Source organism: Fistularia commersonii, chromosome 22 (genome assembly GCF_037954325.1).
Source record: "Fistularia commersonii isolate RoL2024-O1a breed Wild chromosome 22, RoL_Fcom_v1.0, whole genome shotgun sequence".
NCBI lineage: Eukaryota > Metazoa > Chordata > Actinopteri > Syngnathiformes > Fistulariidae > Fistularia > Fistularia commersonii.
Genome location: NC_141305.1, coordinates 1961318 through 2020000, shown reverse-complemented (window position 1 = coordinate 2020000; position 58683 = coordinate 1961318). Strand labels below are relative to the sequence as shown.

Here is a 58683-nt window from a genome sequence, read left to right as displayed (position 1 = left end):
TTCAGGCGCCTCGGTTTTCGATGCTAACTCCAGAACCCCTGGGCGTGAGGTCGTACTCGTGTCACGTGCACTCGTCCTGGCACCTGCACACCAAACTGCACTCAAATGTCCTGTTGCACTGTTCATATTTATATTTCTAATCATGTTTACACTGGGGTCAACAGTGCAGAGCGTAGGAGAGTGTGGAAAAGAGGTGAAGAGATGGGTTCAAGCAGTTTGAAATGGGTGGAGAAAAGTGTCAGGGGTACGAAGAGATAGGAGAACATCAGCCAGAAGGAAAGGAAAGGTGGAGGAGACCGTGGTGAGATGGTCTACAAACAGTGACAATGACCAAAAGACAGCAGGCAGAGCTGGAGGTCGCAGAGATGAAGATGCTGAGGTTCTCTTTAGGAGTGACCAGGATGGAGAGGATCAGGAATGAGTCCATCAGAGGGACGGCACTTGTTAGATGTTTTGGAAGAGAAGGTCTGAGATGGTTGGGTCATGGACTGAGGAGGGAGAGTGAATATATTGGTAGACGGATGCTGGAATTGGAGGTCTAGAGGAAGACCAAAGAGAAGATTGATGGACGTAGCGAGAGAAGATATGAAGTTAGATCATGTGAAAGAGGAGGATACAGAGAATAAGGTTAGATGGAGAAGGTGGATTCGTTGTGGTGACCGCTGAAGGGAAAAGCCCAAAGGGAAAGAAGTATTTGTCACAGGGGTGCAGGACATGTATGACCAAGACAAAGTGACATGAACACTCCTCTGTTCATGTCCAAACCATGGTGAAGATTGGTTGCTGAAGGTGGAGCTGCCAGGTAGGAGGTCTAGAGGAAGACCAAAAAGAAGATTTATGGACGTAGCAAGAGAAAATATGAAGTTAGTTGATGTGAGAGAAGGATCCAGAGAATAGGGTTAGATGGAGAAGATGGATTCGCTGTGGTGACCCCTGGAGGGAAAAGCTCAAAGGAGAAGAAGTTTACACTCTTCCTATTAGCACATATCCAAATGCACAGCGGACAGCAAAGTAGGAATTTTGCGGTACATTAAAATACGTTTCTACACTTTACACGTGACGATAAACACTTTGAATCTTGAGTGGAGTTTGCATGTTCTCCCCGTTTCCTCATGGGGTTCCTCAGGCTTCTCCAGGTTCCTCCCACAGTCCAAAACCATGCAGCAGGTTCATCGGGAAAGATTGACCCGAATGAGTGGGTGAAGGTCTGTCTGGCCACCAGTCCACGGTAGAAGGATGGATGGATGGAGTGCAGATAGAGAAGTTCCTGGAGTTGCTGAAGCTGCTCTTGGTGTTGTCATCCGTAACTGTCCTCCACCGCCTCCTCCAGCAGGACCTTCACGCTCTGACAAAAAACATTGTTTTTGCGTGCCGATGTGGTTTGAACCTTCTGAACTGGCCGCTCGACGGCCTCCTTCCTGGGAGGAGATGGAGATGTCTGGTCTTCTTTGTGAAGGGATGAACTCAGAGAACTTGGGTGGCGCGGTGGTCAGCTCTTCCTCCTCCAGCCAGAAGGTCCCTGTTTGGATTCCAACAGGAGGCATTTTTAAATGGAGCTTCCATGTTCTCCCTGTGTCTGCAAGGGGTTCCTCAGGGTTCTCCAGGTTCCTCCTACAATCCAATCAATCCAAGATTTCGGGAAGAATTCACCGTCACCTGGGGGAACGAGAACCTCCACAGACGAGAAGAAACAATCCTGAACCTCCTGCGTGTGTTTAAACCGCGGGAAAGATTTTCCTTTCGGAAAACCAGACGTATAATCGGGTGTGATTTTCGAAGTCTCTATCGAGATGACGTGGAATCAATTAGAAAGGAGAGGACAAATATAATCACGGAGCGGCGAGCAGATCTTTACGCTCGCAATCCCTCATCCGCCGGCGTCATTTGTCTCTGCTGCAAAAATTAATTTGCCTTGATGTTTTTGAAAGAGCTAATTTGCAGGCTAATTAATCCAATCTAATCTAATCAGTCAAAGAGAGAGTGTGTGTGTGTGTGTGTGTGTGTGTGTGTGTGTGTGTGTGGTGATCAATCTGCTGTCACACTTCTGAGCCTGACACACACCTGCGCGCTCAACACTGTTTGCTCATACGCAGAACTAAAACATAAACATGTGCGGGCGCCACCGAACGCACACACACACACACACACACACACACACACACACACACACACACACAAGCAAGCAAGCCGAGCCTCACTCCTCCCTCAAAGAATCATCAACACTTGCCGCACGGCAAAGGCCAGCGGAAAGGTTACGGGCGTGAGTTAGTGGAAAAGGTCGAGCTAAAAGGTCCTGCTTTATTTTCCTCCTCTGCGTCCAACGCCGCCGCCGCCGCCGCCGCCGCCGTCGCCGCCGTCGCCCAATGAGACGGGGCTTTCAGGAGGGACGGCGAGATGTTTAGGTGACCTTACTTTTGATTTTTTGCCTCTCGCCACCGGGGCTGCTGATATTCTGATTGTTTTTGGAAAGATGAGCAAGAACTTCCTCAAGGATCTTGCTAGATGTTCACCTTCCTGGCAGGGCTTTGAGGGTCTGCCTGCTTCCTCCTGCGCTTTGCTAGCAACGTCTTATGAGTCTTACAATGCAGAGAAAAAAGGGCTTAAAGGCGTGCAAATGTTGACGTTTTTCCCTACCGATAAGGTTTGAACCTTCCGAACCGGCTGCTCCGTGGCCTCCTTGCTGGGAGGAGATGGAGAAGTCTGTGAAGGGATGAACTCTAGAGAACTTTTATAGTGTTACTTAACATTACTGGGAGGTTCCACGGTGGTCAGCGCTTCCTCCTCCCAGCCAGAAGGTCCCTTCTTGGATCCCCACAGGAGGCCTTTCCAGAAGGAGCTTCCATGTTCTCCCCGTGTCTGCGAGGGGTTCCTCAGGGTTCTCCGGGTTCCTCCCACAAGCCAAACACATGCAGGAGGTTCATTGTAGACCCTCCATTGTCAAGACACGTAAATGAGATACGGCTCTATAAGATGTGAAAGAGTGAGTGAACAGCTGTTTGTTTTTTGATGACTTGTGAATCAGAGGGGCAAGAGTTGTATGTCTCTCAAAGAACTCGGAGAACCCTGAGGAACCCTATGCAGAACGTACAGGAAGAAAATGGAAGCTCCACACAGAAAACCTCCCTGTTGGAATCCAAGTAGGGCTTACCAACGCCCCTGATCACGAAGAGCTTTCCATCATAATCGAGTTGCAAACAAGCCTCGGTGCACGAACAAGCTAACAAACTCACGGGCTTCCTGTACTGAGGTGTTGGAGTGGCCTAGAGTGTCCTAGAGTCCTATGTGCTATTCCACTTTTCTTACATCGTCCACAGTCGCGTTCTCCTGTTATAATGGTTTTTTGTGCTTTTTTTTCCAGTAAGCTAGCTTCATTATGGCTCCCAGAAAGGTTCAAATTGCTAGTGTTAGTGGTGACAAGAATTTGACAATCAAGCTGAAGAAGGAAATAAAACTGTAAGTGAGAGCAGATCTCAGTCAATCATCTGTACGATCCTGAAGGACAAAGATGTGCTAAAGATGGCTGGTGTGGCTAAAGAGGCGACGACGCTAACGAAGGAAAGTGATTGTTAGTTTGGATCAATAAAAGACGGCTAGCTGGAGTTAGCGTTAGCATTAGCGTTAGCGAGGGACTGGCACGCGAGAAGCCTGTACTTTTGCCGATTTATCCGTCAAGTACAAAAGCTGGCAAGAAGAGAAAAAAACACAAGAAACAGCAATAATTTAGGCTATCTTTCATTCTTTTCTGCGTTTTTGCCCCCAATAAACCCATAAAAAGGGGTTTACATTGATTTCAATGGGAAACATTGATCGGGTTCGCGAGTCAAAGGACGAGTTAAACTCGTAAGAGGAGGTTTTTCTGTATCTTCCTCACTTCTGGTATCTATGTCCTCACTTGCGTTCTTCCTCCTGCTGGAAAACCTTTGTAGCCTCAACGCTTAGCTGTTGTTTTCTCTTTTTGGGGCGCCTCCTTCTGGTTACCCTCCGATCGCGTACACGTCAAAGTTTCCTCGCGCAAAGACGCCAAACCCTGTGTCATTACTTAACTGTAACTGTCTATTTTTATCCTTGTCGGTCTCGGTCCACTCATATCCTGCTTATTTTTGTCACCGGTATCGTCACTCTGGTTATTTTCTTATCCTTGTTGTCGTCGTTTTGGTTGTCTATTCTCACCCTTGTTGCCTTTTTTTTTCCGTTCCGTTGTCCGCTGTTTTTATTCACATTTATTGATACTGTTACGCTGCCGAGACAACAGGATTTCCCCAACGGGGATCAATAAAATCGATCTTATCCGAACCACCGTTTACCTCGTGTTTCCGTTACGCGACACTTAAACGAAGCGGGCGACGATAGAGGTTCCCGAACCGCGACGGAGAACTTCTTCTCAATGACCTGTGCAGGAAACAGCAAAATCCAACCCTGTTTATTATATCCTGTGTCATTTATTATCATGTCTTTTATATGCATGAGGTGTTTTATGGACAAAAGGGGACTTAGGGTACGTCTGTCCTCGACATGTGTTTGCCAGATGTGTCTCAAAAGGCGCCTTCCCTCCAGCTCCTGTTCAGTGTACAGTTATCATTTCTTCCAGAGCTCATCTGTGTCTCCGTCCGCCAGTTTTCGGACTGGAGAGAAGCACCGAGGTTCAGGCGATTACTCCTCTGAGAGCAAGAAACAGAAGACAGATGAGAAGGAGTTGGGCTCCACGCGATACGTGAGTTGAGGAAGTGGAAATTTCCATTTTGTGTGACATTGCGGTACACAAGCTCCCTTCTCCTCCCCTTCCCTCCCCTTCCGAGCCAATTATTCTTCGTTTTTGGACAGCCGGCGATAGACGAGGCAAAGCGGACATGACAGGGGTCAAAGTTCTCCTCTTACGAGTCGTCCATTAGCCAAATGAGGCACCGGGATGTTCCGCCAACGGATATAAAATCAGCGATCACGACGCACGGATTTCCTTCCCGTAGTTTTGCAGATAATCGATGAGGATGCTGATCAACCGTCATCACTCCCGTGGATCCTCACCTTGTTGTAGTCTGTGTTGTTCACGACGTTCTCGAGTCTCTGCTTTTTGCAGATGATGTGGTTCCGTCGGCCACATCAGGCCACGATCCTCCACTTCCAAAGCCGAGACCACGGTGCTCCACCGGAAACGGGTGGATTGTCCACTCCGGTTCGGGGAAGAGGTCCTGCCCCGAGTGGAGGAGTTCAAGTATCTCAGCGTCTTGTTCACGAGCGTGTACTGTCGAGGTGAAGAGGGAGCTGAGACGAAAGTCGAAACTCTTAATTTACCGGTCGATCTACGTGTCCGAGCCGTGGGTAGTGACCCAAAGAGCCAGATCGCGCCTACAAGGGACCGAAATGAGTTTCCTCCGCAGGGTGGCCGGACTCTCCCTTAGAGATAGGGTGAGGAGTTTCGGGTATCTGGTCAGGATACCTCCTGGACGGTATTCTGGGTATGTCCATCTTGGAGGAGACCACGGGGAAGACCGAGGACACGCTGGAGAGACGATGTCTCCAAGCTGGCCTGGGAATGCCTTGGCGACCCCCCAGAGGAGCTGGACCATGTGGAACCACTGCTCCAGCTGCTGCCCCCTGCGACCCGACTCTGGATAAACTGGGGAAAGTGGATGGATGGACAATGTTCTCTCGCTGTTTACTTCCACGTCTGTCAGTTGGAGACAGACAGAAAAAGCTTGAAGAGTTTTCTAGTGTCACTTTAGATCCAGGAAGTAGCCTCCTCCAGGGAACTGTTTTTTAGTTTCGCGTTCTCACCGGCAGTGACGGACCACGGTAGCGATCTTTGAAGAAAAAGACGATGTGGACAACATGGAGGTGGAAGCTGCTACGGCGTTCGTGGAATCATAATCAGATAGTTGAGATGTTTTTATCTTCTCCCCGCACTGTGAAGAACCCCGTTAGCCGTTAGCTATCTTTGGACTTATTCTGGCCGAAATGTAGATGTCCTGGAAACCCCCTCCGAGGCGGAGCAGGCCAGAGCTTGGACCTCCTCGCCGGTCCATTTCTCGCCGCTGACCACGGTAGTTTAAAAAAATGTCGCTCCGTAAGAGGAATATGGCCATGGAGTGGCTAATGACCTCCACCCATCACCGATGTCACATGAGTTCCTATGGAATTGTGAGAAGACCCTATCTGAGATGGTTCTTGGAGCTGAGATCCACAGCCCCTGGTTCCTCTGCTGTCTAAATGCACCCAGAAACGTTCCCGAGGAGATTCTAGAAACAGCAAAAAGCTCCTGCGGATTCTGGTTTGATCCAGCGACCTGTGATTTTTGTTTCCCCAGGAAAGCGACGGGGAAAAGAGCGACGACAACCTGGTGGTGGACGTCTCCAACGAGGTAGAACGCCTTGTCTTAAAAGAACAAGGCCATCTTTTATGTTCTGGATTTGAACAGGAAATTAATCTCGCCCGTCTCCGCTCAAACGCCACAGGATCCGGCGTCTCCCAGAGGAAGCCCCGCCCCCTCTCCCCGGGAGAACGGGCTGGACAAGAGTCGGCTGTTGAAGAAGGATGCGCCCCTGAGTCCGTCTTCCGTCGCCTCCTCGAGCAGCACACCTTCATCCAAATCCAAAGAGATTAATTTGGTGGGTGCTTTGGGTAATTATAGCCGTCTGATCGTCTCTTTCATCATTTCTCAGGGTGGCGTTTCTATTTATGGCTACGGGAATGAGGCGAGATGGGACCTGGGCATTCATTTTAGCGCTCAAGATTACAAACGCCTGTAAATTCCACCTCGCAGCCAGAAGATCCCTGGTTGAATTACCACAGGAGGCTTTTTCGTGTGGGTTCTTCAGGGTTCTCCAGGTTCCCCCCACAGTCCAAACACATGCAGGAGGTCTGAACTACATTGTCCAGACGTGTGAATGAGAGGGTGAATGGTCATACGGCACCATAAGACTTGTGAATGAGTGAGAGAACAGTCAGAGGGGCAAGAGTTGTATGCCTCCATATTATGTATGAATGAAAGGGTGATTGAGAGGGTGAATGACTGGTCATATGTTACCATATGACTTTTGAATGAGAGGGTGAATGGTCGTCAGCTCTATAAGACTTGTGAATGAGTGAGTGAACAGTTAGAGGGGCAAGAGTTGTATGCCTCCATATTATGTATGAATGAAAGGGTGATTGAGAGGATGAATGACTGGTCATATGTCTCCACATGACTTTTGAATGAGAGGGTGAATGGTCATCCGGCTCTATAAGAGATGTGAATGAGTAAGTGAACACTTGTTTATCTCAAGATGACTTGAGGGGCAAGAGTTGTATGTCTCTATATTATGGAACATGACATGTGAGGGTGAACGGTCGCACATCTCTATGTTGGGTGTGAATGAGAGGGTGAATGGCTGTATGTCTCTACATGTGGCCTTGTGGTCCAAGATGAACCCCAACGCTCGCTCACCCCTTCAACCCTGAGAGCAGGATAAGCTGTATATTTCTGTCCTCAGGTCATGGGGAATTCTTGCCGAAATCTGCTTGTCTTGGCAACTTGACTTGAATTTCTTCACTTAAAGACGTTTCAGCCGTCATCTCAGAGGCGTCTTCAGGTCTTACAACTGCCAGGGTTTTAGGCAGGTCTAGGTTACGGTGGCTCGTTATGTAAATGGTAGAGTTGGTTCACATTTACATTCACTCATTAATTTATCATCTATACTAAGGGCGCCTGCTGAGCGTCTTTGGAAGTGCCGTCTTTGTCACCTGTGTTAGAAGAGCGTTCGCGTTTTTCTTGGGTTTAAGTTCAGCACATCTTCTCTGTAAACAGTTTACCGACATGGTTTTTGTGTGTTATTTCTGGTTATTGAGTCGGGACGACCGTCCAAATCGATACCTTTAGATGGGCAGGGCAGAAGGGCAGAACTGTTTAATATCTCATCAAAATGTTCACAACAAATTGACATGTCTTTGGAGGTTCTCAGCCCTCCAGGTCATAGTGAAATCTTCTAGTTGTGGCAACTGGACTGGAATTTCTTCTCTTGAAGACGTTTCAGCCCTCATCCCTGAGGCGTCTTAAGTTTTAATGACATATGAGGAGTTTCCAAATATAACTGCCAGGGTTTTGGCGGGTCCAGGTTACGGTGGCTTGTTGTGTAAACGGAGTTGATCTGCAGAAACTCGGTGTAAGAGGGGTTGTTGTGATTACCTGGATTGGAATGTGAAGGTAAACAAAGGAGTGAAAGCTGTTGGATCGCTGTATCGATTATGAACGAATGATTACTTCTGCTATAACCAATGTTGTTTTGTTTTTTTCTTCCTTTGGCCAAAGAATGAAAAATCCACGACGCCTGTATCCAAATCCAGCACGCCCACATCCCGCTGCGACGCCCCGACTCCCAGCAGCACCTCCACCCCGAGCCTGAGGGCCGCGGCCGGGAAGCCGGCGGGCGTCGAGTCGCTGGGTGAGCTAGCGACCGTCGGCCGGCGTACAAACGCGAACTCGCCGTGAACCCAGGCTTTTAACTCCTGACCCGTGGCTTCCCGCCGCCGTCCCGTGTGTCTTCGCAGCCCCCGGCCTCCGGACGCCGCTTGCCGTACCCTGCTCCTACCCGGGTCCCTTCGCTATGGTGCCCCACCTGGGCATGAACGGGGAGCTGAGCGGCGCCGGAGCCGCCTACACCGGTCTGCACAACATCTCCCCGCAGATGAGCACTGTGGCGGCGGCGGCTGTGGCCGCCTACGGGCGCACACAAGTGGTACGCACACACACACACAAACAAGACCAGGGGGTGTCAAAAGTACCGGCCCACCAGGAGGTCCAATCCAGCCCGTGGAATAAATCTACAATTTCCAAAAATACATAAAAATCCTGATGTACCGTATTTTCCGCACTATAAGGCGCACCTAAAAGCTTTTAATCTTCTCAAAAACCGACAGTGCGCCTTATAATTGGGTGCGCCTTATACATGGATCAATATTGAGTCGCAAGAGGTCTCGCAACAAACACGCGAACTTAGCATCAATAAATTTATGAAAAGCTTTTAACTGTGACAAATGGAGTTGGAATACATTGTTTTTGACAAAGGCGGCGCAAATACCTGTAAGAGCTACCAGTACGTACAGCACTGTATAGTGAATGCACTAACTTGTTTTGGGAGTTGTCAGAACGTTGGTTTGTATTCTATTAATAAAGTTTGACTGACTTACTGACTGTTTTGTTGACATTCCCTTTAGCGCAGCTCCATCAAGTAGATGCGTAACGCAACCCCAGCCACTACTGTAGCTTCTATGCGCCTTATAATGCAGTGCGCCTTATGGTGCGGAAAATACAGTACTCTTTACATAGAAATTCAGTTTCTATAGTGTCTGCTAGGGATGCACTGTTTTAGTGAGCGTTAGCAACACGTCACAACATTAAGTGACTCAGAACTTGCAGCAGATTTGAGCAATGCGGCTTCCGGATCTGTAAATAGCATTTTTACCTGTTGTTAGAAATGTAGCTGCTTTTCCGTTGGACCCGACACCCTCATCGGCAAGATGTCGTTGTCAAAAAAGAGAAAAGTGGCCGTGGAGTGTAGGGTTTCCCAAGAAAAATGGACCACTTCTTATTAGTTTGTTGAGGTTAATAAGAAACCTGTATGCTCGGTGTGGATGCAGCGGGTTTCGGTGTCGCTATGAGACACAAATATAACAAAATGCACGCAGAACTGTGAAGACAGAACTGAGGTAGAGTGTTGTTGAAACTGCACTAGTTTTCATCATGGATCCCAGGTTGTTTGTCATGTATTTTTTAAAGGAACGGTTCATTAATGTAAAGGTTTTTATTATTTACCCGTTCTCCTTTGTACCAAAACAAAAGAAATATTTGGACTTAGTGCTACTTTTTGGTAATTATGCTTGGTTATGGAGGAGCTGCAACAAGAAGCGGGTTTATTGGACTGTGACTGGCTTCACGGCATAAAAGTATACATGGAAGATGGAAGGGAGAAGGGAAACCTGAAAAAATCTAGAATCAATTCAGCATTTTTTCCAGAAAGCTGGCGCAGGCGCGATCCGGTCACAGTTTTTTGGATCTGTATTTGAAGGAATAACTGCTGGAGCTGAGGCGAGAGAACGGTACGGTTATTTAACAGACATCCAGGGCGGCGCAGTGGTTAGCACTTTAGCCTCCATGTTCTGCCCGTGTCTGCATGGGGTTCCTCAGGGTTCTCCGGGTTCCTCACACAGTCCAAACACATGCAGGAGCTTCACTGGAGACCCAACATTGTTCCAGCTTGTGAATGAAATGGTGAAGGGTTCGTCTCTTTGTGACGCGTGAATGAGAGAGTGAATGTCTTTCTGAGGTGCGAATGAACAAGCCGGTCCTTGTCGAAATCTACTTATCGTGGCAACTGGACTTGAGTTTCTTCACTTGAAGAGGTTTCAGCTCTCATCCCAGACGCTTCTTCAGTTCTCATGACCAACGGGTCCAGGTTATGGTGGCTTGTTGTGGAAATGGAAGAGTTGATCTGCAGAAGCTAGGTGTGAGGAGGGTTGTTATGCCAGTGGACTCGTTCGTTGGAACAAAAAGCAATAGGTGAAGCTAAACAAAGGAATGAAACCGAGGGGCTGCCTCTGCTTGCAGGTCTTTCCTGGTTGGTTGGTGGGTCCGGATGGTCCGGGTCTGGGCGTGCAAATCCTTCTTGGTATCGATCCCGCTATGGGGTTGTACATTTGTGAAAGGCGGTTCTATTGGGAAACTGAAGAAGCGTCTTGGATGAGGGCTGAAACGTCTCTGAGTGAAGACATACAAGTCCAGTTACCAGATGATTTCGACAAGAGTGACCTGGACGACTGAGAACCTCCGCAGTCAGAGCCAATCGTCTCCTTATGATGTACCAATAACCGGTTTTAACGTATCTCTGCAAGGGAGAGTGAACGTGCACTCTATACGACGTGTGAATGAGTGGTTGGAGGTCTCCATAAGTGTCCAGGGCAAACTTTGGATCCGATATCATAGATAATGAACGAATGCATGAATGTACCGTTCCGTCCCAACTGCATTGATTCATCTTCTACCTCCCTCCATGTGAGCCTACTTGGCGTCTGCTCTCAGCGTCTTTGCATCACCGTGATCCTCCCGACCTCCTGCAGGTGGGATTCGATCCTCACCACCACATCCGCGTCCCCGGACTTCCTCCGAACCTGTCGGGCATTCCAGGGGGGAAACCGTAAGTCCGGCGTCCGGCCCACGACTTCAAGGACGAAGCCGACGGCACTTTATTTGTAACCCCCTCGCCGGTCGCTTTCCCCCTTCCTCCAGAGCCTACTCCTTCCACGTGAGCGCCGACGGACAGATGCAGCCCGTGCCTTTCCCCCCGGACGCGCTGATCGGCCCGGGTATCCCTCGCCACGCCCGGCAGATCAATACGCTCAGCCACGGCGAAGTGGTGTGCGCCGTGACCATCAGTAACCCCACCCGGCATGTTTACACCGGCGGCAAGGGCTGCGTCAAGGTGTGGGACATCAGTCACCCGGGCAACAAGACCTCGGTGTCACAGCTGGACTGCCTCGTAAGTCCACCGAAATGACATTTTGACTCTCGGCGGTAGAAAACGCGCCGCCTCGCTCGATGTTTACTTTTCCGCCCCGCCGTGTTTGTCTGCGCCATCAGAACAGGGACAACTACATCCGCTCTTGTCGATTGCTGCCCGACGGCCGGACCCTCATCGTCGGCGGCGAGGCCAGTACTTTATCCATATGGGATTTGGCCACGCCCACGCCGCGGATCAAGGCGGAGCTGACCTCCTCGGCGCCGGCGTGCTACGCTTTGGCCATCAGCCCCGACTCCAAGGTCTGCTTCTCCTGCTGCTCGGACGGGAACATCGCCGTCTGGGACCTTCACAACCAGACCCTGGTTAGGTACGGACACAAAACCTTGTCGAAATTCTTCTTGTCTTGGCAACCGGACTTGAGTTTCCTTCACTTGAAGATGTTTCGGCCCTCATCCCCAGGGGTATCTTCAGTTTTTATGACCAATATAACTACCAGGGTTTTGGGCGGGTGAACCCAGCTGGGATCTGCCAGGTGACCCTAATAGGTGCAAGAAAGGTAGCCTAGATCAGGGGTCCCCAGACCAGCACCAGTCTCTTTTCTACTTCTTTTTTTTAATCAACCTTCCTGATCTTATCTTGAAAAACAACATCGTTCACACATAAGCTACCGCAAGCTAGCCCTCCAAAAAAATGAGCCGGAAACAAAATGTCACCGGAGAGCTTTTTCGCGAGGGAACGAGCAAACGATGTGACAGCAGAAGCGGTGCAGACTGCCAACAAGAGGAAAACTACATTCAAAAGAAAATATCAAGATTCTTACCTAAGTTATTGGTTCATCGCAACAGGTGATACACAAGCTCAACGCCCGCTAAGCACTATTTGCAGTGAAAGGCTAGCTAATGAAGCTATGCAACCCTCGCTAAAATAACTTTGTTTATTATTTATTATTTATTATTTATTATTTATTATTTATTATTTAATATTTATTATTTATTGTTTATTGTTTATTGTTTATTGTTTATTATTTATTATTTTTATTTAATATTCAATATTTATTATTTATCATTTATTATTTATCATTTATTATTTATTAATGTAATTGCCGAATCTAAAGTGCACGACCTCTAACTGGCCCACGGAAACATTTTCATGCTTAAAACTGGTCCCTGGTACAAAAAGATGATAAAATAGATAATAAAAAGATGAATGTTATAAATGCACCAAAAGAAGCCATCTATCTATATACTATATATATGCATATATATGTATTTATATGTATATATATATATGTATATATATGTATATTATTGGTTGAATCTTGAATGAGAGTCAATAGTTGTATGTCTGTATGATATGTGAATGACAGGGTGCCTATTTGTTTTATTCCTGTCATTGCTATTGTCACTCTGTTTATGTTGTTGCTTAGTTTTGGTTGTCTTTTATCACCCTTACTATCTTTTTTTTTTTTTATTCTTATCCTTGATGTTGTTTCTATTGTTATCTCTGCTGTCTATTTATTTGCGGATATTCTTTTGCTATTTTCTCTTTCGCTATTGTCTAATTGTTTCTATTTCTATTTCTATTTCTTGACATTATAACTGTTCTGCTGATGTGACAAAAGAATTTTCCCTATGGGGAAGTTTATCTTATCTTATCTTATCTTATCTTATCTTATCTTATCTTATCTTATCTTATCTTATCTTATCTTTCCTTCAGGCAGTTCCAGGGCCACACTGACGGCGCCAGCTGTATAGACATCTCCAACGACGGCACCAAGCTCTGGACGGGAGGTTTGGACAACACGGTCCGGTCCTGGGACCTGAGGGAGGGCCGGCAGCTGCAGCAGCACGACTTCACCTCACAGGTTCGCCGTCCCGCTTGGCGTTCGCTCAGGTTTGCCTCCGACGGCGGCGGCGGCGGTGCAGCCGGTTGTCATAGCAGTGCTCCGACATCCTCCACGGAGCCGCACGCGGGAGGATCTGGAGAAGATATCCGCTCTTTTGTCGTCTTTTGTAGGCGACGGAACAGGAATGTCCGCACCTCTGCAATTGACCACAGCGTGGTTTCCTACTTTGCCGTGTAATTAGATGATATCCCGGCGCGGCGCCCGCTGAGCAGCTTTGAAAGCGCCGTCTCTGTAGCCTGTGTTAGCAGAGCCTCGGGTTGAAGTTCAGCAGGTCTTCTCCGTAAATCGATGTGACATAACGGTTTACCGACATGGCCTTTGTGTGCTGTTTCTGGTTATCGAGTCGGGATAATTGGATGCCTATAGATGCCATGTTCTCCACGTGTCTGTTTGGGGTTCCTCGAGGTTCTCCAGGTTCCTCCCACAGTCCAAACCCATGCAGGAGGGTCATTGGAGACCCTACATTGTCTAGACGGCTGTAGGCAGTGGGAATGAGCGAGTGAAGAGTTGTATGTCTCAGGATGACTTGCGAGCTAGAGGGGCAAGAGTTGTATGTCCCTATATTATGTGCGATTTAAAGGGTGAATGATTGTAGGTCTCTGAGACATGAATAGTTATAGTGAGTGAACGGTCGTATGTCTCCATTTGACCTGAATGAGAGGGTGAATTGTCAAAATTCCTTTCTGAACTGAAGAAGCTTCTCGGATGGGGCGGTCAAAAGTGAAGAAATTCGAGACCAGTTGCCGGGACAAGAAGATTTTGAGAGGAATTCACCGATAACCTCCACAGACATGTGAGGGTGAACAGTTGGTCATCTCTACAGGATGTGTGAATGAGAGGGTGAAAGGCTTCATGTCTCTACATGTGGCCCTGAGGTCCAAGATGAACCCCATCTCTTGCCCAACCCTTCAACCCTGACAGCAGGATAAGCTGTCTGTCCTCAGATCATGGTGAATTCTTGTCAAAATCTTCTTTTCTCGCAAACTGGACTTGAATTTCTTCTCTTGAAGATGTTTCAGCCGTCATCCCAGAGGCTTCTTCAGTCCTGTTGACCAGTGGGGAGTTTTCCAGTAGAACTGCCAGGGCTTTGATGGGTCTAGCTTACGGTGGCTAGTTGTGTAAAACGGAGAGTTGCTTCACATTTACATCCACTCATTCATTCATTATCGATTCCAACTATCCCAGCTGCCATTAGATAAGAGCTGGAGTTTGACCTTTTCTGACACATGGGTCACCGTCCAATGGCGCTAAGTGCTGCAAAACTCTAGCAAGCTAGCGAGTTACCTAGCTGTCCTTCATTTTATTTCTTTTAAACGTGATAAAGGGTATTAAAATGAGTCTGGAAGCCTGTCCAAGTAAGAAGGAGGGAGAGGAGGAGGTCATTTCCGAAGAACGTTGGCCTCATCTGCTAGTCTACCCAAGAAGGGAAATGCTAAGCGGAAGCGTTTTTGTACTGTTTTGCTTGTTTTTGTGAGTCAGCCTTTTCCCAAATGAAGATGGTTAAGTCCAAATACCGTTCTATCCATGGCTGACGATTATTTGGAAGTGTAAGGAAGCTAGCAGTAGCTACATCCCTGGCTGATTCCATTCTGTGCAAGGTCGTGACAAAAAATGTAGGGTTTTATCGTGCAATACGGGTTCATGCAACTATGCAAGGTACGCCAACATGTATTGTACATCTAAAGAATTCTTATAGTAGGTGAATCATTTTCACTTGCGTTAGCATCACATATCGACACACTGGACGCTCCCGTCTCGTCATTTTGCAACAAACTCGAAATATGCGCCTCTGTGATCCTTACAGGATAAGCGCCATAGAAAATGAATGAATGCATCTCGTCGTACTTTGTATGTCCGTATGAAGTTACAATTCAGAATCAAGGCCGTACGCACAAGCACACGCCTGCGCGCGTTAGCTAATGCTAAAGTGGGGAACCTAAAGGAGGAGCTACATGAAGGAAAAATGAATTTGAGTGTGATTGTGGAGGAATTTGGTTTGAGGGTGCTAAACAGACGACGTGTAACAGGCATTAAATAAAATGAAAGCGAAATCATGGCGATCGTGGTTGGTTGTGCAAAGTTGTGCACCGCCTAAATAAACAAAACCTAAATAAAAGCGGAATTTGTATTTTCCATTTTCCGCTTCTCCAGGTTCATCCAAAAAGGACTTTGTTTGATTGACGCAACGGAAACTTTGCATTGGGAGTGAGAGCGTGTTCTATGTGTCATGTAGACAGTACATCATATAGACATATAACCAGAATTATTCACCCTCTCAATTATTCATTTGTGTATAGACATTTTTAGTATGAGATTCATATGTATAGACATTTTTAGACAATAATTCTTTTATACTTTTTATCCCATCAGATTTTATTTTATTTTATTTTATTTTATTTTATTTTACTTATTTTATTTTATTTTATTTTATTTTATTTTATTTATTTTTTTTATTTTATTTTATTTTATTTTACTTACTTTATTGTATTTTTATTTTATTTTATTTTATTTTATTTCATTTTAATTTCATTTTACTTACTTTATTTCATTTTATTTTTATTTTATTTTATTTTATTTTATTTTACTTACTTTATTTTGTGTTATTTTATTTTATTTTATTTTATTTTATTTTATTTTACTTACTTTATTTTGTGTTATTTTATTTTATTTTATTTTATTTACTTTATTGTATTTTATTTTTATTTTATTTTATTTTATTTTATTTTATTTTAATTTCATTTTACTTACCTTATTTCATTTTATTTTTATTTTATTTTATTTTATTTTATTTTATTTTATTTTATTTTATTTTATTTTACTTACTTTATTTTGTGTTATTTTATTTTATTTTATTTTATTTTATTTTATTTTATTTTATTTTATTTTATTTTATTTTAGCTTGCCCTCAGTCCTCTACGCTGTATGTTAGCCCGTGACTTTTAACAAATGCTAATTTCACTATTCATATTTTCTCCTCATGCCGGCTCCTCGCCGCAGATCTTCTCGCTGGGTTACTGTCCGACGGGCGAGTGGCTGGCGGTGGGGATGGAGAACAGTAATGTGGAGGTTCTCCACGTCACCAAGCCTGACAAGTACCAGCTCCATCTGCATGAGAGCTGCGTGCTGTCGCTTCGCTTCGCCCACTGCGGTGAGTTGCCTCCGTCTTCCCGCCGATTGGGGTTCAGCTGCTTGCGAAGCACCGCGGTTTAAACATTCATTAGAGCCATACCAGCTGCTGGAGAAGCCCGCGGAGTGTGTGTGTGTGTGTGTGTGTGTGTGTGTGTGTGTGTTTGCTACACTTGGATGAACCCGGCGTGCAGCCTCAGGGTGACCCCTGCACGAAGCACCTCCTTAACTACTTATTCTTCTGGATTTCTTGTTTGTGTTTTTTTTTTTCTCTGAATTTCAGATTTTAATTCTAATTCCCTAAACATTTTCTGATTTGCTGTTGGGTGCCGTCAAACCGTTTGTTTATTATGTACCGTATTTTCATGACCATAAGGTGCACCGCGCTAAAAGGCGCAGTCTCAGTTATGTGTGCCATTACTGTATTTAACACACACATATAAGGCGCACCTGATTATAAGGCGCGGGTTTATATACAATCTACGCCCACAGTTCCCCCTTTAACGTTCTCATGATGTCCTCTACTACGTCCGCCTTACAACAACAACACATAGACAAGCATACAAGTGTGCGTATTTAAAAACAGAGTTTGGTTTTCACATTTTTTTTACCCGGAATCGTCATCAATCGAACCCATGGAAGTCCTCATCCTCTGTTTCTGATTTGAACAGCTACGCTAAATCTCTATCAAACATGCCGGGTTCACTTTCTTCACTGTCAGTCACTTTCCGTGGCGCGCGGCTCCTCGGAAACGATGCCGGCTTTTGCGAAAGCTGGAACAAAAGTACCGGCGGACACGTTAGCCTGAGCATCTACAACCCATTCACAAATTGTGGCGTAACTCGCCCGGCGCTGCCTTCCACTCTTAGTGAAACTGTGGCTTCAAGAAGACTTTCGTACCCCGTTGTGTGTCTCGCTACCGTGCTGGTCCACTTCTTCTGCACGGTGTGACTCACCGGGATGTCGAAAGTGAGCGGCACCTCGTCCATGTTAGCGATGTAGCTGGGCTGGATGTGTTTGTTAGCGATGTTTTCAGGGTTGTTAAAACAACGACGTTCTGCATAACGCACATACCCGTTCTTTTATATAGAATCAACACCCACACTTCCTCCTTTAACGTTCTCATGGTGTCTCTACTACGTCCGCCTTACAACGACAACACACACAGGGCGCACTGCACTATAGGGCGCGACGCAAAAGAAAATCTTAGACTTTTATGTGCGCCTTATAGTTGTGAAAATACGGTAACTGTTAGCCATGCACGGGTAAATTAGCAGCTGCGTTTTAGGACGAGATAAACTGGGGTCGGGATTAAACCGCTGTCAGTTGCTCATGTAGCTTCGGCTGGTCGCGGCCTTAACATGGCTAATTCATTCAGAAACCAGGATATGTTGAATTAGATATAATAAACTTTATTGATCCCCATTGGGGAAATCCTTTTGTCACAGCAGTGTAACGGTTAGAGTGTCAATAAATATGAATATAAATATAAATAGAGAGACAATTAGAAGATGATTAACAATAAACAGCAGGAAGAAGAAGAAATGTCATCAAGCAATGACAAAAAATAAAATATATAAACAAAAATACAAAGGATGCCAAAATGACAACATAGACAGTGACAATAGCAATGACAAAAAATAAAAGAAATGTACAAAAATAAGCAGGATGTCAAAATGACAACATAAACTGTCACAATAGCAAGTACAAAAAATAAAATATACAAAAATAAGCAGGATGTCAAAAAGACGACATAAATGGTGTCAATAGCAATGACAAAAAAAAATAAAAAAAAAATAAGCGGGATACCAAAATGACAACATAAACAATGACTATAGCATTGACAAAAAATAAAATAAACAAAAATAAGCAGGATGTCAAAATGACAACATAAACAGAGTGACCATGCCAATGACAAAAATAAAAGAAATAAATAAAAAATAAACAGGATGTCTAAAACGACAAATAAACAGTGCGACAATAGCAATGACAATGACACCGCCGGCCGGTCAGAGTTGTGTGACGTCCAGCGCAATATAGAGTAGTAGAGATACTTTATTGATCCTGAAGGATATTAACCCTAATATTATTTTAAGGGTCAATTTGAAATGGGTCAAATTGACTCTTAACATAATATGAGGGTTAAGGTGTAGCATACACCAAATACACACATGTATACGTATGTACATACATTCGTACGTACGAAAAAAATAACATCAAAAAATAATAATAATCCAACGAAGCTTGCCGTTAGTGTTTTCCACCAATCGCAGCTCTTTGCCTGCTGAAGACCTTGTGATTGGTGGAACACCAAAAGTCCCAGACCGGGCGGAAACGTGCTAGCATCCTTTTTTTTCGCGTCTCTGCAGGAAAGTGGTTCGTGAGCACGGGAAAGGACAATCTGCTCAACGCTTGGAGAACACCGTACGGCGCCAGCATATTCCAGGTAAGGAGGAGGAGGCGGAGCTTGCAGCGGCGATCGTTCGCGGGTCAGAGGTCAGCGGTTTTACTCGTCTTTCATATTTCAGTCTCATCACATGAACAAAGCGTGGTATTATAAATCTCCAAATAAAGGCTCTGGAGGGAAAAACTAAGTGACGGAGGCTGACACACACACACACACACACACTCATTCATTCATTCATTCATTCATTCATTCATAAGATGAAACAGGAAAACAAAACTACTTTCCGGCAACTGCGTTCCATTTATAAATCTTATTATTTGCGATGCAAAAGATGAAAATCCAGCATAATAAACCAAGTCCTCCATCTTTGAGGGGATTTTAAACGTCTCTGTGATCCTGTCAGGATAAGCGGTTCAAAAATGAATGAATGTATCTTGTCGTATGTCCGTATTAAGCTAGTAAGCTAAAGGAAGCTAAAGGAAGATCTACACTTAGCAAAAAGGAATTTGTTTGTAATCGTTGATGAATCACAATGGGTTCAGCAGGATTTATAACATTTTTCACATATTTTTCACACTATAAGGCGCACTTAAAAGCCTTGCATCTCCTCAAAAATCAGCCATGAGCCTTATAATCCAGCGCGCCTTATATATGAATCCTTGTTGTGCTTATTGACCTCCAACCAACACTGCGCTCAAACATCTGTCCAAATGTTTTAGTACGACTTTGGTAAGCGACCAACCGCTCAGCGGGACGTTCCCACCTGACAAGAAATCGGTCCTTGGTTGAATATGGTCCGCAACATCAGACAACGTTAGATAACTAATGATGTAGCGCTGGAATGCAACGTTGTTCCAACCTCACTAACGTCATCTGGCTGCTATCGCTAGCAACGATGAACCAATCAAGACAGTACGTAGGACGTTTACCTCCGCTACTTTTTGTAATAGCGTTACGTACTGTGCTTCAACAGACTGTATATTTGTTTTTTTTTTTTTTTGAACATTTATTAGAACAGGTTCCTTAACAGAGTTTTACACATTCTTACAAAACCTCATAACAAGATATACATTATACAATAATCTTTATAGGTCACTTATTTCCTCAATAGCACGTGAAAAATAAAATAAAACAGGAAAAAAAAAAGAAAAAGAAAAAAAAACAAAACACAAACACAAAGAAAAGCATCTAACTCAGTCAAATAGTGATAAAATCTTCAAGTCTCCAAATATTTTTTAATGGATGCCCATTTGTCAAGATATAGGACTGTATATTTGTGTGTTTGAGGACCCCCAAAATTGGCACCTGTTAATTGACATGCTAACGAAGCGGATTTCAATCTCGAGTCTTATCAGTCTGGCAGTAGATGATGGGAATAGAGCAGCCGCCAAAGAATTCAAAACGAATAAATCAATGTGACGGAATTGGAGGAAGCAAGTGGATGAACTGCGCCGGGTAAAGAAGAGCAAGCGGAGTTTCCAAGGGAACGGAGCGAGATGGCCACAGTTCGAGGACAAAATTGAACAGCGGGTTATTGAACCGGTGAATGAGCGGAATAAAGTTCGACCAAACCGACTGTTTTGTTTGGATCTATGTACCGTACGTTTTACGATGCGCCTTATAGTCCGTAAACTACAGCGTAAAGTTGATCGGTTTTCGTCCGATACCGACCGACGACCGGATAACCCAGGGGTCGGCGACCCGTGCGGCTCTTCCGTCTTTACACTGCGGCTCCGAGTGGCTTGGGAAAATAAATGATAAATATTTAATTGAAGAATATTTCATTTGTGTTAATTCCTTTTTTTTTTTTTAACTTTTAGTTTTAAGTTGGATGATTATTGTGATCTTGAAATATCAAATAAAATTATATTTATTATTTTTCGCCGCTCAAAATAACGTCACACTCGCGGAAGCCGGTAAAGTCTTGATTTGCAGATGCTGTGCGCAGAAGTTCAGGAGAAGAAGTCCCATAAACCACGTAAAATAAATATTTATGAAGATATTTTGCAAATATTTAATTCTTATTGTTTACTGACACAGTGATTTTTTTCCCGATTTATTTTTAAAATTCAGGTCAAGGCTCCGCTAAACGCTCTGGAAGCCCAAAGCTAAAATGAGTTCATTACATAAATAAAATGTAATTTTCTCCGTAATACTTTGTGAATTTCAGAAGCAACACACTACACACTTGTTTATACAAAGTGTAAAGGTAACAAAAAGCAATATATACAGTGGTACCTTTATTTTAGACCTCAAAAAGCAATTGCGGCTCCCAATGTTTTCCTTTCCGAGGAAACCGGGTCTAAATGTCTCTTTGGGTGTTACGGGTCGCCGACCCCTGGGGAAACCCGATGCCGGACGTTTCCTCGGCCGCCGTCAACGGCTTCATCTCATACGTGTCTCGTTCTCCCGACAGTCCAAGGAGTCGTCCTCGGTCCTGAGCTGCGACATCTCCATCGACGACAAGTACATCGTGACCGGCTCGGGGGACAAGAAGGCCACCGTCTACGAGGTCATCTACTGAGGAGGGTCTTCGTCGAGGTCCTCCGTTGTTCCCCGTCTCCGATTTGTACAAAATGAGGTGTAGAATAAGGATCCGGGGCGGGACCGAGCCGACGTGGATCGGGGGACGCAACCAAGCACAGAGGTTTTTTTTTTTTTTCATTTCTCGGGTTTGTTTGTTTTGATTTCCTTTGGGTCGTTTTTTTTTTTTCGGGGTTTTCGGATGAACGGATGTCTCGCGTTGTTGCCGGCGTTCCCTGGAGAGGCGGAGGAAAACAAGCTTTTTAAACTCTTGGTTTTTGCATTCAGAGAAAGCAGATGAGTCATAGAAGTCCTGGAGTTACACTTTCGCCGTCGGCACAAAGACGTCCCCAACATTCGCTGGTTTTGTAGAGGCTGGTGCCTGTTTTATGTCGCATTTTTAGATACATGAACCGGCGAGGTCATTGTACATCTTTTTATTTAACATTTTGATATTTTCTGCCTTCGTGCATGGTACTCATTTCATACCTGAAACTAAAAATGCCTTTTTTTTTTTTGGTAACTACTTTTTCTAATTTAATTTCCCAAGTGCATGCTTAACCACAGCGGTATCGCCCGATTTGGTCGTACCTCCCTACCGAGGGAGGATTGCCCGATATCTGACTTTCATTGCCGTCTCGCCGGAGTTGGAAGCTGGATTCACAAAATGCTTTGGCTTCGGCGAGCTGTGCCGTCCTTCTGAAGATCCACGAGTTCAAAATTGTAATTCCGTCTTCTTCTTCTTCTGCCGCCTCCATCGAACCCCCTGGTTCTTCCTCGAGACCTCGTCCAAAACCTCTGTCCATGTCCATTCCAACCAGCTTCACACTTTCATCAACTCTAACTGTCGATCTTCAGTCCTTCAAAATCCTGCACCTTCTTCCATCCATACGGTTCCCTTGCAGATCTTTCATGGTGGAGAAGATTTGGTGTCACCTCACTTAAGCTTCCATCGAGTCCAAAATCCAATTTCAAACATCTCGATGGACAGCGAGACGTCCACTGTGGACATCTCAAGTCCGGAAACGCAGTTAACCCAAGTTGCAATGCAGCGGCGGAGATTCCTGGCCGTGTGACTTGAAGAAAAGCCATAATAGATCCCGTAAAATGTAAAAATAAAAAGCGGTGCGGTTAAATGTACCAGTTAAAAAACCATCTCCAATGGGCGTCTGGCGCCCGCGGCCCTGATAAACAGGCTCGGAAACAAAAGCGTTCGCTCGTGGACCGGCGCCGACGTGGACAAACGAGGAGGATCTCACGGGTGGCTTCGTGTAGAAGGAGCAGTATTAATACGGCATTCATTAGTCGACGCACTTTGGGACTCGGAACGCCGGACCGGCTTCGGTTCGACGTTCAGGAGGTTCACCGGAGACACTGCGTCGTCCAGAGGTGTGAATGAGTTTGTCTCTTTGTTGATCCTGGGCATTTTACGGCCCGCGGGCCACGTCCGGCCTGCAAAACTATTTTCTTTCAACATTTTAATACGTATTTTCAATCGATATTGAGTTAAAAAAAAACGCCTTATTTTTTCATTTTGTTTTGGATGAATTATTCCATTCAAAATAACAGCGGTACATTGATGTGATCATTTTAAAGTTGAAATAAAACACACCAAAAAATTCCATATTTAAATTGCAATTTCAATCAATATTGAATTAAAAAAAAAACTCCTTATTTTTTCATTTTGTTTTGGATGGATTATTCCATTCAAAATAACATCGTACATCGATGTGATCACTTTAAAGTTGAAATAAAAGGCGCCAAAAAATTCCATATTTAAATTGCAATTTCAATCAATATTGAATAAAAAAAAAAATCCTTATTTTTTCATTTTGTTTTGGATGAATTATTCCATTCAAAATAACATCGGTACGTCGATGTGATCATTTTAAAGTTGAAATAAAACGCGCCAAAAAATCAAAAAATTCCATATTTAAATTGCAATTTCAATCAATATTGAATTAAAAAAAAAATCCTTATTTTTTCATTTTGTTTTGGATGGATTATTCCATTCAAAATAACATCGGTACATCGATGTGATCACTTTAAAGTTGAAATAAAAGGCGCCAAAAAATTCCATATTTAAATTGCAATTTCAATCAATATTGAATAAAAAAAAAAACTCCTTATTTTTTCATTTTGTTTTGGATGGATTGTTCCATTCAAAATAACATCGGTACGTCGATGTGATCATTTTAAAGTTGAAATTAAATGCGCCAAAAAATCAAAAAATTCCATATTTAAATTGCAATTTCAATCAATATTGAATTAAAAAAAACTCCTTATTTTTTCATTTTGTTTTGGATGGATTATTCCATTCAAAATAACATCGTACCTCGATGTGATCACTTTAAAGTTGAAATAAAAGGCGCCAAAAAATTCCATATTTAAATTGCAATTTCAATCAATATTGAATAAAAAAAAAAAATCCTTATTTTTTCATTTTGTTTTGGATGGATTATTCCATTCAAAATAACATCGGTACGTCGATGTGATCATTTTAAAGTTGAAATTAAATGCGCCAAAAAATCAAAAAATTCCATATTTAAATTGCAATTTCAATCAATATTGAATTAAAAAAAAACTCCTTATTTTTTCATTTTGTTTTGGATGGATTATTCCATTCAAAATAACATCGGTACATCGATGTGATCACTTTAAAGTTGAAATAAAAGGCGCCAAAAAATTCCATATTTAAATTGCAATTTCAATCAATATTGAATTAAAAAAAAAACTCCTTATTTTTTCATTTTGTTTTGGATGGATTGTTCCATTCAAAATAACATTGGTACGTCGATGTGATCACTTTAAAGTTGAAATAAAACGCACCAAAAAATTCCATATTCAAATTGCAATTTCAATCAATATTAAATTTAAAAAAAAAACCAACTTATTTTTTCATTTTGTTTTGGATGAATTATTCCATTCAAAATGACAGCGGTACATTGATGTGATCATTTTAAAGTTGAAATAAAACACACCAAAAAATTCCATATTTAAATTGCAATTTCAATCAATATTGAATTAAAAAAAAAACTCCTTATTTTTTCATTTTGTTTTGGATGGATTATTCCATTCAAAATAACATCGTACATCGATGTGATCACTTTAAAGTTGAAATAAAAGGCGCCAAAAAATTCCATATTTAAATTGCAATTTCAATCAATATTGAATAAAAAAAAAAACTCCTTATTTTTTCATTTTGTTTTGGATGGATTGTTCCATTCAAAATAACATTGGTACGTCGATGTGATCACTTTAAAGTTGAAATAATACGCACCAAAAAAATCCATATTCAAATTGCAATTTCAATCAATATTAAATTAAAAAAAAAACCAACTTATTTTTTCATTTTGTTTTGGATGAATTATTCCATTCAAAATGACAGCGGTACATTGATGTGATCATTTTAAAGTTGAAATAAAACGCACCAAAAAATTCCATATTTAAATTGCAATTTCAATCAATATTGAATAAAAAAAAAAACTCCTTATTTTTTCATTTTGTTTTGGATGGATTATTCCATTCAAGATAACATCGGTACATCGATGTGATCATTTTAAAGTTGAAATAAAACGCGCCAAAAAATTCCATATTTAAATTGCAATTTTCATTTACACTATACCCAGTTGGCCGGCGCATAGAAATAAAATAAGAAATGTGGCCCGCCAGCCAAATATAATGGCCCAGTTCCGCTCTACATGGTGTGTGAATGGAAATGGATGCTCGTATGTTTGCAGGACGTTTGGGTTTGAATGTTGTGTGTCTTTATAAGACATGAATGAGTGACGGTGTGTGTTTGCACGTCTCTACGGCAACGGAACCCCAACCTTTTTTTACACCAGGGACCAGATTTATGCATGAAAATGTTTCCATGGACCGGTTATAGTGCAGGGGTTCGAATAATAAAAGTATTTAATGTGAATACAATGTTTACACTTTATCAGGCAGTTACAATAATTTTGCACTGTGATGAAAAAATAAAAAATAATAAATAAAAAAGCAGATAAATCATAAATAAAGAATTAAGTTTTGAGGGCTAGCTTCATTAGCTAGCCGTTCACTGCAAATAATGCTCGTCTCCTCCCCGGAAAAAGTTCTCCACCGACTTTCGTTTGACTTTTTTGTTTGTTTGTTTGTGAAATGTCGTTTTTTTTTTCTTTTTTTTTTCCAAAATAAGATCCGGAAGGTCTAATGAAAAAACTTTAATTTGCACCAAGATTTTCTTTGCAGACCGGTACCAAAGAGGGTTTGGGGACCCCTGATCTAGATGACGTGTGTGAGAGGGTGAATGTTCATGTCAGGGGTCGGCAACCTTAATGCTCAAAAAGCCATTTGGAGACGTTTTCCCACAGTGAAATTTAAAATGAATTAAATTTTTTTTTTTTTTTTTGCCTTTATGTTATGTATAAAGGAAATATGTGTTGCATTTTTAAATCAATGAACAACTGCAGAGAAAACCAAATTGCATTTCTGCATGCAACATTTTAAATTTGAGTTGAAGGTTACTTTTAAGAAAAACGTCTTTTTGGGTCCTTCTTGTATTTAGGAAAAAAAAAAAAGAAAAATAAACAACCCTGAGTTAAATAATCCACAGGCCGCAAACCCAAAAACACCGTCCTCTCCGTGTGCTTTCATCCTTTTACCTTTTACCGTTTTATTTTACAAGATCGCCGTGATCTTCACATTTAAAATAACATTTTAGGAATGAACGAACTAAAATTAAATTCATTTTAATTCAATTCTCGTTCATTATTTTCCGAAGCCACGGGGAGGATTTGCCGACCCCTGCTTGTCTATATGTTAGATCTATGAAAGGGTGAATCTTTGTTTTTTTTTTGCCTACATGACGTGCATGTCTATATACAGGACTTTTACAGAAAATTAGAATATTATGATAAAGTTCTTTATCTTCTGTAATGCAAATTCTAATATTTTGAGTTTTCTTAACATGTAAGCCATAATCAGCAATATTAAAATAATCAAAGGCTTGCGATATTTCAGTTGATTTGTAATGAATCCAGAAGGTATGACATTTTTGTTTTTGTAATTGCATTACAGACGATAAAGAACTTTATCACAATATTCTAATTTTCTGAGACAGTCCTATATGGTGTGTGAATGAAAGGGTGAATGTTTTGACTATATGACTTTAAAATGAGAGAGTGAATGGTTTTTGTCGATATACACTGCTCAAAAAAATAAAGGGGACACTAAAATAACACATCCTAGATGTGAATGAATGAAATATTCTTATGAAATACTTAACAGTTGAATGTGCTGCACAAAAATGATCAATGGAAATCAAATATGAACCCATGCAGGTCCAAATGAAAGTGGAAAAACACACTAACGTGGATGAAAATGCCCTTAAAACAAGTCCAGATGAATCTGTTACTTCCTAAGTCAGTGTTTCCCAACCACTGTGCTGTGCCGTGGAAAAATGCCCACTTTCACCCGATCGGTCCGAAAATTATTGATCCAACGCAAATAATGTGTCTTCCTATGTCTATGTGGGCAGCGTGACCATTCCATGGCAACGGGTAGTGAATGAACCTGTGCGTCTGTGATGAGTGATACATTTTTAAAATAAAAAGTACTTGTATCTGCGTAAACAAAAAGGCAGCGTTGTTGAAAACTACCAAGACGAGTGAGAAAGCAGTGAAAGCTGCTATAAAGTGGCTGAACTCGTCTCTAAATCCAAACAGCAAAACATTAATACTACTTGCCGGCGAAATCATTTCAGAAGAAATGCTCGGCTCTGGCGTTGATAAAGAAATAGCCAGTTCTCTCCAATAATACCATTTTCAGACATATTGATAACATGTCTTCAGATATTGAAAAAAAGTGTTGTGGAAAAGTTGCACATCAGAGGGAAATTTGCATCGCAACTTGACGAATATACAGACATCAGATATATTAGATTTCACATTAAGTAAATTGAGACGACGGTTTCATTCTAATTTGTTAAAAACTGTTTTTGACATATTTATTTGGTGGTGCGCCGGATGATTTTTCTTATGTAAAATATGTGCCGTGGCTCAAAAAAGGTTGGGAAACACTGAACTAAGAGGACATTTTAATTTCACACAAGTGTGATTGACCTCAAGCGTTCCCTTTATTTTTTCGGAGCGGTAAATAAATATATGAATATTTGAATATTTTTGGTCCGACTGAGCAGAATGAGAGTGTGAATGATCTTCCTTTGGACCTGCGGTGGATCCAGGATGAACCAATAAGAGCCAAGAACAGGTTCCAGCCCCATCGATAAATTCCTAAATCCCTGTAGATTCACAAAAACTGCATGAAACCGCAAAGCGTTTCCCCGTTCGATCGCTCCCTCCGACACGGCACGTGCCTTTTTTTTTTTTTTTTTTTTTTATTCCCACCCTGACACGTATTTACCGTCTCCGCGTTCCTTCACGTTTTTTTTTTCTGTCCGCCGCCGCCGCCGCCCGGGTGTTTGTAATCCCGTGGGCGTTTTGACGAGCCGGACCAGAACCGGACGCCCGCGAGACGGTAACGCTGTTCGATTGGTGTTGAAAAGCCGACTGGTGATTTCGTTTTAGTTTTATTTATTTCTCGCCGGATGGCTCGACAATGAAAATAAAAAAAAAAAAAAAAAAGTGATTGTGAGTCGTCCCGGATGGACACGTGTTTGCTTGCGGGACCGACACAGTGCCTTTATGCTGCTACGCGTCTCCAACACCGACGACTTTCCAACCGCAACGAAACCGAAGCTGCGGTCGGACTCTGGACGGATTCCTCCGGACCGAACGCACGTCTGGCATTCCAGGACCCTCTTTCCTTTTTTTGTTTCCTTCTAAAAGATCAGCAGAAGAACTCTAATCCGTCAGGGTTGAAGAAAGGAACGTCACGTCATGAGATTTCAATTTTTTTTTTTTACGCGCTTTTACCGCGTGACAATCATGTGACCGCGTCTTCGGCACGGGATTAAACTCCAAAACTAGAAAAAGGGGTTCTAAAAAGACGTCTCGAATTGTTTTAGATTTCTAAAACCCCTTCCTTAAACACCGTGGGGTTCAAAGATTTAAACCAATCGGAGACCTCTCTTACATTTAGTGTGATTTTATCCAGCCGTCAACAAACTGGCGTCTTTGCGCGATTCCATATTGTCTCGATTTGTCTTATTTAACCACCTTTCCCACCGGAGCCCCTCTGGATCACTGCGCCGAATTTTTTTTTTTTTTTTTTTTTTCAGCGATTTTCTCGTTTCCCCTCGAATGCCAGGGATTATTTGCGTCGCGGGGGTTCGCCGTCGTAGGACGCGGACGCCTGTACATAGAAACTACTGATCCGCGCTCCCGTCGGCGTTCCCGAATGAGCTCATTTTGTAGAAAAGCCCACAGGCGATGGACTGGAATGACTGACGGATTATCTTTTTTTTCCCCGCACACAAACACACATCGAAAGGGACTCACGTATTGGCCCGCTCTCGTTTCGACCGACCGCCGCTTCTTAACCGGCGAGAGAGAGAGAGAGAAGAAAACGAAACACGCCTCGTGTTTGTGTGAAAAAAAAAAAAGAAAATAAAAAAAAAAGAAAAAGTCACCCCTGAATGTCCTGAGCCGATCCGGTCCACATGAAATGATAGATGCAGTGGTGATGTGTAGAGACTTTAGCTGTGGCGACCTTGTGAGGGTCTTGTAAAGTGACCGTAAACACAACATGGGCTCTTACACGTAGAAGAGATTCGAAGCTTTCTCTCAGTTCAAATGCCTTTTGCTTTCTCTCTTTTTCTTTTCTAGTCCGTAGTCAGTTTTATTAAATTATTGTGTGGAACATTTCCTTCTGGTGAGACCTGTTCATTTGCAGCTTCTGACCTTCCGGGATTTCGGTTTTCGTCCAGGACGCGAAAGAGACTTCCTGCACGTGAATCCGATTTTATTTTCACTTTCCGCGTGGAGCAGCTCTGGACCATCGCTCTTTCAGATGATCTTCGGGACCCGACGAGCGGCCAGGAAACGCTGCAGAAACCCCGGACGGATCTGGCGGTGGGCCGGGAGCGAGGAAAACAAAGGGTCGAGCGGGTAAGATGGGAAGGACAAGCGCTAACAGCTACATGCTAATAGCGATAGCTTCAATATTCACAAAAGAAATAACGGTGGACGTCTGGCAGGACCGCTGCAGAAGATCAAGCCTGGAACTTGGAACAAGAGAGCGTAGGGACTCCGAAAATCTGAGGTTACTGTCACTGCGATGTAAGCCTATGGTAGCAAAACTGGGTACTAGCCTAGCGCGAGGGGGTGTAACAAAAGCCTTTCTTCGGTAGCCGTTTTGACGTTTTTCCTTCTCCAGGGGAAACAAATTGTGTTTTAAAGGATTTTGTCTGAATGCAGGTCACGTAAGCTGGAAAATGAGAAATACAAGGCTTCGTGAGACGCCAACCCTGCGAGCGCGGTCTGAAGGTTGCAGTCGCAACACGACTGGAAAATAGCGGAAAAGGAAAGAAAGAGCAGCGTTTCGCCGCACGACGGTACAAAATAATCAATGGTCGGCCGTCAGACGGTCAGAAGTCGATGCCACAACCAACTTTCAAGCAAATATCCACCTCTAAAAACATCCATCAGGGCAGCTGCTTGGAAATAAACCGAAGACGTCGGCCATATTGACATCGCCGTAAGTCTTGCCGTCCCATAATTAGCCGCCGATATCGGATTACGAGAAGAAGACGCGAGGATGACGCTTTCCAAACACAACCACTATTAAGTTGGTGTTAAAGTTAATTTTATTATATTAAATGTTATGTCTGATCGCGCTCTTTAACGCACGTCCCCTCCCGTCCCTCCCTAGCTGGTCTGGTTAGCACCTAGCATGGCAGCTAACAGGTGACCTCAGCACGGCGTGAAGCGCAGCATCAGCGGAGGCTTTATTACCCTGCGTTTTCATCCCCTAAGCAAAATACGGGAGAGCGTTTTTGCGCCGGAGCCAATTTCAGCTAGCAGCTGAATGAAAAGCGGCGTCGCTGTATCATAATGGAAACGAAGTGAGTCAAAGAGAAGCACCTTGAATCCAACGGCGGCGATTACCGCACGTCGCTCGTTTCATTCCCAAAGTCGCGGCATGTATGGTGTGAGTTACAGCATGGTAATGAAGTCCTTGTCAAGCCGCTTCTTCTCTGAGTGTAAAACGCGCGGCGAATCAATGCGCTAACGGTTCCCGGCGCGATCCATCCCCGCCCGATCCCACCAGCCCGACAGACGTCTGGTCAATACTTGAAAGATGCTGACAACAAGCAGAGCGGCGGCGTTTAGCGGCTCTTTTTTGATTTCGTTCCTCTGTTACTCCTTGACAGATGAATCTTTTTTCCACCTCTGCACATTCCTGACCTCAGGAGACTTTGCTCACCAATACAGGTGGTCGTCACTTTCGGAGGACTCCGAGTTACCGTGGGCTTTGCGATGATGTTAAAATACGCGTGGAATGCACTGGCATCGCTTATAGTTGCAAATATGAACATTAAGGAAAAAAAAAGGTGAAAAAAGTACGGTACACGGCGGGTATGTTTGCAAATACTGTACGGTAGTACAGTAGAAAAGGTGTTTTGCTTCACGATAAACTATAAGACGCACTTAAAGTCCTTACATTTTCTCAAAAATCATCCTTGTGTGAATTCTTGTTGTGCTTACTGACCTCCAACCATGTGGTACATTGCGCTCAAACATCCGTCAAAATGTTTTTGTGCGACTTCAACGTTCGATAGCTATTTATGTCGTGCTGGAAAACAACGTTGTCCCAACCTCGCACTAACTTCAGGCGTCCGCTATCGCTAGCAACGGTGAACCAATCAGAACAGTACATTGGACGCTTAACTCCGCCACTTTTGGTAATAGCGGTACACACTGTGCTTCAACAGAATATTACTGTACCTTCGGGTGAATGAGGACCCCAAAAAATGGCACCTGTTCAGAGACATGCTTACGAAGCGGAATTCAAACTCAAGTCTATCAGTCATGCAGTAGATGTTGGGAATAGAGCAGCCGCCAAAGAATTCAACATGAATGAATCAAAGGTATGGAAGCGGAGAAAGCAAGCAGATGAGCTGCGCCGAGTAAAGAAGAACAAACCGAGTTTCCGAGGGAACGGAGCGAGATGGATAAAGTTCGACTAAACTGACTGTTTTGTTTGGTTTTATAAACCGTATGTTTTATCATGCGCCTTATAGCGCAGCGCGCCTTATGTATGAAAATAGACCCTTTCATTGATACCGCGCCTTATAATGCAGTGTGCCTTATGGTCCAAAAAATACGATATATATATCTATATTTTTCTTACCTCTTTCACCTAGAGGTCTCTTTTGAACCATTTTGTATTGATTGAAATATTAGATAACAATTGTGGTCCCTTTCTGAGTGGGGCCTCCATGTCCTCCCCATGGGGTTCCTCCGATGGTCCAGTCATGCAGGAGGTTCATTGGAGACCCTAAATGGAGTGGAGGTGACGGGGTGAATGCTTTTTTTCCCCCCGTATGACGTATGGATGAGAGGGTGAATGCCTGTATGGCTCGTCTGTGGAGGTTCTCAGTCCTCCAGGTCACGGCAAATACTTGTTGAAATCTTCTCACCATCACAACCGGACTTGAATTTCTTCACTTGAAGATGATTCAGCTTCTACGGTCCTAATGAAATGTAGGGAGTTTTCAAACATACCCGCCAGGGTGTTGTCGAGTCGAGATGATGTTGTTACGTAAATGTAAGAGTTGATCGACAAAAACTTGGTCAAAGGAGTGTTGCTATGCTAATTATGCTAATGGGGGTGTTGTGAGGTGGGGACAATGGAGCGCCTTTTGGGGATTGACCCGCAAGCTTGTATGTCTTGCATGGAAGCTCCGCCATCATTGTTGTGTGAGCGTGGTTTTGGCTAATGCTACCTAGCGTTAAGTGTTTTGAGACCGCAAAAGCGCTATGTAAGCTTACACTTACCCGTGTGAGGCTAATGCTGCACGACAACTCACTTATTACCAAAACTAACCCTCTCAACTCAGACCAACGCCCAACCCCAAGAGTTATATAGCGTCTTCGAGGAGAGAAAGCAAGTCCGGTAGCCACGACGATGAACCGGCACAATATTATTTGAAGTCATTTGCATCGTTATTGTATTATAATGAAGCCAGAAAAGATGAAATCCGTGACGAGCGAGCCGAGAAGCGAGTTTCGAGTGTTCCAGCGTGGCGTTTTAGTGCAAGCTGTTAGGTCGGGGCTGGTGTCTGTCCAACCTCTCGTTGTGGACGTGGCGCGTCCACTCCAGCGCCATAGCGCGGCGCGGCATAGCGCGGCGCGGCATAGCGCGGCGCGGCATAGCGCGGCGCGGCATAACGCGGCGCGGCATAGCGCGGCTTGGCGCTGGAGTAGATTAAGTGATCCGAGCGAGCCTTGTGGAGGAGGACGCTCTAGCATTACGGCAAATGATACTCCCGTTATAGCCCTCCAAGCGGCCCTCCAAACAGCTGAGAGTGGGTGCGAAGGAGGAAAGGTGCGCGCGCAATGTAGGAACGAGCCACCCTACTTTAGCGTTTTAGATGAAGAGCTCTCGCCGCTTGCGAATTGTCCACTTTTCTGACGGACACAAGTCGGATTAAACAAACAGGCCGTCGTCAGGAGGTGTCAAACGGCAGGTGTCGTGTTGCGATTCTCAGCTTGACAAAGATACCGTTGACTCTCCGATGTTGAATGCGCGTCGTTTCCCGGATGCCGCGGTTGTGTATGTCGTTCTCTCCGCCGCCCCTCGACCCAAAGTGCCACTTTGCGGAACCATTACGACACTCGGCAAGCGGCGGAGCGGCGCCGTAATCGCTCTTCATTAATTCAGCCGTGCAGAGAGCCCACAGCCCAACGCTGGGCGGCGGCTGCGACCCACTCGGTGGTATCTCCGCAGACAATTAGCACTTTTTGATAATGCCGAAAGCGTAATCACAGCTAACAACGCTAACTAGTTGTTTGACTCTTCTTCTCTTTTGGGCTTTTCCCTTCAGGGGTCACCACAGCGACTCCACCTTCTCCATCTAATCCTATTCTCTGGATCCTCCTCGCTCACTACAGCTGACTTCAACCTTCTCTTTGGTCTTCCTCTAGACCTCCAACTCCAGCATCCGTTCACCAATATATTCTCTTCCTCCTCTGTCCATGACCCAACCAACTCTGACCTTCTCTCCAGAACATCTACCATGTGTCGTCCCTCTGATGGACTCATTCCTGATCCTCTCCATCCTGGTCACTCCCAAAGAGAACCTCAGCATCTTCATCTCTGCAACCTCCAGCTCGGCCTCCTGTCTTTTGGTCATTGTCAGTGTTGGTAGAGCATCTCACCAGTGTCTCCTCCACCTTTCCTTTCCTTCTGGCTGATGTTCTTCTATCTCGTCGTACGCCGACACTTTTCTCCACCCATTCCAACCTTCTTGAACCCGTCTCTTCACCTCTTCTCCACACTCTCCTCTGCTCTGGACTATTGACCCCAAGTACCTGAAATCCTCCAACTTCTTGATCTCCACTCCCTGTAGCCTCACAGTTCCACCTGAGTGCCTCTCCTTCACACACTTATATTCTATCTTGCTGCGACTAACCTTCATTCCTCTCCTTTCCAGCGCATACCTCCACCTCTCTAGATGTTCCTCCACCTGGTCCCTGCGAGTGGGAACTTCACCACAGATTACAATGTCATCTGCAAACATGGTTTTTGTCCGACTGTAAATACTATTCAAGTTTATTTTTTTAGCATGAGGCAAGTGTTAAGTACATAACGTGCCCAGTTTGGGTCACCTTGTGGCCGGGAGACCTCCGAGGACTCGCTGTGGTGAAACAAACAAGTTGCAGGGGAAAGGAGGCCTCAAGCTAAACCTCGCTTTTCTTTCGGTGTTTTTTTCATAATTAGCGGCGTTCGGACGGAGTCTCGTTCCAGGAAGTAGTGAGGGACCGCGGTCGGGGTCGGCAGGACGCTAGCGTCTCCGACAATTTAACCGCCTTAGAAACAAGACGGACGGACAGTCGATAAGCCGGGATGAATGTCGATGCTTATCTCATTTCCCGCGATCGCGGCGCTGCATCGCAGGATTCCCTCTGTCGTAACCTGCGAGATCAAATCTACAGCGGGTCGCTGTGTTATCCTTTTTTTTTTTCTCTCCTTTCTCCCACTCCTCCACGCATCCCTTCATCGGTGCTCCACGGTAACCTCATATCTTCTCCCCCATATCGCCTCGCCATTATCTTAGCGTTATCTTAGCGATTAGCATGCGGCTAATAGTGCTAATAGCAGGTCGAAGCAGAAGGCCGCCACGTCGAATCCGTCATCAGGAACTGAAAAATCAGCGTTTCCTCGTCGGAGGAACGTCTGGTTTCTGCAGATCATCTCAGAGATTGGGTGTTGTGATTTGGCGTTGTTTAAATAATATAAAATCTGTCTGGACCGATAGTAGAACTTTAAATGTATTTCTTGAGGAGGCTACAAGCTGCTGTGGTGATCCCCCGTCCAATCAGAAGACCTCGACAAGCACATCCCGGGGAACGATAACAGTAAAAATGCAACAAGCAAAAATACGCAGCGTTTATTTTTTTAATTGAGAATTAAAAAAAAAAAAAACCCTTTAAAGGCTTAAAACAAACCAAACTCGCAAGTTTTTATATATATATATTTTTTTTTCGTCAATGCGCAATCAAAAAGCTTCTTCCGGCTCCTTCTTTGGCGACGTAATCAGAACATTCTTGCCCTCTGAGGGCCGTTCAGCAAAAGTCCTCTCCTCTCTCCTGCTGCAGCGCAGGGACTGGTTGCTAGGAGATCTTCTCTCTCTCTCTTCACAAAATCTTTTAAGGAAAAAAAAAACAAAAAAAAACGACGACAACAGGAAATGGGAAGGTTAGCGAACAACATCATTCCTCTCCAGACGCCGCGGCTCTTTGATCGTCAGACCTCCTCCCCGTTCATCCCTTCCTCCCCGTTTCCCGGGAGACCTCGCTCAAAGGGGACCTCCGGAAACATCCGGTGGATTTTTTATTTTATTTTATTTTTGAATGATAAGCGTGGGTGAATTTCTACATCGGCACCGGGTTGTAAACATGCAACGGCACTCTGAGGTCCGTTAGCAGCAGAAGCTAACGAAGCTCAGGCGGGTGAAGTTCGTTCCGCGGAACGACGAAATGAGGTTTCGGGGACGAAAAGAAGGCGGAGAACCTCATGAGCGGCTCCTGGATGTTCACGAGTTCTTCAGGAACCTCCTCGGTGGTGTAACGGCGATGACATCTGCGCTCGGAGGCCGCGGATATCCTCTTCTGACTGACGGCGGTTCAGCGTAAATGAAATGAACGGCTCCGAGGGAGTTTTTATATTTTGGCGCATCTCGAAGGGCCGACAATTTCCTGCTCCGTTCCAGGGTGATGATTAATTCATGTCCCCGCTGTCATAACGAGGTTTTGCCCGTTAACGGGCAGGAGAGCAACCCCCCCCCCAACACACACACACACACACACACACACACACACACTCAGCACAGCTTTGATATCCTTCATTCAAGGCTGTGTCACACATTAATGACTTCTTTGAGCGGCGAAAGGAGCATCATTATCTCTTTCTAAAAAAGAAAGGAAGGACGAGAGATTGCAGCTCGGCTTGGATAAAGACATGGGAGGAATCACACTCCAAGTGTGTGTGTGTGTGTGTGTGTGTGTGTGTGTGTGTGTGTGTGTTTCTTGTTTTGTTCATAACACCAAGCAGGTGTTTGTCACATGGTGTTACTGTATCAGAGGGAAATTCACAATATCAGAAAAAGTCATTTCCACGGTTTTTGCAGCTCTCGCTTTCGACCTGCTCAGCCCAGGATGATCCAAAAACTCAAAATCCAGAAGGTTCCTGGTCAGATTCCCTTGGAGTCTCCATGTGTCTGCATGGGGTTCCTCAGGGTTCTCCGGGTTCATCCTGCAGGGGGTCCACTGGAGACCCTGAATTCTCCAGACGTGTGAATGAGAGAGTGAATATTTGCATATATCTTTATATCACGTGTGAATGAGTGACTGCATGGTTTGCATCTATCTATCTATCTATCTATCTATCTATCTATCTATCTATCTATCTATCTATCTATCTATCTATCTATCTATCTATCTATCTATCTATCTATCTATCTATCTATCTATCTATCTATCTATCTCTGGCTAGCTAGCTAGCTATATTTTAATAGCTAGCTAGCTATAGAAGTATGTACTAATATTTATACTACATGTATAATCTAAATATACTAGATATTTTAAATCTACTTAATATTATATATTGAATATTATATATTAAATATAAATCTACTAAAAATATTATGCATAAATAAACACACACACACACATATATATATATACACTGCTCAAAAAAATAAAGGTAACACTAAAATAACACGTCGTATGTGTGAATGGTTGAAATATTCTTATGAAATACTTAATAGTTGAATGTACTGACAACAAAATCACACATAAATCATCAATGGAAATTAAATGTATGAACCCCCTGGAGGTCTGGATTTGGAGTCAAACTCCAAAATAAAGTGGAAAAACACACTAACGTTGATATAAATGTCCTGAAAACAAGTCCAAATCAGTGTTGCTTCCTAAGTGGACACTTTGATTTCACACAAGTGTGATTGACTTGGAGTTCCATTGTGTTGTTAAAGCAGTATATGTATGTGTGTGTGTGTGTGTGTGTGTGTGTGTAGTACTGAGACATTTCCTCTCTCCATCTCTGTTTATTTAGTCAATCCGTCGCTCCGCCGCGTCTTCGGAAATACGCGGTGAGACGATTAGTTCGGCTGTTTTCAGTCGTGCAAACCCATAAAGCCTTGGAAGCTTGAAGAGCACTAGCTGTCCGTGCGGCGGCCTGCACGGGACGGCGGCGGCGGCGTCGGCGTGCGAGCGAACGGGCGAATCCACGTAAAGCGTTTCAAAACGTGACCCGCAGAAATATGCCAGACGCCGGGCAGACGCGGCTTGCGGGATTTTTAGTCAAATTCCCCGACGTGACCTTGTGAGTTTTCAGAAATTTCACGAGCGAAGGCGAGCCCCCCCCACGCCGTCCCAGCACTCTCCCCGCACTCCATCGCAGCCATCAAAATTTAAGAGGCTTTCCATGCCTCTACATTTATTCTATCACTTCAGCGCGGCGGCGGTGGGAACGGGGTCAAAGGTCACGGTAAAGTAGAGGGAGCCGGATGAGAGGCGGGTCGCGCGAAAAGTGAGAATTGTATATTTTCCTAAGAAAACAAGAGCAGGTGTTTGAGTGGAGGTCACGGACATTTTCATGCACGCCGATAGAATATGAAAGCGTTGGAGGAGAAAGGCCTCTTAAAACTAAATGAACTAAAAGCTCTTGTTTTGAATGCTCTTCATCCAATTCTCTGCCAGATGTACTCTACCTCTGAATAAAGCACTCGGGTCAGAAAGGATGTTTTTTTTTTTTTTTTTTTTTTCCGACGCTTTTAAACCAACTCGGAATCCCATTTAAAACCAACTTTGGTTCACCTCTCCAAATGAGACACAAGGCCTTTTCTTTTTTTTCATCCACTTTTTTTTTTTTTTGAAACACACTGGCTCGGCGAGAACACACGACGCTAAAGAATCACAAGGATATGTTAAAAAGGAGAAAAGAATCCGTCCTGTCTTTAAATAGATAGGCTTATTTATATCGCGGTCGCACACGATGTATTGATTATGGATCGGTCATCGCCCTGATTGAATATTTGAGCTGGAGGATTTAACCCTGCTGTGCAGGACGCCGCAGGGCTGCAGCTCCAAACTCTTGCATTTCCAGAACCTCTTCTTTTTAGCACTTAACCACAGCGCCACCTAGTGACGGAGGCAACACCAAAATCCTTCAAAACCGATTCCAGACTTCCAATTGTTGTATCCAAAGTCAGACCTCCTGCTTTTATGTTAGAACTTGTTTAACTTGTTTATACCAGAATATCGAAGCGCTTATCTTTGAAAATAACCACCCAAGGGTGGGTAATTATTTTGGCTGGCGGGCCACATTTCTTATTTGATTTTTAGGCGTGGGCCAACTGGGTATCATGTAAATTAAACAAAATGAAAATTGCAATTTAAATATTAGATTTTTTTTGGATTATATTTCAACTTGAAAATCATCAATGATCATAGAAATGTACCGATCTTATTTTGTATGTCATCGTCCATACATAGTTAAACAAAAGGAAGGAAAATAAGGGGTTTATAAATTAAATATTGATTGAAAATATTCAAATAAAACAGTTTGGCGTGCCGGGAAAAAAAGCAAAACGGGACGTAAAATGCCCGGGTCTGCCCTAACTGCTCCTCGCGCCGATGCTCATGTTTCATGCATGAGGGATTGAATGAATCTCCCGCAAAGGGATTAATAAAGTATAGAAGGAAACAATGTTGTAATTGGATTAAAATGTTTGCTTTAAAAGTGATTACTGAGCCTGTAAAGGTCTATCCTTTTCTCTCATGTTCAAGATACAGATTATTTTAGTGGTGTAATGCCCAGCAAAGTCACATGATGGCAGCATGGATCTATGCTCAGCAACATGTTTTATTATTTTCTTGCGTGCTAAAATAATATTATCATTGCCGTGCAGAGGTAAGTGGAAATATTCAGGGCGGAAATGTTGCATGCAGAGAGGCTGGATATATTATTTATATGCAACATATAACACTTTTTGCACTTGAAATGTATAATCATAAATACCGATCTTATAACACACATTTTTGAAATAAATGCAATTAATGTCAGAGTTCTGATCCTCGAAAAAGAATAAATAAAGGAATTGTCCATGTCTACGCTTGCAAGTACTCGTTTTGGCCACTAGGTGGCGCAAGAGTTCAACTCCACACAAAAACCAGCCACAGAAGAAGACCGCCGGCTTTTCCGTTTTAGCTAGCAGCTACAAATTGCACGCTGAGCTCAATTCGAGCATCGAAATGCTCCTCCGGACGGTCAGACCTTGGTTGTCCCGTTGCCGACGCCTCCCGTTGGCGTGTGGAAGACCCTACCATGCCGACAAAGTGGCCCGACTCGGCTCCCAGCCCGACACACAGTCCGCGGACTACCAGGTAAGCTAGCCCGCTGCTAACGCCTGCTAGCTTAGCCCAAAAGGTGTCCGTCTCCTTGCTGTACGGTGTCAACACAAACTCCAAAAAAAAACAAAACCTCTCAGAACACGCTAATAGTGTGATAAACACTTGTATTTACTTGTTTTTATTCTTATATCACCCCCCAGATCAACTCGGAATACATAACCATCAAGTAGTTGTCCGACAGGAGAGGTCAAACCCTGGAGTTGCTATTGGTGTTTACGATAGCATCACTTCGTCAGAAACTTCATTTCAGAGCTTTCAAAATACTTTACTTTCTTTATCACCTTAAAATAATCTCAAATATCACAAGCAGCAGTTCAATGGACTCGATTGAACTTCTTTGTGTCAAAATATAAATGTCACAGAGGTCAGACCTGCATAACAGCACCTGACGCTCAAAATTTTGTCCCTTTAACACCAATAGCACAAGAAACAGTAAACATAATTACTGGGGTTCAACAAAAAAATACAACGACCCCTGTTATTAAATCTAGAGCATTTTAAAGTGAATTACTGCATATTTGCTTGGCAATGACTTTGAACATAACATATTGTTTTGCACCACAATGTCCTTTTATTGAATTTGCAGGTAATAGGTGGTTAAAATATTGTGCAAGTTACAATCGCTCACCTTATTACCTGCATAATATTTAATATCTATTCATTTTGTGCACTCCTGTCATTTACAGTGAAGTTTTTTTTGTCGTTGTGGGAGTTGAAAAGTATAGTTTAATGCCAGGTTTTAACTTCTATGAAAATTTGAGAATATGTCTAGCTCTCCGGAGCCGGATCCCTTGTTGCATTTTGTAACTATAGGAAAAAAAAAAACCCTGCTTTTTCAGATTATGATGGGGGGGGTCATTGCAGCTCAGCAGATGTGTTTACCCTTAGAGGCAAAGATATTACAAATAGAGCCGGTGAAACTGTTGTCGTTTAACATTTCATTTGGATCTAAGGATTATATGGCAGCTTCCTGTTAGTGCTGAATGATGTTTTGATTAAAATGCTAATTCCGTTCCTCTGTCATCAGCAGCTAATGAATAATACATAAGTGTTTGGCAAAGCTTTCCCTCCTGTAACAGATGTTCACTGTTTTGTTGACTGAAGCCTTCGGGGCTGTTTTGTTTCTTATGGATAACTTTAACACGAACACGCCCCTGTCAACTTATTAAGTTTTGCCAACTCTTTGTTAATGTCGTACTGTATCTGGAACTGACATCCCACCCAAATGTCTCGTCTTCTGGCCTTTCAGGAGAATTACGCACGTATGCAGGCGCTCGTGGAAGAGCTGAAAAGCCGAACAGAGAAGATTAAATTGGGTAGGTTGTGAAACGATCCTTCACTGACCCAGCGTCGTTCGGGTACGAACGGCTCGGAATAATCCGTATCGGTCGTTGTTCAAGAAGTAGCCGTCCTTTAGTGACTCGTAACAACGACCTCTGTAAAAGCTGTAAATCAGATGACGTGCATTTGTATATTTGCTGAGGAAGGACAGAAGCGGGTACGCGCATGTTGCAGTTTTTTTTATATTTATTTTCTTTATCTGGCCTGAATATCAGGTAAGGTTTTAAATCATTTATTACTGCCGCCACCGGGTGGCCCGCGTATGCACTAAAATAGACAGGCTGCCAGACAGCAACTCGTCTGAAATGAAACACAGCGGCTCAATAAAGGAAAGTTGATGCCGAGGACAGACATCTCCAGTCCCGGTGGGAGACCCGATATTTCTGAACCCAGAGCAAAGAACGCTGTGTGTTTTGTTATTTTCTATCGCCGATCTGCAAACGACACACCAGCAGAGAGACGGAGCGGCGGACGGACGACACGCAGTTGCAATTATCACTCTTGCTAGATGTGCTTCGCCGCAAACAGTTTTTTATAATTTTTCGGGGTTTTATGTGCAGACGCTTGTATTAAGGGGCCTGCTGGGACCCGCCAACCGAAGTCCTTCAAATGGAAAACAGAGGAAAATGACAGGTGCGCCGTCTGTTGTGCGGCGTCCTGTTCATCACAGAGATTAATTTTTATGACAACATATTAATGAGAGGCAAACAGCACGAACGCCCCGGTGCAGAAAATCTAAAAATGGTTCACACGCAAGCTCCGTCAATTCTCGATTCTCGGTCCTCGGGCAAGAGCCCCCCCCCCCCCCGAGTTGCTTCTGACGGTCCGCGTGCGAACGGGGAATGCTTTCCAGCCTAAACCGCGGGGTGCAAAAACGCACTATAACCGCGGGACCATTTTGCATTAAGTCGTGTTTAATTCGGCTGCTTAAAACAGCTGCTAGTTCACTCCTGCCGGCCTTTAACTCCCCTTTGCGCCCGCTCACATCTGTACATCTCTGATTTATTGGTTGTTTGTATTCAATTGAATTGAGCTTCGGGCTTTTTTTTTTTTTTTCTGTTGTGGAAAACGACGTAATTGTATACACAAGTTGTGCTGAATTGTCATTTAATTGCAACTACTTTGGGCACTTGGGGTACAAGATGCAATGTAATTTCTTGAAATGGCAATAATGGTGATTGGGAACTCGCTGAATTGACTCTTCTGGCCGCAGGTGGGGGGGAGAAAGCCAGAAACCTTCACACATCCCGTGGGAAACTCCTGCCGAGGGAGCGTATAGACAGACTCCTGGATCCGGGGTAACGTCCCGCTATCAAAATATACCTTTGGCTTGTAACTGTCCCAATACTCAGACCATTAACCTGCTAATATTCACATCTTATTTGCCCATTTAGAAATCCCATCACTACATTTCCAATGATATTGAGATCAATTGCAGTGATTTGCTGAGGGAGAGGTGATTAAATTACATTAAATCCTGATTTTTGAGAAACAGTTTGTAACAGAATGCTAACATCTTTTTTTATATTTGTGTGTGTGTATATATATTTATACAGGTACATATAGTTCGGGATATATCCATATATAGACACACACACACACACATATATATATTCACACAACCCTGCTGCACTTATTATCAGTAGCGATGTAGCGTCTCAGCACCATGGTTGCCCCCCTCTGGGGTAAAATCTGAAATAAAGTAAACTTTAAAGCTCACAAACACTTTTCCAATTCCCCCTCCAATTACTTTTGCTTGTTTATCGTGACCCGCTTTTCTTGCAGGACTCCTTTTCTGGAATTGTCCCAGTTTGCAGCGCACGAGTTGTACGGCAGAGAGGAAGTGCCGGCAGGAGGTATCATCACCGGGATTGGACGGGTGTCAGGGTAAAGTGTTTCCAAGCTCCTCTGATGTTTACTAGCCTGGCGGCCATGTCAGATGTGAGGAAAATTAAAAAAAACTTCAATTTCAGCAGTCGATTTCAGGTTGCCTTTCTGTGTGGATTCTCCATCTTGTTCCTGCCACAGTCCAAAAACATGCAGGAGGTTCATTGTAGTGCCTTAATTGTCGGGAAAAGTGAATGATGAGATGAGAACAACTTTATTTATCCCGAAGGAAATTGTTGTGCCAGAGTTTCAAGCAAAAGCATAACAATAATAGATAATAGTAGGAAGGAGGGAGAATAAGAAATACAATGAAATATAAATTGTCAAGGTTAAGGCTATCAAGTGTTTTAAGGTCTTAAGTACAAAGATTTGAAGATTCCCTGCGGCTGAGGGAAGAGGAATTAAAAAGTCCGATAGCCTCAGGTATGGTTGTTTGTCTTTCTATGACGTGTAAATGAGAGAGTGAATGTCTCCCTGGATAGGCTCCGCCCCCCTGGAAAAACGGTATAGCCAATGAATGCATGACTTGCGCCCCACCCCGCCCAAGATGATCCTCTTCTAATAAATATAGATCATGACTTTGCAACCGCAGGCCTTTTTAGAGCTCCATTTGTCCGGGCCACTGATCGGTAACCGGCTACACCGCCGTCCCATTAAGGAGGCGCTGGAACGTTCACACTCATGTATCATCATTTGAATAGAATTCAAAATGTAACGACTGCTGACTGCACCCAGATAACGTGTTTATTGTTCATCCGTCACAGGGTAGAATGCATCATCGTCGCCAACGACGCCACCGTCAAAGGGGGAACGTACTACCCGATCACAGTGAAGAAGCACCTTCGTGCACAAGAGATCGCTCAGCAGAACCACCTGCCCTGCATTTACCTTGGTGAGTTTCCAGTGTTTGTAATAAAAGTACACGTCTTTTACTGGAATGGATGGCAGCCTTGAGTGAATCACAAATGTTTGGCATCAGTTAGAGGCGGAAAAATGAAGTGAGGTCGCGAGTCGCTGCACAACGGGTGTGACAAAGGAGAGGCTAGGAACAAACCCAGACCTTTCACGGTGCCCTCCGATGCCTTATGCAACGCTTCGGAACACAGGCTTTTTCTAACTTGCTCTCCCAGGACACACGCTCACCGGCCACTTTATTAGGTACACCATGCTAGTAACGGGTTGGACCCCTTTTTGCCTTCAGAACTGCCTCAATTCTTCGTGGCATAGATTCAAGAAGGTGCCGGAAGCATTCCTCAGAGAGTTTGGTCCGTATCGACGTGATGGCGTCACACAGCTGGCGCAGATTTGTCGGCTGCACATCCATGACGCGAATCTCCCGTTCCACCACATCCCAAAGATGCTCTATTGGATTGAGATCTGGTGACTGTGGAGGCCATTTGAGTCCAGTGAACTCATTGTCGTGTTCAAGAAACCAGTCTGAGATGATTCTAGCTTTATGACGTGGCGCATTATCCTGCTGAAAGTAGCCATCAGAAGTTGGGTACATTGTGGTCATAGAGGGATGGACGTGGTCAGCAACAACACTCAGGTAGGCTGTGGCGTTGCAACGATGCTCAATTGGTGCCAAGGGGCCCAAAGAGTGCCAAGAAAATATTCCCCACACCATTACACCACCACCACCAGCCTGAACCGTTGATACGAGGCAGGATGGATCCAGTGTATATGTGTGTGTGTGTGTGTTCTTCTTTTGTACTTTTTCTGCTGTCAGTCCACTTAAGAAAACATCCTGATGCTTTTAGACGCATTTTTACCTCGTTTTTATTATTTTTCTTTTCGCGGTGGCTAGCGCTTCCACCTCACAGCAAGAGGCTCCCTGGTTGGATTCCGCCGATCTGGGCGGCGTTTGCATGTTCTCCCCCGCCCCCGGTGTGGGATTCCTCCAGGTTCTCCGCTTTTTTTGCAGACTAAATTGACCTGGCGTGGCGTGAGATGGTGAACGGTTGTATGTCTCTCTATGTGGCCCTGAGTATATGGTGTAGTTGAGTGTTTTCGGTCGCATTTTGCTGGAAAACACGCCTGTTCTCCGTGTTCTTTGACAGTGGATTCCGGAGGAGCCAATCTACCCAGACAGGCAGACGTCTTTCCAGACAGAGATCACTTCGGACGCATCTTCTACAACCAGGCCAGGCTGTCGTCGGAGGGAATAGCGCAGGTGATGCCGCCGTGTGCTCCATATCCGAAAATACGCATTCCCTTGTAATGCGGACAAGTTTTTCCTTTGCACTTGTGCTTTTTACTTGTCTGCCGTGAGAAAGAGTTAAAATGGTTATTAGAGCGAGCGGAGACGGCGAATCTCACCCGCACAGCTGTAAGTTATTCATCTTTTCTGCCGTCTGCACGCGGCTGAAACCCGTCTCGCCATTGACAAGCGGAGAAGAGCTGCCCTTTAATGCCGGCTCTCTGAAAGGAAACAAAAATAGAGGGCCGCCGCTAAATGCAGATAGTGCCGTCGAAAAGTCAGATCCACTTGCGCTCATATCCCCCCCCCCCCTCCGCCGCCGCAGACCCCGAGGGGATAAACACACCTGAATCCGTTCAGACGCCGCAATGAATTCATGCTAATATTGTTTATTCTCCAGACACACCGGGGACGTGTTTGTTTGGTACAGACCCCCAGCAAAAACATCACATTATTTTAATCTATCTGGGAGCCAAATGCAAATACCACCTTTCCAACTATAGTCCCGTCACAGTATCTGTCAAAAGCTACTGCGATGTAGCACAGATGCAGATTTCTTAGCATATTGGTTGTCCCTAATTGAAAGGGATTCATTATTTTTCCTTGCCTTTCTCAGATTGCGGTTGTAATGGGCTCTTGCACCGCCGGAGGAGCTTATGTCCCGGCCATGGCGGATGAAAGCATCATCGTGAGGAAGCAGGGAACCATCTTCCTCGGAGGACCTCCTTTGGTTAGCTAAGCTATCTGTGCTATTTTTTATTTTTTTTCCCCCTGCCGTCGGATAAAGCTCGCTAATTCGGACCGGCCGTTATAGTGGTGCAGAAATAGTCTATCGCTGTGATAAGATAAGATAAACTTTATTGATCCCAATAGGGGAAATTGCTTCGTAACAGCAGCGTAACAATTATAACGTCAATGATTAAATTGATAAAAAAAGATGTTGCGACTTCTTCAAACGCCAGAATAGCAACTGAACTTTTGAAAACAGCCGATGTTACAGAGGCATTAGCAAGAAAAAAAGGAAGTGAATTAAGTTTCAAATTGAGCAACACCCAGTTTGGGTGTCAAGTATGTATGTTATATCAAGATTGACGAAAGAGTGTATATTAGACATCCGTTTACAGGTTGTCGGTCTGGATGTTCAAAACAGTGATATGTAGACTGCAGGTGTATTTCAAGTACTTAGGGTCAAAAGTCCAGAGAAAAGAGGAAAAGGTGTGGAAAAGAGATAAAGAAATGGGTTCAAGCAAGCTGGAATGGGTGGAGAAAAATGTCAGGGGTACCATGAGAGAGAAGATGATCAGCCAGAAGGAAAGGAAAGGTGGAGGAGACCGTGGTGAGATGGTCTACACACAGTGGCAATGACCAAAAGACAGGAGGCAGAGCTGGAGGCCTCAAGAGATGAAGATGCTGAGGTTCTCTTTTGGAGTGACCAGGATGGATAAGATCAGGAAGGAGTCCATTTGAGGGACGGCACATATTAGATGTTTCGCAGAGAAGGTCAGAGAAGCCAGACTGAGATGGTTGAGTCATGGACGGAGGAGGGAGAGTGAATATATTGGTAGACGGATGCTGGAATTGGACCAAAGAGAAGATTTATGGACGACGTAGTGAGAGAGGATATGAAGTTAGCTGGTGAGAGAGGAGGATACAGAGAATAGGGTTAGATGGAGAAGGTTGATGCTGAGGAGACCCTGAAGGGAGAAGCCCAAAGGAAAAGAAGAAGAAGATGCTGGCGGTGTCTCTCCAAGGGAGAAGTATCTGCATATTTGAATCTCTATGTCCTTTCCAGGTCAAAGCAGCCACTGGAGAGCAGGTGTCAGCTGAGGACCTCGGCGGCGCAGATCTTCACTGCAGGTACGGAGCAAACTTTTAGCCTCTTCTGCATTTCAGGATTTTTTTTTCTTCAGAAAAACCCCTCCGTGTTACAAAGGAGCATTTTTGACACAGTCGAAGGCAGGATTTGTTAAAGTATGAACACGTTAGTTCCGGTGAGTCTCACCTGGTTTCCTCACTTCGTTTCTGATCATCACACTCCGTAGCAGACCTCCGCTCCACGCCCTCATGTGGCGTAATTCATTGCAATTTCTATTTATTCCATTACGCTTTGATAAAACAAGTGCCTGTGATTCTGACTCTCGCCGCCATGGATTTTTCAACTTTTTTTTTTTTTTTTTTGTTTTTGCCTCTCGTCATTCAGAAAATCGGGTGTGACGGACCACTACGCCCTGGACGACAACCACGCGCTCCATTTGGCCAGAAAGGCCGTGCGCAGCCTCAACTACAGGAAGAATATCCAGGCAAGTCCGCCGTATTTTTTCTTTTTTCTTTTCTTTAAATTTTCGGACAAAGTTCACGTTCTATTGCGTCCGTCCCTCAGGTCACCACGGAGCCCACTGAAGCCCCGCTTTACCCCGCGGATGAACTCTACGGAATAGTGGGCGACAACTTGAAACGCAACTTTGATGTCAGAGAGGTGTGTGTGCGAGTGTGTGTGTGTGTGTGTGCGCGCGCGTTTTAAAAGAGGAATGAAGAAAAGCTATCTGCTCTTTCCTCTGAAGAAATGTTCTTCGTCGTCAGCATCTCATATCGGGATTAAGGCAGTTTTAAAACAGGTTAGCCTGTTAATTATACGGCTAAACTGAGAACACGTGTTAGCACTCGCGTCACGTGTAGCAAAATAAGAGAATTGAAAAAAAAAAACATGCGGTCTAATTTGCATACAAATAGAAAGTGAAATCAATTCCACAAATACTATACACCAATTATATAGCATAACTTATTATCTGTTCTTTTGTGTTTGTCAATTACATCCATAGTTCTTGTTTATAGTCCACTATATTTAATGCACATATCCATCTATTGAATATGTTCATTGCATCCTCTCTGTAAATCACTTGGAAATGTACTTAATGTTCATTTATTTATTAAATCTGCACCCACTGCTGTCTGGTTAGATGCCAAACTGCATTTTTAAACAGCACACTTATAACTAAAGCCATAAGAAGTTAAGCGATTTCAGGCAATGGACATAATATACCTGTTGATAATGCAAACTGATTTAAATAATTGATCACGGCAGCAACAGTGTGGACCAATAGTCAAAGCATTGACTGACTGGATTGGAGGCGTGCGTGTGTGTGTGTGTGTGTGTGTGTGTGTGTGTGTGTGTGTTTTCTGTGTGTTGCACATTTGTGGCAATAAATGTCCCGTTCTATCAATGTGATGGCAGGTTGTTGCCAGGATCGTGGATGGGAGTAAGTTTGACGAGTTCAAGGCTTTTTATGGAGACACGCTGGTTACGGGTACGTCAAATGAAAACCGGGCCATAATTGTTTTATTTATGTTCTGCTCCACTATATTAAGGCTTTTGTTTTTTTTTTTTTTTTGTTCTATTCCCTCTCCAGGGTTTTCAAGAATATTCGGCTACCCAGTTGGAATTATTGGCAACAACGGGGTCTTATTTTCAGAGTCTGCAAAGAAGGTAAATCTCCTTCGGAAGCGCAGATGATCACACCACCCAGAACTCTTTTAAAACTCATTTTTATTTGTCTTCTGAAAAGTCAACCTGACCAATGGTCCTTTTTTTTTTTTTTTTTTTAACGTATTTGAGCTGAGAGGGCGGCATTTTGGCGCAGCAGTTGGCACTTCTGCCCAAAAGCAACAAGGTCCCTGGTTTGATTCCCACAGGAGACCTTTCTGTGTTGAAATCTTACAGATAATGAATGAATGAACAAACATATCAGTCAAATAATCCCATACGGCTGTCGTTTTCACAAACATGAAGTGCTGCCACACCTGGTGTCATATTTGGTACGAAAGTAGCTGCGATGTGCGGCGGAAAACATGGCGTCTTTTGCTTTTACGGAACCGTGAATTTGCAGATCAGTAGCACATTTTCTATTTTCTCGAGTTCTTGATTCCACAAGCTTTTTCTTCCCAAGTTGAGGCAAGCAGATGAACCCCCCCCCCCCCCCCCCCCCCCGCCCACCCTCTTACTCTATTCTCTGCTCAAGTAGCGTTCATGCAATTTATTAAGAAGCAATTTAAAAAAAGTCAAGGAATTAGAAATCATTAAGAAAACAAAAGGGATGCAAAAAAAAAAAAAAAAAAAAAACGCGGGCTCTTTGCAAAGTGCAAAGAGCCACCTTCTCGCTGAGGAGGAGGTGCTTGTAATGCACTCTCTGAATGTCAAGGACGTTAACACAATACCGTCGCCGCTCTGTGTTTTGCAGCGAGCGATCCGCCGCCCGGTGTCGTAGATTACAAATATTTCCAGACGCCGCCTCAGTCCTCCGGCTCTGTGTCGGCAAGGTGTAGAGCTTTTCACGTGGAATAATTGCACTTTTGCAGGCAGCCTCATGAGTGCACTCGGCGGCGGCGTAATAACGGTGTTTTAAAAAAAAAAAAAAAAAAAACTGGGGGGGCGGGGGGGGGTCGAGGGGAGAAAGATCATTTTCATTTAATATAATTGGCTTAATTTGCGAGCCGTGCCGGTCTGACCGGGCCGGACCCGAAGAAGAGGAGCCGGGTTTGTGATTCGTGATTACGGACTAATGTGTTTTTCAAACACATTTTTGAAATTGGATTACAGGGTTGAGGGGCGGCGGCGGGGTCGGCGCGGCACGCCGCTACGCTTTCTTTGATTCCCTTTTTCCACGTGGTGTGGATGTGACAGTGGGAGCAGAGGGTTATCTGCTCTGTGTAATTATTGCTGAAAGGGACTGACACCGCGCTCCGGGCCCGAGCACGTTCGAAGAGCACAGCACGAGGAAAATCAATACTCTCCTTGCATTTCAAGATGCTTTTTTTTTTTTTTGTTTTGTTTTTTTTCCTCCCCCTCACCTCCTTCCAGCTCCTGTCATTGGTCGCTTGGATTTCTTTTATGTTTAATTGTCAAAGGCATTTCTCCTTGCTTAAATTTTTTTTTTTTTTTTTTTCGCCGTTGTTGTGAGAGGGCGCGCGGCAATGAAATGATTGGATTTACGCCGTGGCGCCGCAGATCTGGCAGCAAACTGATGATTCATTTCCCGTCGAGTGACAGTTTTTATTAGGTAGCCATCCTTTGCATTGTCTCGCTCTTTGTTTACACTTCCCAGCGTAAGACAGACAGCTCGTGGAGAAGGGGAGCGAGCCAGCAGAGGTAACTGCCAAAACAGGAGAAGACACATGAGTAATTCAGCGATACAAAGCCTATGGAAATGAGGCGTCTCTTCGCGGCGCGCCGTCTTTTGTGCTCGTTTGCTCGCAAAGTCGCCCCTGGCAGGTGCCGCCGTCGCGTTTCTCCGGCTCGGCTGAAGGCCGCCGCAACTCCCGGCGCCTTCGCGGTAATCTCCGGCGTGAAGCGACGTGACCTCCGCTGTGCTTCGATAAACCTCTTCCCCTCCCGTCGCCCCCCTCCGGGATTAAGGCGCCGGCACCTGGACAAGCAGGGAATGCTTGAAGGCAGGTTTATTTTTCGGGCCGCGCTTCGGTCGCTTACACTTAAACACAGCTGTTTTGTTTGTCCTTGTCTTGTTTACTTCTCCCGTTCCCCAGAAGAATAGGAAGGTGGCCCTTCCGCATGTGTGTTATTCAATCTGTACACACACACACACACACGCACTCAAAAAAAAATATAAATATATAAATCATTCTATGTTGAATTCATTTTTCAGGGCACGCATTTTATTGAGTTGTGCTGCCAAAGAAACATCCCACTCATATTCCTCCAAAACATAACAGGTAAGAGAGCCCTCTTAATTTTATTTACTTTTAATTTCTTTGCAAGCCGCTCCGGGCCGGATTTGAAAATAAGGACGAGGACATGCGTTATTAATTTATTGATATTTCATTAATCCCGTTTAATTTTTTTTTTTTTTTTTCCCGTAACGCTGTAACAGCAGCGGGATTTAGGGGCAGTAACGCTTTGACGGAGGGCGAGAAAAAGAAGAACTTCGCTCGGCTAATGTGTTTTTCCCCAGTTTTGGGGAAGTTTTGAGCATAAAACACAACCTGACGTTACGAGACGTGGCGAGGGGAGGTTCGGGGGGGGGGGGGATCATCATCACGGATAAATAATAAAGACGATTCCGTAGCCGTGAACAATAAAAGATCGATGAGGGGGGTGGTGGAGAAAGCGGAAAAGTCCCGGGGAAAGTTTTGAAAGGAATGGGTTTTATGAGCATTTAATGGTGAACAGCAAACGATGGGAGAAGGGAGTTTGGTAAAGAAGAAGCCTAAAAACAAACATCTTCTGTGGGTGGAGGAACATCTGCAGAGGCGACGGTACGAACCGGGAAGGAGAAGGTTGGCTGGAGCGAGACGGGATAGGTGTGTGTGTGTGTGAATGAGAGGGATGGAGATGGAGAAGGTGGTGGTACCAAGGGTCAACAGAGCAACGGAGACGCTGGAGAGAAGGTTGGAATGGATGGAGAAAAGTGATGATTGAGGAGAATTAAATGGAAAGGTGAAGGAGATGCAGGTGAGAGCTGGAGATGAAGATGTGGAGGTTCCTCTTAGAGGAGGATGGAGAGGATCAGGAAGGAGTCCATCAGAGGGGCAGCACATTGCGGAGATAAAAGTTCGACTGAGATGGTTTGGACAGAGAGGAGGTTCATGAGGAGAAGACGCAGCAATAACAAACCCGTCACGAGTCAAAATGATGATATCCATCTCCCGTTCTGGCGATCTTCTGACCCGTTTTCCTCCCCGCCGCAGGATTCATGGTGGGTCGAGAGTACGAGGCCGGTGGCATCGCCAAGGACGGCGCCAAGATGGTGACGGCGGTCGCCTGCGCCAACGTGCCGAAGATCACGGTCATCATCGGCGGCTCCTACGGCGCCGGGAACTACGGGATGTGCGGCAGAGCCTACAGGTACGTGAAGGTCCCCGACGCCTGCTGGGCCGACGAGTAAGAGCAAAGTCGGAACCGGTCGAACGCGGAAATCTGAATTATGCATCATTTAATTTGAGCGAAATGCACCGGAGACGCCGGCGCCGTCGGAATAACGAGATCGGCAACCCCTGGAGTTTTCCACTCGACTGCCGTCCGCCGCTCATGAAGGCGGCTTAGTCCTGCAAACGGGCATTTCTTTGATTAGAAAAAAAAACACTGTTTTTGAGGAAAACAGGTCGACCGTCTCTGGAAAATGTCCCCGGACTACATTCAGACCTGCGTGCAGATGTTAAGTTGCTGTGGAATACAGAACGGTAGTTTTGCTTATCTTCCAGCCTGTGAAAGAAAGTAAAGACCTAGGGGTCCGCGCGCTCTTGGAAGTTCTCGACTAAGCTTTATTTTACATTTTAAAAAATGTATGCTGGAACAATCGGCGCAGCTTTTTGAAATATTGAAACCGTCCCCGCGGGTTGCACTTCCCACCTCGGCTCTCTAGAGCGCCTTTAGGAACGTTTCCCAGAACGGTTTTCGCTCCTGCTAAGATGCCGGGCCCTTTGACGGCCAGGTGCTTCCTGCACGCTGCTGAGCGCCATTTTTAAAAACCACTGTGGTCACGGGTCTCTTTTGTGACTTTCTTTCAAGAAATGGGAGCGACGAAGCTCTTCTGGCCTGCACCCGCCTCCAAGGGGCACCCAAGGCTCGTAGAGGAACGTCTACATTTTGGCCAGAATAAGCGCGGAGTTAGCTAATGGCTCACAGGGTTCTTCACAGAGAAGATAAGAGAAGATAAGAACACTCCAACCATCTGATGGTCCATGGTTGTCAGTGTCAATACTGCCATATCTGTGAAGGTTCCCAGTCATCCAGGTGATGGTGACTTCTCGTCGAAATCTTCCCGTCTTGGCAACTGGACTTAAATTTCTTCACTTGAAGGTGTTTCAGGCCTCGTCCCAGAGGCTTCTCCAGTTCTAATGACCTCTGGGGAGTTTCCCAATATGACTGCAAGGGTTCCGGTTCATGGTGGCTTGTTGTGTAAATGGAAAAGTTGATCTGATCTGCAGAAAGTAGGTATAAGGGCTGTCATCCGTTGCAACTCAGTGGGATGACCTGGATTGAAATGTGACGAGGTGAAGCCAAAGGAGTGAAACCTGTTGGATCCCATGAACTGAGGCTCATGTGGATGTTTCCGGGGCTGCTTCTGGTGGAGGGTCTTTCCTGGTACTTTTGGGGGTGCAGATGGTCCGGGTCCTCGTGTGCAAATCTGCCGCGATATTGATCCCGGCACGGTGTTGTACATTTGTGAAAGGTTGTGTCTGCGGCCTCCTCTTCTCTCCAGAGATGTTTTTCTGTGGTAAACCCACTAATTTGCTCTTGAACAATACCTCCACTAGCATAACAACCCCCCATTACTCCTGAAGAAGCTTCTCAGATAAGGGCCGAAACACCTTCAAGTGAAGAAAATCAAACCCAGTCGCCAAGACAAGAAGTTTTTCACAAGAATATTGCCGTACGTTCACACCTACAGAGCATTTAAATAGTGTTTCTCTTCACATCCACGGTACCAAAAAAAGCAAATAAAATTAGAAATAATTTCACAGAGAACGACGCCGAGTTATGCTGAGGGTGAGAGTGCGATATTCTTTTGATTTGTTTTTTTCAAGTGAATGAAGTACTAAGCTGCAGTTGCAAAAAAAAAAGTGAAAGTGATAGCAGGATGATAGTTCAGTTGCATCAACAGGTTTTATAGTGCTTTTTTTTTTTTTTTCCATTTTCCCACGTGCGCTGTGGCATCTTCCACCGCCTTCTTCTTTTGTGGTTTGGGAACACAAAACTAAAAGCTTCCCCCGGGAGGAGGCTACTTCCTGGAAACAAATTGGAGCCGAACAGTTTTTAAGATAAAACTTTAGTCATTCCAAAGGGAATTTCTGAGCCAGATGGCTCCAAAATGACAGTCACAGTAAATAATAATTAAGTATATTAAAAAAAGTCTCTCATAAGTAGTTTTTAGGCTGATAAGAGACCCCAAGTAGGAAGTAAAGCAAAATAATGGCAATTCAGCTGGAGAGTAATATTCTGAGAGGATGTATCGCACCTGATAATGAGTGTAAAAATAGCACATATTAAATATAATAGGATCATTTTGAAAAGTCAAGCGTAGGATTGCACCTTGTATAAAAACACGACGATCAGATCTTCGACGGCGGCTGCTTCTCGACTCCACTTCGACAGCAAAAACAAACCCGCGTTTCCCGTCTTGTCGCCCCGCAGCCCCCGATTCCTCTACATGTGGCCCAACTCCAGGATCTCGGTGATGGGCGGCGAGCAGGCGGCCACGGTTCTGGCCACCATCACCAAGGACCAGAAGGCGCGCGAGGGAAAGGAGGTACAACTCGCATTAGTCATTCCAACTCGGGCGTCATCGGCGAGGCTCCGGGCGGGTCGGCCGCCAAAACGTTACGACCGGAGGGTTTTCTCCCGGTGCTGCCTTGAGATCGTTTTTACATACAGAAGAAATGATATCAGTGTTAGGAGTCGTAAAAAGCGCAGTCATCAAAGCGCGGCGGTCGGAACGTGTCAACCGGCGCCGTAACGCCCCCGCGCCCCTTCTACGCCTCCGCCTCCGAGGGGGCGGCTCCGCTCCGCAAACACGACGGAAACGGCAGCGGGGGTAATTATTGATTCATTTTCCGGGAATAATGAATCTGCCAGTCAAACGTAGTTCCTCTTACATCCTGGGTTTTATAATTGCCGCGGCCTTGTAGATGAACAAACGCGTCTTTAGTAGATAAAACCGGCATTAACATGCGCAGCAGGAGCGCCCGATTCTGTCGGGTGGGCCGGTCTCACCGCAGAGTCGTCCCCGCTAACAGATGAGGTGCAATCAACCGGCGCCTTGTTTACGCCGAGTTTCCTGTTCATTAAGAACGCCAGGCTGAACCCCGATGCGGTCCAGGGGTGGTTTTATTTTATTCTATTTTTTTTTTTTTTGTTTATTTTATTTATTTCTTTTCCTCCGCACCTGCCCGCCTCAGTGGAGCTCCTCTGGGCAGATGTGAACGTGGCGGAACCGGACCGATGCGTTGTAGACGCGGTCCGTTTCACACGGTCGGAGTCCAAACGGGGCCACAATTTTTAAGGGCCGAGGGCCGGAGCGGTTCGGTGTTGAGAGAAAACTTATTGAAATGACCTTATTGCACGTATTAAACTTGAAACCAACAACCTATAAAAGTTATTGCCTATAAAACAACATTAATCATCAAATAAATGATGTAAAACAAAAATACACACCGCATATACACACACTTTTCTAATGTGCCGCCGTGTGGATGCTGCTTACGGGCATCACCAAAATATTCTTTTGCACTACCTCCATCTTATCTGAGCAATAATTATATTTATTTATATATATATATGTATATACATTTTCTCCAGGGCACCTTACTTATTATCATATTTCTTTCAGTCACATCACCTACTGTACCTCTGCTATTTCTATAACCACTCCCTGCATAAGGCGTTTTTTTTTTTGTTTTTATATTGAAAATAGTCTTTGTTTATTTATACCACATATCCTTTATTGGTATTCTTTCTATTATCACTGTTTGCACAGTGTTCCACAACTGCAATGCTGTGGTGACAATTGAATTTCCCTGTCTGGGATTGATAAACTCCATCTTATCTTAAAAAAAAATCAGTTGCACTTATTTCTCCAGGCTCTATCTGAAACCTCCTCCGTAGTAAAATCAAGTGCAAACATTTTTCCTCCTGCAAAAAAAAAAAAAAAAAAAAAAAAAAAAATTCAAAGAAAAATTAAATGTCGCTTAGTGGCAAGAGGAAAAAAAAAATTTACAAAAATAAAAACGCATTTAGAGAAAAAAAAAGCGTTCACACTCATTTGATTACCGCCGCAGTGTCTCTGCACAGAAAACGAACAGCTTTACTTTTTTACATCCGCGAACACACATCGCGTTGCTTCTGCGACGTCGCCCTTTCCCTCCAGGACGCCATCGCAAGTGTCTTCATCCTCCGTCTCTGCTGTCTCCCGCATTTTGAACAGTTCACCGCGGAGCAGGAAGCTGCCATGAAGGAACCCATCGTCCGTCGGTTCGAGGAGGAGGGCAGCCCGTATTACTCCAGCGCCAGGTGAGGGGTGTTTACAAGAATTAAATCTCCGTTACAAGTCCAACGTTTGTTCATTTTTTCCCGCTAAAATCCCATCCAGAACTCACTTGTTGCCATGAGCGCTCAGGGTTCGCCACGGAAACGGTCGTCATGGCGATTCGGTCGTCCCGCGGCGGAGACGGATCGCCGCTTTTCACGCCGGCGTCCCCGACCGAAACGACGTCACATAAACACTCGGAAGGAATGAGATAAAAGTAAAGGGAAGGTGTCAGAGGCTCGCGCGGCACACATTCTGGCGGCGGAGCAGATAAGATACACAACAATGCCTCAAGACGCCGCCGTCATGTCCGCCGGCCGCGAACGACTATAAATAAAAGGTATTTATTATCGCGGCGGAGCCAGCTGCGGACGGAGAGAACGCCGCAACGGACAAAAGGCGTGTTGTAAACTGGTCGTTGACTCGCCGACCTTTTAATCAAAGCCCCATTAAAGATGCTAACTGTCGCCGGGCTATTATTCCCTCCATTTAACCCACATGTCCTGTTTGCACAGGCCGGCCAACCATTAATATCACAACAGACACAGCAACTTTTAAGAGCTTTTTTTTTTTTACAGAGAGGATCTCAGCGGAGATCAAGAAGTCGGAGGATTTCAAGTACTTCGGTTCAACAGTTCAGAGCGTAGGAGAGCGTGGAGGAATGGGTTCAAGCAGGTGGAAATGGGTGGAGAAAAGTGTTAGAGGACTATCAGCCAGAAGGAAAGGTGGACGAGACGGATGGTCTACAAACACTGACAATGACCAAAAGACAGGAGGCAGAACTGGAGGTCACAGAGGTGAAGATGCTGAGGTTCTCTTTGGGAGGGACCAGGATGGAGAGGACCAGGAACGAGTCCATCATGTTAGATGTTTTGGAGAGAAGGTCAGAGAAACCAGACTGAGATGGTAGATGATTGATAGACGGATGCCGGAATTGACCTGGGTGAGCCACATTTTTATACGACCCGCCAAACTATTTTCTTTGATTATTTTAACGAGTATTTTCAATCAATATTGAATTTAGAGACTTATTTTTTAATTTTTTTTTTTTCCTTCTCTTTTTCTTTTCCAAAATAGTGTCGGTCAGTACATTTATATTATTATTATTATTTTTTTTGATTGAAATAAAATGCCAAAACATTGAAATTTTCAAATCGCAAGTTATAGCCCACCCCTGGTCTAGAGTGAGACCAAAGAGAAGATTGATGGACGTAGTGAGACGGGATATGAAGTGAGTTGATGTGAGAGAGGAGGATCCAGAGGTTAGATGGAGAAGGTGGATTCTCTGTGGAGAACCCCGAAGGTAACATCCAAAGGGGAAGAAGAAGATGTCAGCATCTCATCGCAGGATGCTTGTCGGGTTTGAAAGCAGTTATCTTCTGGAGGCGCAGCGAGAAGGTCCATGATTGGATTAGGACGGGGCTTTCTGTGTGGGGTCGCCATGTTCACAGTCCAAAAACAGGAGTTGAATTGGAGCTTCTGAAATGCAGAGATGTTTGTTTGTATTTGGCCCAGTTGGTGTTGGTAATGAGTGAACGAATGAATGAAAATCAACTTGGTTGACTTGCAGGCGGCGCAGTTTTTTATGATGGAATTGGTAGGGATCCATAGAAAAGTCCTGCAGGAGGCATCAGAGAGTCCAGGACCGTTCCAAAGAACCCCCGTGACCCCGTCCAAGAGCAGGAACTCAACCAGAAGATGAGACTCCGGTTGTCGACCGTCATCGAACATTGCGTCACGATGAATCCCAAAAGTGTTTTTGCAGGCGTGATGTTTGAGAAGGTGTTCCTCTGCGGGAAACACCACGGCCCTTTTGTGATTCTCCGGTCCACATCTAACAGCACCTTCTCTTTCTTCTCCTTCTCACAGGCTGTGGGACGACGGGATCATCGACCCGGCCGACACCCGTCTGATCCTGGGCCTGAGCCTCAGCGCGGCCCTGAACGCGCCGGCGGTCAAGACGCGCTTCGGCGTGTTCAGGATGTGACGCGGGAAAAGCGGCGCCCTGGATTTACACGGACTATTTTTTCCACGTCGCTCGATCGAACACAAACACCGCCACCCTTTTAGGACTGACCGAAACTGTTGTCGTGCAACAGACGAGCTCCCGTGCCTTAACCTGTAACTGTTACGTCGCATAAACACCGAACTGTCCCGAAAAAAAAAAAAAAACGTCTCCATGGTTTCATGTCCAGTAAGGCGCAAATCAGATACACGGGAGGTGCGGAGGCCGGGCGCTCATGAGGGGGCGCTGTTGAGCCGCGGATTTCCCCCTGCGTGGGCTCGCAGAGCTCCGGCACAGGCCGTCCTCAGAGCAGACCCTTCACGCGCCGCCGTGGCTTTCCTGACGGCGTTTTTGAATACTCGCCGCGTTCTCTACCAGATGCCCCGAACCCTCGGTTCGACGGACGCCACCTCCCGGCACGCGCTTGTTTTCTTCTTCATATTTAGCAGGAGGGCCGCGGTGGTACAAAAGAGACGCCGAACGGCGCTGTAAAAATCCCCCGCCCCCGTGTCTTCGCCATTTTGCTAGTTTACCGAGCTGAACGCGCGGCAGAGACCGAATTCTCTGGCAGCGAGACGTTTGTTCCTCGGATAAAAGACCTCCACGCGGCAGCTTTTAACAGGAGCCGCGGAAAAGCAGAAATAACCCCCGCCATGATTCGCATA

General features: G+C 44.6%; 2 protein-coding genes across 2 annotated transcripts in view; both read left to right on the top strand.

The window, feature by feature from the left end:
* LOC147221252 (transducin-like enhancer protein 4) overlaps window positions 1–23373 on the top strand; it is a 50407-nt gene extending 27034 nt beyond the window's left edge. Inside the window, exons 9-20 of the mRNA XM_086169382.1 lie at window positions 4589–4711; window positions 6302–6355; window positions 6450–6602; window positions 8282–8414; window positions 8521–8708; window positions 11086–11162; window positions 11255–11504; window positions 11606–11853; window positions 13203–13350; window positions 16390–16540; window positions 18888–18964; window positions 21342–23373. Coding sequence (XP_086025508.1) covers window positions 4589–4711; window positions 6302–6355; window positions 6450–6602; window positions 8282–8414; window positions 8521–8708; window positions 11086–11162; window positions 11255–11504; window positions 11606–11853; window positions 13203–13350; window positions 16390–16540; window positions 18888–18964; window positions 21342–21449 — 1710 coding nt within the window. The 3' untranslated portion in view covers window positions 21450–23373. The remainder of the gene's footprint in view (window positions 1–4588; window positions 4712–6301; window positions 6356–6449; window positions 6603–8281; window positions 8415–8520; window positions 8709–11085; window positions 11163–11254; window positions 11505–11605; window positions 11854–13202; window positions 13351–16389; window positions 16541–18887; window positions 18965–21341) is intronic.
* Window positions 23374–39304: 15931 nt separating this feature from the next.
* mccc2 (methylcrotonyl-CoA carboxylase subunit 2) lies at window positions 39305–58186 on the top strand. Its single transcript, XM_086170007.1, has 17 exons — window positions 39305–39522; window positions 40799–40865; window positions 42104–42188; window positions 42676–42777; window positions 43542–43669; window positions 44838–44950; window positions 45594–45707; window positions 46770–46834; window positions 47178–47277; window positions 47358–47453; window positions 48210–48282; window positions 48385–48461; window positions 50635–50701; window positions 51677–51833; window positions 54123–54237; window positions 55912–55997; window positions 57883–58186. Exons 1-17 carry the CDS (start codon window positions 39391–39393, stop codon window positions 57998–58000), a joined length of 1695 nt encoding a protein of 564 aa, XP_086026133.1. The 5' UTR covers window positions 39305–39390; the 3' UTR covers window positions 58001–58186.
* Window positions 58187–58683: the final 497 nt, after the last annotated feature.

Bases quoted from the DNA above. Each gene is read 5' to 3' on its own strand.
- mccc2 (XM_086170007.1), top strand. From the start codon at position 39,391: ATGCTCCTCCGGACGGTCAGACCTTGGTTGTCCCGTTGCCGACGCCTC. The intron at 43,670-44,837 runs GTGAGTTTCCAG...GTTCTTTGACAG, and splicing joins CCTGCCCTGCATTTACCTTG to TGGATTCCGGAGGAGCCAAT. The intron at 44,951-45,593 runs GTGATGCCGCCG...TGCCTTTCTCAG, and splicing joins CGTCGGAGGGAATAGCGCAG to ATTGCGGTTGTAATGGGCTC.